Source organism: Lolium perenne, chromosome 4, assembly GCF_019359855.2.
Source record: "Lolium perenne isolate Kyuss_39 chromosome 4, Kyuss_2.0, whole genome shotgun sequence".
Lineage (NCBI taxonomy): Eukaryota > Viridiplantae > Streptophyta > Magnoliopsida > Poales > Poaceae > Lolium > Lolium perenne.
In genome coordinates, this window is record NC_067247.2 from 336,530,578 (window position 1) to 336,602,422 (window position 71,845).

A 71,845-nucleotide genomic window follows, 5' to 3' on the forward strand; every position below is an offset into this window, starting at 1 on the left:
CTTCTCTTTTGCTTCTGGCATTGTCTTCTTTGAATCCTCCTTATCTATTGTACTTAGGATGGGGGAGGGACACGTATATGCTGATGTGACGGTTGTGGTCATCCTGTACATTTGCAGCCTCACCTCTACACAACCTCCTACATTTGACCATGCAATTCATGTCCACTTTGTCCAGGGCTGTTACCTTTTCCTTTTAATTTATTTAGCAGATGTGAACATCCTTGGTTATATTTGTTTGCCAAAAATTAATCCCCAAACCTTCTTGTTTCGTTTGTGCAGATTTCTTTTGAAGAAGTACATGTGTGTTCTAGCTTGGTGGACATTAGCCCAAGATCTGGTATGCCCCTATTTTAAATGCCTGAATTTCTTTCTTTCTCTATTTATCTTGTGTTTCTTTATAGGAAGAAATTAAGAGATACGCCCCTATTTTAAATGCCTGAATTTCTTTCTTCTTCTATTTATCTTGCATTTCTTTATAGGAAGAAATCAAGAGATAACCAATTGATGTTGTGGATGACATCTAAGGTATTGATTGGCTACTTTGAATAAATATGTGCTTAAGTTTGCCTTTGGGTTTCTTTTGTCCTCCAAAGGATGTAGGAGGCGGTCAAGTTCCATCCCCTATTTTCCTATGATATAGATAGAAGGAGCCCAGCTAATGTTTTCAGCTTAAAAATGTGCTATATTTAGTTCATGCATTTCCTTTTTAGGTGGCTCTGTTTCACTACATATTTGAACTGATATGTTGCATATGTAATGGAAACATTGGATTTAGCCTTTCATTGGTCTGGTACCTTATGTTGAATATTTGATTTGGTACTCTCTAGCTGTAATGATATGTTTCCTCTTTGGAAAGATAATTGCATCATTCATATTCTCACTGGCTGTAGGTATTTCATCTCTCTATTTTTCTCCGATTTTCTAGGTTGTAGCTATTGCATATAGGACAGTCAGCCACACTATTGATATCTCCATCATTGCCAGTACCGCCTGCCCTGTTGTCATGAATTATATGCAGGTATCCAGCAGAGTACATTATTTTACCAGTGCATTGAAGCTGAATCTACTCTTGGTAAAATGATTATCAAAGTTAATGTTATAAAGTAGTCCCGATAACATAAATCAAAGTTAATGGTAAAATAATTCGTTGTAGTTTGCTTTCCATCTTTATTGTTTGCCAAGAAATATTTTATTACCGCCCATCGTCTGTGGAACAGTTTGCCTGGCTGCACCCACAATCTACTATCCATTTTTGTGAAACTTATTTCCGTGCTATCCTCTCTTTCTCTGAATACATTGCATTTACTTTATCCGCTCACATCTTCCATTTGTAGCCCACTTTTTTTCCTTCTAATCAATGCACATAGATTCTACTTTATTTGGCTTTTGTGCTACAACAGAACTACTGGTTGACTGCATTGTATCCTTTGAAAACATCCAATTGGTACTAATGTATATTTGGTAACATACTGAAATTTGTGCTCTGCTTTCAGTCATCTTCAGCACACTGATTTACCTCTTACAGTATTTTACAACTTCTTGCATGTGGAATCAAGTCACATTATTTGCTGAAATTGGTCCAACCTGGACATAGCATGATGCACCGAGGAGGTACACGACCACCGGTGTCCGTCTCGTCTGATGTTCTCGATATAGAGAATACATCTATGCAGCAACCCTAGGTATGCCATTTCTTATGTTGTTCTCCCTAGAGCCTTCATCCGCGGTCAATGGTGCACTAAACTGGCACACTGTAGGAGCAGATATGGGCCATGAAATCGAGATTTTCTTTGGCATATAGTTAGGCTATGCTTTTAGGAGATATAAATGTTCTCCTGAAATTTTAGTTCCACATAACTATTATTAATTATCATATGAAGGAGAGGTACTTGTGGTAATGATTTTTTTTGTTAGTTGTTTGCATCAAAAAATATAATGATGGACTGCTATCTTAATAGGCCCTTCAGACAGGTGAATAGTTTTTCCTGTACAGTTGACAAGTAATTTCTTTGGTTATAGCAGTAAGAAGTGCATGAGACAGAGATAATCATGTTGAATTGGCACTGCCACATCAGGCAGCTATATTCACCACAAGTTATGAATCTATTTCCTCAAGTGTCATCGATTAATTTCCTAACAAAGCTATTACTGCAACAACAGTTTTCTTTCGGTTCCGAATTATTATTCCACGGTGTTCAAGTTGGTTTCATACCAGGAAGACATGTAATGTTTTAAGTTTCTAACGTCAGTAGAAAATGATTCAAAACTTTTCTATTAATTTTCTGGATGGCTTTTGTCGTGTTCTCGAGCTAACTCGGTTGATCTGGTTAATGCATGTACAACGGCAAATGAGAATTAAAATTTCATTATTTTTTGCATGGAATGATTCATATCAATATGACAAGGATACATGCAACTTAGATAACTATTTGCTATATGCAATGCTATTGGGAGACCAAGCACTATGCCAGCTCTCTTAAAAAAGCATAGTACCATGCCAGCAAATTAGATGGTGACGTATTGATTCAGGTGAACCAATTACTAGAACTGTCTTTTACTCAGCCTTCATAGTTTTGGTGTTTTACAAAGTACAACACGGGCTACATTTACCTTGCTATTACAGCTGCCAGATGGAGCAAAGCTTTTTTCTAGAAAAAGTTATCGTGCTGCATACTTGTGAGTTAATGTTGTTTCATGTCCTTCCTTGGGAGGATCTATTTTGAATCCACCAAACTAGATGAGCAGTTTTCCTCTCTTTCTGTATGCCCCTTATGCTGATGCCCCAATCAAAGAATGGAATTTTCTGTATCCCCTAATGTACGAGTTACTGTTTAGTGCAAGGTTGCCTCAGATCTTCATTTGTCTACTGCATTGCTTATTCATTTCCTATTTATTATATGTGTAAGTATAAGCTGGACATTGGAACCGATAATCTGAAGTTGTATTTATGTATTTCACATTCACGTGCATCATGCTTTCCATGCCTCTACTCCTCATCTTGATATGCAGTTAAGGTATTGGTTTGCTGCCTTTTCTTTCAAAATGGATCTCTTTTTATGTACTCTGATTTTGTGATGTTTTCTTCTATTTATATCTGTTAGGGCACGTGTTCTTGAGGTTAATTCTGGTAAAATCTTCGAACGTAAGGATAGAGCAACTTACTGATCGATACCTCAGAAAAGCACCATAGGGAAGCTACTCATTTAGGATTCTTCTCCAACTCATTTTGTATTATTGTTTTGTTCAGTCAAGGAACAACTCCAACATCATGTACATGTTCACTGAATAGAAACTTGTCATGGCTTGCTGAGAGCTGGAGTAAGCTGGAGCTGGAGCAAAAAATGTTTAGAGCCCCTTACAGGTAGGTGTATGACTCTACTTGCACTCGGATAAAAATGTATATTCAAATTTGGTACATCATCCTTCTTTTCTTGTGTTTCTTCTTCTAGCTCTCTGCACCACATGTACTCCCTCTGATGTAAACGTGTTGATGGTTTAATAAAAAAAGTCAACTTCAGGTGAGTTTTTTTGCCCCACCATTGAGCTGTCAAAAAAATATCGGTTCAGGAAATTGTCATTTGTTTGTATCGTAGGCCTTATTAAATCTTCTTGACCCACTGAACATCCAAGAGTATCGTGCTTTGAGTTCATGGCCACCGGTCCATCTTATGCATTGGGTTGGTTGATTCCTTATTTTGTCCGGTTTCATTAGAAATCTTAAGAATACTTTACACGGCGATGTCTAAGTTCTGGCATCGATCTGGTTCTTCCACTGCTGGAAGAGAGATAGGAGACCTTGTAGGTTTATTTCCACTAGCTAAATTGTTGTTTCTATGCAGAATGATTAATACTGGTCTTTATTTTCCGCGGTTGGTTAGATCATGTGGTCCATGCTTTCAAACTCTACCACATGCTAGGTTAGCATAATGGTGGCGTTCTCTTCTCATGGGATTTTTTTGCTTATTATCTGTCGGCATAAATATTGAATGTCATGTTGAAATAACAATATAAACTTCTGAGGCTAAGACAGGAAAATCATCAGCTAGAGAAAAAATGAGTACAATTAGCATCAGCTTTGAGAGTCTTCGACTCCATTCATATCTTTATTTCTATTATTTGATTTTCTATGTGTAGGTAAATTTTAGCGCACGGATTTCTTTTGGTTGTGTATATTGTTTGCATGTGTTTTAGGTCTTTTGAAAAGTTCAGAAGTATGAAAATACAAGCGGCCAATATATAATTCCTCGATCCCTTTGTTAAAAATGGTTTTGATATTATAGGAGCTTAGATGTGTGGGCCACCGCTGTTTTAGCAGTGTACTCTGGTATTATTTTGCCGAGTGATTCTTATGGGTCAATCATTGACATCGATCAGTTGTCTCATTCCATGGTTTCACCCTTTGTTGACCATATCCTCTCGGAACAGTTATTGATTTATCCTTTATTTTCAGGTCAGGACCCCTCTTTGTTCAGGTCACCATTAAAAGGCAATATATGCTAGAATGGGAATTGAAGGTTCTCGTGATGGTGCATACTTCTCGAATTACATCATGTGAAATGGGTACATGAAATTCATACCTATGTACTTGAACCTACTAGAATATATTTTTCTACTTTCGGAACTTAATTAGTTGCAGTGCATTTCTCTATTTTTCTCTAATGGTTAGCGACATGTGAAGTACTATTAGTCCAGTTATTTTGTCAAGTCTTTGACATTCCATGTATTATTACCCCCACTCCCTGGTAAAGTGGATTGATCTATGCGTACACTTGACTTCCTGCTTTCTTATATTAATAGATTTTCATACATATTTAGTATAGCGTTTTACAAAACATTTGTTGGTGCGACAGACCGGGGTTGCAATTTGTTTTGTTCTTGATGCTTGCCACCTTCTCGAAATCGCATCAGATTTTTATACATATTTAGTATAGCGTTTTACAAAACGTTTGTTGGTGCCAGGGTTGCAATTCGTTTAGTTCTTGACGCCTCTTGCCTTCTCAAAAATTGCGCCACAATTTGTTTACACCCTGAACTTTTCAAAGAAATGGCTTTTTCATGCTAACACATATATAACGATTTTCTCAGCTTATTATCAAGTGTATCACAAAACGATCATCAATGCGGAATAACGGGGTCGCGCGCCAAGGCGCGCATCAAAATCTAGTATATTACTTGACGCCATCTCATGGATACGACGAGATAAATGGTTGGGTTGTTTTCTTTTATGCATATGATGTTGAATTATAGATTTTTATTTTATTATGGTATATTTTAGGCAAAGTATAATTTTTATAATATTATGTGATCGCCTTTCTATACACTTAATTTTCATATGTTTATGTTCACACGTGCGATTTTTCTTTTTAAGCGGACCGTGGCGAAGCAAGGGCATTCAACTAGTAGTACTAGCAAGCTCAATAGATCAGCTCCCATGAACATTTAACTAATCTTTCTATTCTTAATAGGTGATCCCATTTCTTTTCACATGCAGCCTATCCACCTCATCAATCATCACCAAGCAATCCTAGACTGTCACCTAAGAAAATATGCCATGTCATCGTCTTAGCATGCAAGCATGCCACGTCACTTGCTTCAGTTTCAGTTCCACGTCAGTCCGTTTCCAGGTCAATGCGTTTCAGCTTAATTGCTTGGTCGTTGTTCCTAGCATGCAGCCCAACTTTTTCATCATCATTCATAGCCCAATTTATTGATCTAGCCCACAAGTCCACATACAGCCCACTCCTTCATCTTCCCTGATTCTCATGTCCTGACTGTTTCTCTTCTCGACAGAGGAAAGCATCCCAACGACGAGCTGTGATTTGATCCGTCACTCCACCTCCCTCCACGGTTCGTATCCTAGGATTGTTTCAGTTTCAGCTCCATAATGGGGCCCGGAGGCCCATAACCCATGCAGTATTTATCTTCGTCAATACTTCCACCTTCTAGCTCACAAAAAAGTACTTCCACCTATTTCTTTCGTTGTCCACTAAATCTGCCACCGCAGGCGTCGCCTAGGTGCAAAACAGATCAGCTGGTCTTCTACGGCAGCGGCCGACACATGCAGGCCTTGCCGGCATCCATCACAAGCTCCCAGCAACTAGGTCCAACATCTTCGCGTCAAGCGTCGTACATGCTCTTCCCATGTGAATCTAGCCTCCGACGGGAAAAGATAATCAAGTACCCATGAAGTAAACTATATATGTTCCTGTTTCTCCTGCTCACTGCATTTTAATCTCCTGTAAGATTAGTCTGATCTGCACATCAAAATTTTCCAATCTGTTGTTGCAGGATTACGCCAATATGCCCTGGATTTTGTGTCCCACTTTTAAAACTGACAGGTATGTCATTTGAAATCTCACTAGCCCCAGTTAAATTACATATGATCTTCATTTCTGTCATTCCTTTTTAGTTTCTGATGTGCTTCAGTCTCAAATTTTAGTCAGTTTCTATATCAGAAGTTAACTGATTGTTGTATTATATACTCATTTTGACTCTAACTGTACTGGTCGACGCTATAATTCAGGTTGATCCTTTTGCCTGCTATAGTACAAATCATGCTATAATTCCTGCTATGTGACTCAAACTCCTATTGCATTATAGTTCTTTTCCCATTTAAATTGTTTATCATTCTAGATCATTATTTGGAGTATATATGTAGTCGAAGTGGACCTTTTGGAGTCCTACTCATCATGTAAAGTTCATATGCATGCGCTGAATTAGTACAATCCGATTTGGTATACAGACTACTATAGTATACGGACAATGGTTCTTTCTTAGCATGATTGTTTCAAAGATGAATCAGCCAATTACTTTGCAGCTATGTTTTTGAAAAATAAGGTATGTATCCCAAAATTGGTATGTTCCAGTAATTTCTCTTAATTTTGACGTTCTGATCAATAATCAGATTTATTTCTTTTCCTACTATTTGGCATGATTAATTGTTAAGTTTCCATGGTTTTTTTTCCAGAGTATAACAGTGTTCACGAAATCAAGTGGAAGTAGTTTCTGGATATCTTATGGAAGGTAGATATCAACATATTCTAGCTGTTACACAGCTACCTAAATGTTCAACGGCATATGATTTCCTTTAATGATGATAAGGACTGGCATTGCTTCCATAGCTGAAGCGTAGGTTTCAGCTATAGTAGGAACAGTTGGAGTAGCTACGACCAGGCATGCATGGGATATTGCTCGGTTTATGAAGATCGATCCTGCACTTGGTTTTATGCCCAGTAAACTTTTGGTGAGTTACTGAAATCTGTTACATACCATATATTTTGAATTAGTGGTCAATAGAAATCTCAAGTACTGGTCTAACTAAATTTGATAATGTGGGAGAGGAAGAATCATGTCCCTTTGCAAAATAGTTTTGTTTCCATAAAAAGTAGGATTGCCTTTAATAATTTCTGTCCCTTTTTGCTACAAATTACGGCCGCAACGCGCGGGGAATCATCTAGTGTAAGACAAAATGTCAAGCCACACATGCAGGCTACAGCCATGCACGTTTGCCTCATGGCCACCTTGTACCTCCATGTAGTCAAGCTTTCAAATACTGCTACTACTAGCATACATGGACGGTGCTTTATTTGGGTCTAAGTAAATTGCTACTACTTCTTTACTAGCAACATGATTAATCAACATGCCACAGCAGTATCGCCCGCTACAACCTCCATCACGGCAGCCCGGACCGCCGGCGTACATGCCGCAGGCGGCTCCGCATTTTGTGTAGCAGCGGCCGTCTGTCCAGCCCAGTTATCAGCAGCAAAATCAGATGTACTCCATTCTGCCTTTTGGATAGTTTCCACAGCAAGAAGAAGAAGAACGGTGTTCCGCCGGGTCAGGTGGTGCAACAACCCCAGGTTAATCCGCCGTCGGACCACTTTGTGCAGCCCCAGGTTGTGGTTTCGGCGAGTGTTCTAGCTGGGTCGTTGGCGGCAGCCGGTTGCGGTCAGGCTGTGTCAGGCCCGGTTGCTTCTCAGTGTAAAGGGAAGAAGCTTCGTAAATGATGGAAGTGTGCAGTTGACTCTCATGCCACTAAAGATTGCATGGTTTAGCACTACAGCCTTGTCTGTGATAACTTCAAGCACCCAACCTTGAGATGCCCCACCTTGCGTCTTCCGAGACCTTCGGCTTTCGTTACAGGGGAGGGGACTGACAATGCTTTGTTGTGTTTGCCTGACAGTGTGCATAAGGCTCACCTTGCTCCTACTTGTTCTCCTACAGCTGGAGACCATTTCAGGTGACAAGGTGCCCGCAAAGGCGATCCAAAATTTGATGAAGATGATTTTTCCGCTTAATGTGCAGTGGAAGTGGGAGGCTGTTGCACATGGGGATGACGCTTTCCTCATTGGGTTCCCTTCGGCGGAAGATCTTCAGCGTTGACGGGTTTCAGATGGGTGTACCGGCCCACAAGGCTACAACTTCGGTCACGATCTGGAAGGTTCAGGATATTCAGCATAAGTCGGAGCTGAAGCCGGTTTGGGTGCATGTGGAGGGGATTCCATATACAATGAGACACTTCCATGGTCTTTGGGAGGTCGGGACTCTTCTTGGTGTTCCGCTAGATGTTGATCTTGTCACTTTGCGGAGTCGAGGGGTGGTGCGTATACATGTGGCTATGGTCAATCTGAAGGCTCTGGAGGGGTAGGTTGATGATACGGGTCCTTTCCTTGCTGTGGCGTGTGCTGTCAAGTTGAAATTATTTGGCTTTGTTTTCCGTCGGGAGCTAGCTGACTTTGTTGCGGATCCATCTTTCATCCCTTTTTTCTGGAGGCGGAAGGGTGATGATGTGGTGCAGAGGACAATGACAAAGATCACGGTTCATCTGGTCCTTCGGAGGCGACAATGTCCGAAGCGTCTAATATGGATGTGGCACCTCTATGCCTTCTTCCTTGGCAAATAAAGGAAAGACGGTGACAGATTCTCCTATTCTATGTTCGGTCATTACTCCTTATAATGCTAATCCGAGGACTCCGAGAGGCATGGAAATTGATGAGAGGGTCCATAAGATTTCTCCTCAGCTCGCCAGTAGGGCTACGTGCTACCTATGGAGATGGAGTTTGGGTCTCCTGTGTCTACAGGGGATGCTCACGAGGTGGTCGGGGTGGAGACGCCACCTGCTACTTTCCGGTCTTCGCTATCGGCACTGGTGGAGGTGGCAGAGAGGGGGGCGGATGCACCTTTGTCCCCCTCTGCGGTTCCTACGGTGATGGAGGGGGGCTGCTACTTCACCTGTGCCCCCCTACGCAGGTTCAACGGTGGTGGTGGAGGGGGCTGCTACTCCGACAATGCCTCCTCCTACCGCCATGCATGGTTGCAGATTCGGCTTCGGTGACGATGTTGGTGGGTTCAGAAGTGTAGTTTATGCCGACCAAGGTCGTAGTGTTTGGTTTTTCAATCCGCCTGATGGTTGTGGTATCCCTGTATCTGTTAGGGATTAATAAAGGCGGATATGATTTATCAATAAAAAAATCTTTTTAGGGATTTGCCGTTGGTGGTGCTGCCACATGCATATTGACTGTGGCATGTTTCTTGTCCGTGGGTCGCGCATCCAAACCAAAACAGATCGAGGTCCGTTTTGCGGGTGGTCGTTGGAGATGACATAGGTATTCTTTCTCCTCTGTCTCCGCTCTCCAGCACAATAGCACCGCATGCACACATGATTCATCAACCCGTAGCCAGACGGCCCAGAAACACCCCGGAAACTATTTTTTTAACCGTAGAAACATTTTAAAGGCTCGCAAATATTTTCAAAAACTCCTAATTTTTTGAATTCTATGCTTAATTTTTAATTCTCACGAACAATTTTTTAAATCTAGCAAAATATTATTTGACCATTGCAATTTATAACTAGTAAATCGCGCGTATGACCAGTAAATATGCGCACGGTAGAAAAGGAGGCAGTGGAGACGAAATGAACCAGTAAACGCGTACGAATAAAACAACCTACAAACCATTAAACGGGCCAATTCTATGCAACTCGGGGGTGCACATGGACTGGATAGGCGACTTGTTTAGGATCAAATTGGGGCACACTTCTCATACAGCTTAAATCAGCTTGAAACTTGCCAACATTATGGCATACCTCAATAAAAATATTCGAGGAAATATGGTACTCCTCCGTCTAATAAAGGATGTCTCAATTTTATCTTAATTTAGATCTATCTAGATGTAATTTAGTCTATAGATACATCTAAATTTAGACAAACTTCAGATATCCTCTGTTGGACGGAGGGCAGTGGCGAAGGACGGGAAAAAATTAAGGTCGGGCGAATTTTAAAGGATAAAAAAGATTGATGCAAAATATCAAAATTATATCGACACCTTAATATTTTATATGTTCTTTAGCATAATTACTTAGTAAAATGGTAAATTTGAAATATACTTTAATAGATGTAGAGCCTATAAGCGTACCAATAATGAAGCAGTATATTCTTCCACTTGATCAGCAGTCCTATAATGTTTATTATTTTTTTCCACTAGTTCGGCAGCCGTAGAATTTTCTGTCTTCTTTTCTACTTATTTCTCTTCCTCTTGATGTACCACAATCTCCAAAACATTTTCAGTCTGATGTGTGCCTGGTTTAGAGTTGCTACCACTTAAAAGTGGCACAAAATACCTTGTCAGATCTGCAATTGACAATTCATAAATTCATCAAAACAGAAACTAGTGTTGTATCGAAATATGAAAGTTGAGAAAACTATACCTTTTGTATTCCCTCCCTTTGCTGGCCACTTTCCTGTCGTATTCATCTGCGATATGGACTTCAGTCTAACTCTTCCTCAGCAGCAGCTGCCGTTTCCTTCAGCCCGTCCCTGATGCGTTCACGTCCGTCCTGAAGGCCTTCCCTCGATCGGGAACCTGAAGGGCAGAGGTCGGCCGCCCATCCAAGATACTACAGCCGCCGCCCGCCTGCGCTAAAGTTTCCCTAGGGCACGCGACCGCGGGTTGTTTTCCTGGGAGCGATCTCATTCCCTATACATATATCGGTATATGGCGGCCAGACACCTGTCGATCGACCACGACCGGCGCAGATCGCACGGCCGGCCCAGCTAGGTAGCAGCCCACTTCGTCCCTTGAGCCCATTTCCTCTCTTCCCTTTTGTTTTTTCTTCAGAAACGGACAGAAATTCTACAAAACTGATGGTATGTGTATACATGCATATATATATGCGATTTTTTGCAAACAATCAAGGTAGGGCAGCTGCCATACCTTGCCCAAAGGGGAGCTCCGCCCCTGACGGAGGGAGTATATTTGTTTTTCAAACTTTATGCGTAAGGATTTAATTTTAATTTTATTTTGTGATATATACTGCTCGAATTTGTAACTCTGAACCAATTCTGAAGGAGTAAAAACTCGAGCTCACCATTGACAACAGTAATTTGTCGATGACTAATGGGGAAAGAGGTTGTGCCGTAGAGAACCAATTTGAGGTTGGATGGTTAGAAGGGTGGTTGTACCCCCAGCTCACTAGAGTTCAAACCGCATGTTTGACATCAGTGTGTCTCATAAAGGTGGAATATTCATTTATTGGGAGGTGACATTTCCGTCGACAGCGAGATGAGTCTGTGGTGACTTCATCAATTTTAAGATACAATTCGCCAGCTCAGTCTTCCAAAGATGCTCATAGAGGTAAGATGTGTGTGTATTCATAGGGGTGAGTGTATACGCGTGTATGTAAGCGTCTACATTTCTACCGCGTTTCTTAAAAAAAAGTTGTGCCGTAGTTGAGGCTGGACCACACACTAGGAGGTAGGGCAGCCAAACCTTGTTGGTGCAGTTGGCACCGGTGCACGTGGGACTATTTTAGTGAGGTGGTCTCTGTATTATTAAATAATACATAAGTAGTACAATAGATACAAGAATTGTTTATCAATAAATACAACAAGCCCGTCGTGTCAATAGGCATTATTGTTTGCCATTCCATTTCCACCATTCCAATAGCCACGAGCCTGAGTTCATCGCCAGATGAATTGTAGGACCTCTACAAACACGTAAAAGTTAAACTCATTTCATCTACCTTGAGAAAAACAGCATGTGGGAGATGCAGACATACCTTTCGGCGATTTCGCCGAGCACCTTGCGCACCCCATGTTGCGTCGCGGCTTGACGAGGACATGGTGGTCTTGGAGGTTAGCACGGCGGCAGCTCGCTACTAGCACCCAGGAAAAAGAGGTGCAGCGGCGGCGGCTCGCTCGGTTTACCGAGCGCGGGGAAGCTTTGTGGAGGCACGATGTCGGCAGAGCTACTTCGGAAGCGCGGAGGAAGCGCCGCCGGCGACGAATCGGTGCGGCGACGGTGGAATGGTAAAGCTGAAATGGGGAAGGAGAGAGCATGGTCCCTGGTGAACTTTCACTGCAACGGTTGGGTGTTCGCGCGCGATCGATCAGAAACGGCAATTTTGGAGCGTTGGAGGACACAAAATGCCACGCATGAAAAATGATTTGCAGCGCGCACAATTTTAGCGCGTGTGCTTGAGTTGTATACCAGCTACTTTACACATGTGCTATCACAATTTTAGCGTGTCTGCTAGAGGGTGCAAGCTGGCTGCGTGCGCTGTGTATCAGCGGATATTTTAGCGTAGACGCTAAATAGCCCCTGTGTTAGAGTTGCTGATGCGGCCTAAGGCCACGTGGGTTGCCCGATCTCACGAATTGACCGAGGGAAAGGCGGGGGAGAGGAAGAACACGAAGAACACGGCGATGAACACGATGAACACACGCATACACACACCAACCCGATACAATTCCGGTTTACTCCCGATAGCCCGAACCACTATCCCGATAGAATCTCTCAAGGGAGAGACACGCGGTAGAATCCCCGAGAGGAAGATCGGTATACGATCGGTGGAATCACACGAGTGAGAGACCGTGGTAGAATCACAAGTGTGAGAGACTAATTATATAAGGAGTGCCTTGTACAATAGATTTGGGTAATCTAAGGAGGGGGTTTCCCTAATCCCAAAGGGATGGTGGAGGCATGAGCCAAATTCTAGTTCATCAACTCTAACCTAATGAAGGGGGAGGTGGGAGCCTATATATAGGGAGCCACTAAGGAGGGGTAGTTTAGGGAAACAAAGGGGTACATGGGCCTTGGCCCGAATTGACTTGTGGCCGGCGTCTTCTCTCCTAGGCAACCTCAGACGCTCTTCTTCCTTCTTCTCTTCCATGCCTCAGTGACCTCGGCCTTGAGTGTGGTTCTTGACGTTGACGCACATGATGAAGCGAAGACCGTAGGTCGGGCTACATCATCTCCCCCCACTTGAAAAAGAGTCGACCTCGACGTTGAGTCTTCGTGAATGTGTAGAGGAGGTAGATGACACCAACGCTTGAATGTTCCTTCACTTGTCAAGAGCCCTATCAATAGCACAAGAAAAGCAAAGGAGCAATCAAAGCGTAGCCAAGGTTCATTGGATTTAGCAAGAGAGCGCAAGTAGAAGGAGGTCACCTTAGCAAGATGTCGGTGTGCTCTCATTGAGAGATCTTGTGTAGTCGAAGTATGCGAGCGAAACCATTCATTGGAGCTCACTTGTATCATGCTCTCAAGAGCTCTTTTTGTCAACTCGTGCTCAATCGAGGTTGACATTGGAGTTTGGGTACCTACACACATGTTAGACAACAAGAACAACGTGTGTGCATGGTATATGAACACATCATCCATCATGATGGTCCATTTCTTTTGCACATCACCATTAGCGTTAAGAAATGCATCATAATAGATATGGTGAATATGCGTGGTAAACATGGGAACATGCTCAACATGGATATATGCAAAGTCTCCAAAATTTGAGAGAGCTATGGGGGCAATCTCATTTACAAGCATATTAACACTATTGCAAGCCAAGCATTGGAAAGAGAAATTGTTCATCATTTTGGTTGCATTAATGGGAGAATATTGCAAGCATGTAGCACAAAACATGTTCAACATTTGATCATTGTTGTCGACAAACCTAGGGAAAGAGAAATTGTTCGGCAAGGTTGTCACAACACAAGCATCATTATCAACATTGCAAGCAATACATGGGAAAGAGAAATTGTTCGACATATTGCAAGCAATAGGATAGAAATCGAAACACTCATAGCATGGCATGGTCATGTTATCACAAGCAATCAAGTCCACATGATCAACAATGTTGGTATCAAGCAAAGCATCACATGGGAAAATGAAAGAAACATATGACATAGCATTTGTATCATCAAGATCATGCATGCACTCACCAATCTTCATGTCCACTAGTGGGATCATGGCATCATCAACACCCATAGAGGTACCTTTGTAGTCCCGCTCATATGAGGTAGGTGTTGTGGAAGAGGTAGGCTCGATGTGGCCTCCATGTTCATCTTCAAGCAACAAGCATGGTGTGATATCATCATCTTCATGCACCATGTACATCTTTTCCATGATCGGCGTCTCGTCATCCATGGGACCTAATAAGACACAAGGAAACACAATAGAGGTAGAGGGTAAGTTGTTAGAATTCGAAATGGCCTCACATGACCTATCAACTACCACTCTCATCTCACTTGGTGTATCACTCATGCCCTCGAAGTGGAGGCACTCATCAAGCTCACATATAGTGGAGTCACTCATCTCACATATAGTGGAGTCGCTCATCTCACATATTGTGGAGTCCCTCATCTCCATGGCAATGGCATCGTCGATGTCCGAGCAACCTAGCAAAGAGGAAGACAACACAAGCGGAGTAGAGGTTAAGTTGTTAGAAATCGAAACATCCTCACTCGACTCATGGTGTGTATCACTCTTGCTCTCAAGGTGTTTGAAGTATGCGTTGCACTCGGCTTTATCATTGGGTGTCATTTGGGCTTCTCGAGCATCTAGCTCGGCGAAGTATGCTCTCATCTGTTGATCGCCAAAACCCACCGGCGGGCAGCGGCCTGTCAACACGGTAGAGCCGGGAAGAGCCTAGAGCTGCGGCTGGCTGAGACCCCTCCGAGCGACGGCCCGCAATGCTCTTCTGGTCACACGCGGCGATGCGAAGTGCAAGGGCGTGCCACCTGACCTATACCTGGTCAGGAAGGTGATGGGGATGCCTCGCTTAGTTCCTGCATGGCATACACGTAAACATTAAATACGAGCCTCGATCGGCTCTCAGGTTATCCTGTGAATCGGCTCAAAGAGCCGATCCACCCATGATTCGTACGGGGTGCACGAATACTTGGTGATCCTGCTTGATCAAGATAAAGCTAATGAGATCTACGACGATTTAGGGTTTTCACCGCATAATCGGATCATCCTACTCCAGGTTGGGCCTCGCGGCCACGCACGGTGCCCATAAGCCGATCCTAAACAAGGCCAAAGAACCAACAATGATGTTGATCCGCGGAACATCCTGTTTAGGACTTGCGAACGCCACCCTACGTGCCGCTGGATCCTCCCCCCCTTTGTAAGGCCTAACTATTGCAGATATTAAACTAATCCTTGTATAACAAGGAGCAATCGTAACGGATCAGATCTACTAGATGATGAACAAGCAGGGTGCCGCCCCCACGCCTGAGATAGGCGTGAGGGCGGCTAGACATGCAAGGGTTGCACTACGTAAGCATGTTTATACGTAGAGCCATGCTAACCCTAACACATCTATGATAACTACGTTGCGCGCCATCAAAGACGCTTCAGTACGCGCAACACATGAACAACATGGAGCTTGTGCTGCCTAGATCGCAAGATGCGATCTAGGCAGCATGTCGCTTATCTGATTGAAACCCTCGAGACGAAGGAGTTGGCGATGCGCCGAGATTGGTTTGTTTTTGGGGTGAACGTTGTGTTGTTGTTTATTCCATAAACCCTAGATACATATTTATAGTCCAGCGGACTTTCTAACGTGGGAATAATCCCCACCGTGTACGAGACAAACTCTAACTTCTAATCTATGATGCAATCTACTAAAATTAAAGATACAAGGGCACACTAGCCCAACTTAGCATAACAGGCCGATTCTTGTTCTTTCTTCTACGTATATCTTCAAGTCCATCTCAATCGCGGCCTACCTCTAACTCGGTCAAATTCTGGTGATAACACATGCCCCCCTGGTTTTGGAAATGATATTTCCAAAATCATTACGCTTTTCTTTCGTCGGGTCATGTCGTGGCAGAGCAGAAACTGCCGCAGAATCTTCCATCATTACGCCTCGCCTCTTGGGCTCCTCTGAATCGAATTGACAATTTCGGCACCACATCCTCGAGAACCGTCATAGCATTAAATTTCCACTACACTCCCTTTATTTATCTGCGCCAAACGGTTCACCACTCCATCCCCTTGCTCTGCTCTGTCCACCAGTGCAAAAAACCCTCTTCCCCTGCAGCCATGTCTTCCTCTTCCTCCTCTGCCTCAGGCCTCTCCCTCCAATCGTCGCCGAAGAACAAGAAAGAGGGCGACCTCCACTCCGGGGCGAACCCCATCTCCTCTGACAAGGGGAAGACAGAAGGAGAAATAGAGAAGACCAAGGCCTCCCCCTCCGCCAGGTTCCCGTTGAAGAAGCGCTCCCGCATGTGGGCGGACAGCGAAGACGACGATGATGACGAGGAAGGAGAAGAGGAGGAGGAGGAGGAGGAAGATGATTCCTCCTCCTCTGCTGGGTATTCCGCCGACGAAGCGCTTCCGCAGTTGGGCGGATAGCGAGGATGATGATGACGAGGAGGAAGAGGAAGCTCCAGCCGCCGGCTGGGGCAGCAGCGGCGAGGACTTCTCCGGCAGTAGCGCCGATGGCGACGCCGACGACGATGCTAGCGGGGAGTAGCTATGTAGGATCAGTAGTCCCTTGAGCAATCGGCTCTCCTTTTGTTTTTCTTTGAGCGGTCGGCTCTTTGTTGTAAGAGATCCCAGTATTAATGAGGAATCTCTCTTAACTTGATCTAGCCGACTTCTTATCGCACTGATTTGGCCAATTGTTAACTTGATCACCGCTCAGTAAGCCGATGGCAACGCACCAATAACCTGCGAACCTTGCTCAAATTCGGATCCCCAAACTTCCAACCGAACAGGCCCAATCCGTAGTCACTGAGCGTAAGGTTATCCATTGCTAACTCAACCCAGAGGCTGGAGATGACACCTCTGCGGGACAGGCTCCTGCTCCGTTCTTTCCACAGCAACTATCCCTCAAAAGCTGAGACATAGAATCAGCCGATTTCAACAAAATCGGCTCCTTATAGCAAAGGACCTTTCGTGGCAAGCTGCCCCCCGAGCCTCAGTCAAGGCGAGAAAGGTGGCGAAACAGCCAAACGTGCCGCCATTGGCCTCACATCACAATGCAGAGCCAGCCAATTCCCAACAAAATCGGCTCTCCAGAGCAGAGAACCTTCAGGGTGAGCTGCCCCCCGAGCTTCTTCAGTCCACTTCTTTGTCCTTGCAGGTCAGATCGGCTCCTTTCTTTTGGTGGATCTGAGGCCATCCATTCCTAACCTGATCTGCACGTCCATGCTGCTCTTGGCATTGGCATTGGTCCATCGAGTCTTTCTTCGTGGCCCACTCCCTGCTCCATACCTCTTGAGTTGATGGCCATGCACCCTTAACCTTAAGACGATGTCTCACGCTGCCGTGCTTAAAAAAATTTAGAATTTTTTTTTTTACGGCCGACTTATGTATCGGCCCCAATACTTCAATACCCATCATCAAAGGATATTTTAGGCTGCTGGGCATTTGCAGGACGCTTCTACTGAATATCCTCATGTTTTATCCACCTGGGTGCCCCCCCGAGCCGATTCTTTCAAGGGGCTTGATGGTATCGGCTCTGTCGGATTAAATGTTGAACCCAGGCAGAATGGATGGTGAGGATAATTTTGGCCGATTGCTGGAATCGGCCTCCACGTTGCTCGTTCGATGAAGGTTTTGTAATGTCCCTCCATAAACTTTTGGGGCCGATCACAAGGATCAGCCTCGCACGGTTTGCTCATTGGTTTAATCTTGCTACTCGGTTAGGCTGGATAAAACCAACCCAACCTCTGACTTGACGCGCCTGCTGTCGTCCACCTTAAGTGCATCGTATAATCGTGGAAAACTAAGCTCCGTCGGCAAGACAAACACCATGTTTGTGCCAGCCGATGTTTCATCATCGGCTTTCTTTTGCTTGGGACGCCACTCCATTCTTCGTGGACGACCCTCTTCATCCAGGGCTCGCTGAACCTTTGCGGCCAGATCAGGCCGTGCCTTCCTTAGCGTATGCAGGTATAACCTTTCGGCTTCCTCCAGGCTGCGCAACCGCTGAACCCTGCGTTTTTGTGAACGGCTGAGTCCGTCAGGGCACCACCTCGGACGGTGGCACCTGTCTTCTTCTTCTTCTAGTCCTTCGTCTTCGGAATCCTCAAGATCTGCCCAACGAAGTGACTCAGCACGTTTGCTTGGTGGTGGGAGAGGCCCTAAGCGCTCAAACACAGACACGTTGGCTGCCTCCTTCTTCTTCTTGTTGCATTCTGGGCAATTGCCGATTGTGGGCAATCGGCTCATTCCTGAATCCCAGCGGTGTACGAAGAAAGGGCGGTCCGGTGTCCGGCGTTGTCATCTTGCTCCCTTGATGTGTCCGTGGCACGGCGCTCGTGCTCCTCCTCATAGCGATCCTGCCGACGATGTCTTCGGCTTCTCTAGCCAGACGATCTCCTTCATCATCATAGTTGGACCGTCGGCGTTGGTCATCTTGTCTCACATATTTGTTGAGGAGGTGATCGAGAGAGGTCGTTGATATCTTATGTTCTCCACTTCTCCCTCGTAACGTAGCGCTTGCCATCATGATGGAGCCGATCGCGTGGAGCGGCCTCCTCTGTATCCTTGCTATGAGAGCAGCTGCCCTCATCTCCATCTCTCGCCAGTGGTTCCCAGGTCCTACCATGTTGATCTTGAACGTGGGACTGGCTGGCAACTCTCGGGGTAGATGACTTCTACCATGTTAACGGCGGGAAGGGCTGGGTGTCTACCTTCATGGCGTCTTGGTTGAAAATTAAACGCCCCTTCTCTATCGCCGCTTGGATGTGCCGACGCCACACCTGCGGTCGTTGGTGGCATGGGAAAGCGAGTTGTGGAATTTGCGCACGGCTTTCCGTTTAGCTCTTGCGCCGTGGGGAACTTGAGACCTTCGGGAATCGTCAACTGTTTCTCCTTGAGCAGGAGGTCGAAGATTTGTTCGGTCTTGGTCACGTCAAAATCAAATCCCCAGGGCGGCCACGGTGGCTTTACCCATTTGCGGGACACGGGGTTCCTCCCGAGTCCATTCAGCCACTGCTACTTCTTGGTCTCCCGCAGCACTTCACCTTCCTCTGTATCGACCATGACTATCGCACGCTTGAACTTGTCTTGGTACAGTGCGGGTGGCGCTGTTCATATGCGATAGTTTACGAACCATGTGCGCCGCCGAGGGATAATCTGCTTGGGAGGCCATGTCCTTGAGCTGTGTTGCAAGGCCAGCTACGCCAACTCGATCGCTTCCTTTTCAGTTATACGAACCGAATAACATCGGTTCCTAAGATTCTGAAGCGCTGGATGTACTCTGTCACCGTTTCTCCGCGCTTCGACGTAGTTGTGCTAGATCGGCAATGCTAGACTCGGAAGCTTCGAATGATATTGCATATGGAACTGTTCTTCCAATTGCTTCCAAGACTGGATGGAGTTTGCTTTGGCAAAGAGGTATACCATCCAAAAGCCGATCTGTGAGGGACTGTGAAAAGAGCCTCACACGTAGCTGATCCGACACTGAAGCCGGTCCTAGTTGCGCCAAATATCGGCCGATGTGCTCGATGGAGCTGGAGCCATCGATCCATCGAATTTGGAGAAGTCGGGAGCCGATATTTAGGTGGCGGCGGGATCATCTCGTACTCGTCGGGGTACGGCTTAGAATAGCCGATTGCCCTCCTTTTCGGCATAATGCCGAACTGGTCTCTCGGTATGGTACCGATCTGATCCGCCGTGGCCGGCTGCAGGGATGCACTGCGAAGATTCGCCGGGGTGGCGTACTTAGCCAGCCATGTTTGCTTTTCCAGCTCGAGCCAAGCTGCGGAGCTGGGCTCGGAGTTTCGTCGGGGTGGCGTACTTAGTTAGCCACGTACGCTTCTCAAGCTCGTCGGCGACGTCCCTCCCTGTCTCGCGCCGGAGTCCCCGACGTTGTGGCCTGGTTTGAGAGTGCCCGATTGCCACAATCGGCACATACGTGCACGCGTATCCTTGAGGGATCTCCTTAGGCGCCTCAGCCAAGAACCGGTAGTCACTAGGGTCACCACCGATCTTGTAGACGACGAATGCCGGTGTAGCCGGCACTTCAGTGGTGCTGCCAACGCATATGGCAGCGGTGGACGGGACCGGAGTGGCAACTCTCCTTGGTGCGTCCCGAGAGCTGGTCTGACGGCGAGTACCGGTGGCTCATGATCTCTGGATCACGCGCAGAGCGAGACGCTCCAACACGTTGACCAAATTTTCAGAGTGGCGGTGTAGCGAGTGAGCCACCAAGTAGTTGATCTCCTGCCGCAGGGCCCTGGTGCGTTCCTCCGACGGGGCAGAGAGATCTATCCCATCGAGTGCACCTTGTGGTGAGAATCCCTTCCATCTGATGCCATGGGTACGGGTTCTCTGAAAAGAGCCGATGAGGTCGGCTTCGAGGGTGGCCTTGATCTCGTCATGTTTCTTCTTGAGCTCAGCAGGCAGCTCCTCGTAGGTGACTGGCGTGCCGTCCGTCGCCATCTCAGATGTAGATGGCGATGTGGTTGATGTAGATGTTGGTCCCACCGGGCGTGCCAGAATGTGTTGATCGCCAAAACCCACCGGCGGGCAGCGGCCTGTCAACACGGTAGAGCCGGGAAGAGCCTAGAGCTGCGGCTGGCTGAGACCCCTCCGAGCGACGGCCCGCAATGCTCTTACGGTCACACGCGGCGATGCGAAGTGCAAGGGCGTGCCACCTGACCTATACCTGGTCAGGAAGGTGATGGGGATGCCTCGCTTAGTTCCTGCATGGCATACACGTAAACATTAAATACGAGCCTCGATCGGCTCTCAGGTTATCCTGTGAATCGGCTCAAAGAGCCGATCCACCCATGATTCGTACGGGGTGCACGAATACTTGGTGATCCTGCTTGATCAAGATAAAGCTAATGAGATCTACGACGATTTAGGGTTTTCACCGCATAATCGGATCATCCTACTCCAGGTTGGGCCTCGCGGCCACGCACGGTGCCCATAAGCCGATCCTAAACAAGGCCAAAGAACCAACAATGATGTTGATCCGCGGAACATCCTGTTTAGGACTTGCGAACGCCACCCTACGTGCCGCTGGATCCTCCCCCCCTTTGTAAGGCCTAACTATTGCAGATATTAAACTAATCCTTGTATAACAAGGAGCAATCGTAACGGATCAGATCTACTAGATGATGAACAAGCAGGGTGCCGCCCCCACGCCTGAGATAGGCGTGAGGGCGGCTAGACATGCAAGGGTTGCACTACGTAAGCATGTTTATACGAAGAGCCATGCTAACCCTAACACATCTATGATAACTACGTTGCGCGCCATCAAAGACGCTTCAGTACGCGCAACGCATGAACAACATGGAGCTTGTGCTGCCTAGATCGCAAGATGCGATCTAGGCAGCATGTCGCTTATCTGATTGAAACCCTCGAGACGAAGGAGTTGGCGATGCGCCGAGATTGGTTTGTTTTTGGGGTGAACGTTGTGTTGTTGTTTATTCCATAAACCCTAGATACATATTTATAGTCCAGCGGACTTTCTAACGTGGGAATAATCCCCACCGTGTACGAGACAAACTCTAACTTCTAATCTATGATGCAATCTACTAAAATTAAAGATACAAGGGCACACTAGCCCAACTTAGCATAACAGGCCGATTCTTGTTCTTTCTTCTACGTATATCTTCAAGTCCATCTCAATCGCGGCCTACCTCTAACTCGGTCAAATTCTGGTGATAACATCATCTCGGCTTGCTCTTGTGGGGTCATCATGTATATGGCTCACTAGGATAAGTGTATATGTATGTGGTGGAAGGAAAGCTACACAAGTATCTCACCTATCAAGAAAGTATCGGAAAATGGTTCAAGTCAAGAGCAAAGTCAAAATGTATCGGGTTACTCACACACACACTCAAAGCACACGCAAAAGGCTAAGAACTCTATATGTGGTGGGTAAGGGGTGGATAGCAAACGAAAAAGATCAACGGAAAAGTCTATTGTCAAATGTGGGTAAGATCCAAAGTTAAATGTCAAAAGTGGTGATCTATGTCAAGGAAACACGGAAACACACACAACGGAGAACAATGGGGTTAGCGCGACCAAGGAAGTGAGCTAAGTAACAAGATGGTCCTAACGAAGACTATAAGCTCGGTGTCACGCCAACACAAGAGAGACGGTAGCTCGGTTGCATAAGAGGGAAGCAACAAGATTTGCACAAATGCCACTCTTCTCTTTTCTCTCTTAGTGCGCACAAGCTTTGCACTCTTTTGTATTGGTGGACACACACTTCTTTTTCTATTTCTTTTTTTTTCTCTTTTTTTTTTCACTTTTTTTTCTCTATGCTTAGAAGCTTTATTTCTCTCTATGTATATGTCACACTTTTCTTCTTTTGTCTATTTTTTCTCACCGAGCTTGCTTCGGAGCTTTGCTCAACACAACGCACACACACACCCTCTCACGGTCGTGACACTTGTGCAATGCTTCGCAACACTCGGAAAGCCACTCTCAATGGAATAGGTACGCAAAGGAAGAAAGGGGCTACAAGGGGTAGGGGAGGCAAGTTATACCTATTGACGTTAGGCGGTGTCAAGCACACGAACTTGCGATGATGGTGATGACGATGGTGTCGAAGATGCGCCGGAATCCGGGGTGCCGATGCCGTTGGCGCGGTGTTGATGTAGGCGCGGAAGCGGTTCTCACGGACCAAAGGCACTCCAAAACGGAAACCGGGCAAATTAAGTCAATGCCCGAAAAGTTGGGTCAAAACGAGCGGTCAAAATTTGGGTTCCAAAAATCGTCAAAAATTAGAAATGGGCTATGTGGAGTATTTGGGGGATGCTGTTAAAATTTAGAGTCAAACGGGCTCCGAAAAGTTATCAAAATTTGGGGCAAAAAGTGGAGTCAAAATTGCGAAATCCGGTCAGGAGGCCGGTTTGACCGGATCCTGGGCCGGACCGTCCGGTCTGGCGCCCGGTTTGGCCCCGGTCCGGTTGCCGCCCCGTTTCGACATGATATTTCCGGTCGGGCGCTCGGTTTTGGTCCGGTTGGTTGTCGAGCTGAGAAGGAATTGAGGGCACGGGGGCCTGAGCGAGGCTGGCGGCGAGACTGGCCAGGGCGAGCGGGGCCAAGGGCGCGCGGCAAGGAGAGGAGCTGGTGGCCTGGCGGCGAGCGGCTCGGCAGGCGGGGCAGGCTTGGCGCGCGAGCGAGCAAGGCGGTGGGCGCGGGGCCTGGGCGAGGCGTGGACGGGTGGTCAGGCGGGCGTGAGCAGCGACGGGATGGATGCGGGCCTGGCTGGGCGAGCTCGATTGAGCGAGCAGGGAGGCGCGCGGCGTGACTTCAGGGCGAGGGCCGTGCGGAGGCGAGCAGGAGCGGCCGGCGGCGCGAGCAAGCAAGCGGGGAGAGGCTCGGGCGGCGCGTTGTGGCGAGGTTGGCCTGCGCGTGTTGATGGCCTGGGAAGATGCGGCGCGTGGGCGGGCCAGTGGGAGCAGCGGCAGGGTGGAGCGGCGAGCGGAGTGGAGGTGGGCGGGACGGCGTCTCGATTTGGTGGCCGGCCGTGGTAGGACGAGCGGGGCCTTGCGCGAGATGGCGCTGCTGCGTGCGTTGACCAACTCGGCCAAGAACAGCTCCAGCTTTTCCTCACTGTTCTTCACGGAAACGGACGGAAACTCCTCAGATTCGAGCGAAATTGATGGAATTGATCAAAGAAAATATGGGGGAATGATAGATCAGCACAAATAACACCAAATCTCTGGATCAAAACCACAAAAAACGCAACAATTTCGGAGATCAAATTTCGAGCTATTTTTTTGGGGCAATTTTTTGGGAAATTTTTTGGACGAAAATCGGTGGAATTGAAGGTCAAATTCGTGGCAACCTTTGCTCTGATACCATATGATGCGGCCTAAGGCCACGTGGGTTGCCCGATCTCACGAATTGACCGAGGGAAAGCCGGGGGAGAGGAAGAACACGAAGAACACGGCGATGAACACGATGAACACACGCATACACACACCAACCCGATACAATTCCGGTTTACTCCCGATAGCCCGAACCACTATCCCGATAGAATCTCTCAAGGGAGAGACACGCGGTAGAATCCCCGAGAGGAAGATCGGTATACGATCGGTGGAATCACACGAGTGAGAGACCGTGGTAGAATCACAAGTGTGAGAGACTAATCATATAAGGAGTGCCTTGTACAATAGATTTGGGTAATCTAAGGAGGGGGTTTCCCTAATCCCAAAGGGATGGTGGAGGCATGAGCCAAATTCTAGTTCATCAACTCTAACCTAATGAAGGGGGAGGTGGGAGCCTATATATAGGGAGCCACTAAGGAGGGGTAGTTTAGGGAAACAAAGGGGTACATGGGCCTTGGCCCGAATTGACTTGTGGCTGGCGTCTTCTCTCCTAGGCAACCTCAGACGCTCTTCTTCCTTCTTCTCTTCCATGCCTCAGTGACCTCGGCCTTGAGTGTGGTTCTTGACGTTGACGCACATGATGAAGCGAAAGACCGTAGGTCGGGCTACATCAGTTGCTCTTAGACCCACAGACAAATGTTTCACTATCCGGGTGAGAGAACGTACTATCTTAGTTTACTTTCTAGTTAAACTTAGTTGATGAAATGAGGAGAACAAGGAAATGGAAGTTATTGCATATATTGCAAAACGACTTTGACTTCTTGTATTCATATTCATATCTACTTATCAGGAAAGATTCAAAGATTCGAAGGCTATTATGATGTGTAAAATGTAATTTACATAGATCTAATTAAATAGTATGTGCTATCATGGTGTATGGTATAGATATGTACACATGGAATTTGTGATTTAGGTAGTAGGACTATAATTTCCCAAGGTTATAAGATCTCACTACTAACTAACATTTATGTGTTCTCGATGTGGTGTGATTTGCAGGTACTTTATTATGATTGATGATTTATGGGATAAGCGGGCATGGGATATAATTAAATATGCTTTTCCAGAAAATAATCATGGCAGTAGAGTGCTAACAACTACAAGGATTTATTCCATTGCTGCTGCTTGTTGCTCCAAAAGCAGAGGATGTGTTTATGAGATGAAATCTCTTAATGAGCATGATTCAAGAAGAATGTTTTTAGCAGAATATTTGGTTCAGAAGGTTCCTGCCCAGCTGAATTAGAAGATATTTCAAAAGATATTCTCAGAAAATGTGGTGGTCTGGCACTTGCTATCATCAGGTTCCTGCCCAGTGTATATCGAGCCTTCTAGCTGATCAACCAAAGACAACATTTGAGTATGTAAGGAAGTCTCTCAGATTCAGTGGCGGAGCTTAGTGCATGTCAGGGGGGGCCATCGCCCCCCCCCCCCCCCCATGATTTGCACATGCACTAAAGAGCCTAAATTATGGATTTTTGTGTTTTTGGCCCCCCCCCCCCCCCCCCCCATGAACTCATGAATTTCATTTTGCCCCCCCAGCAACTTCCACCAAGCTCCGCCACTACTCGGATTCATAATTGATGGAAATCCGACTCTTGATCAGATGAGACAAATTTTGGACCTTAGCTTCAGAAACCTTCCTAACCATCTTAAGACATGTTTGCTCTATCTTGCCATGTATCCAGATGACCACGAGATACACAGGGTTGATTTGTTGAGGCAATGGATAGCCGAAGGTTTCGTGTGTCCAACCCCTGGGCTAGATGCAGAGGATGTTGCAATAAGCTACTTCAATGAGCTTATTAATAGGAGCATGATCCAGCCTGTGGTTACTGACATCAATGGAGAGTTGAGGAGCTGCAGAGTACATGACATAATGCTAGATCTCATCAGATCCAAGATTGAAGAAGAAAATTTTATTTCTGTGCTGAATGACCCGGAAGTTGTGTTATGGATGCACAGAAATATCCTGAGAGCTTCACTCCAGTGCTTTGGTGAAGAGTGCAGAGTGACATCAGCAGTGGTCAATGGGTCATTATCAAAAGTTCGATCAGTCTATGCTTTTGGAGGGTTTTCTTGCCAATCTTTGATGCTACTGAAATATGTCCGAGTTCTACATCTAGATATCGGCTACGGCAGAAATGATATGCTAGATCTCACTGGTATATCTAGGTTGTTTCTATTGAGACACTTACAGGTGATTAGCAATACGAGGATTGAGCTACCTAGCCAAATTGGTGAGCTACAACAATTGGAGACACTTGATCTACCAGTATCAGTACCAGGACCAAAAACCGTCCCCACCAATTTTCCATCTGATATTGTTAGTTTGCCTCTGCTGTTGCATCTCCTGGTTCAAGGAGGTACAGTTCTCCCCAACGGCATTGGCAGATTGAGACTTGTGCGAACTCTATGGAGTTTTGATATTGGGTTGAACTCTGTGGAGAATATCGAGGGCCTAGGCGAGATGACCAGCCAAAATGATTTTGCAGCGAAGATGGCCGCCGATCAACTGAAGCCACTAGTGTATGTTTCTGTATGTTCTTCTTGTGCATCGAAGAACAACAACAGGGCACTCTCATAGCCAGCTAGATTTTTCAGTTTGAGTGACTGAGAGTATTCTTTCCTGGCAACGAACACACGAAACCCGTGAGGCCGATACTAGTTAGATTTCCTCATTTTGCAATATTTCAACCATGGTCCAAACTATGTATTAATTTGTGTAATGTTCCACCTATCTATTTAAATGAAAATGCAACAAAAACAAAAAGAAAGTTATTTTAATGTAAAAAAAATTGGAGGATGCGTTTAGGGGGCGCGGCCGGGAGAAACACGTCTCAAACGTGACACGAAGCGAAGGTATCCCAGACGTTCAATCCGACACCGTTTTGGGACTGTGACATGAGCTAATCCTACAAGTATTTGAAAAGTCAGCGAATAGTGGGCTGCGCACACATAATATATAGCTAGCAGATTATTCTTCAGGGTTGAACTGTTGTTATGTTCGTCCAAGATTTTTGTGAGATGTGATGCTTGAAGGAATCATTAGCTGGTTTGATGGATCAATGCCTTCACTGACTTTCTCTAGCTGGTTTGGACAATCAATACGTGTGAAATTTTGCTACTAATTCGTTCACCGTTCATACATTTTGCCAGATAATTATATTATTCAAAATTTCGCAAGTAATTCTTATTACATACTGCAGTGGTGACCACATGCTCATGAGCGCTCAGTAGAAAAGATGTTGGTTCCAAATATTGCTTAATTTTGAACTCTGTGGCTTGCTCCATCTCTCCATTACTTGTTCGGCTAAGTGAATCTCCAGCGACAGCCCCGACGCAAACGGACCAAACGCAAAGCGACCGGTTTGTCCGTCTCAACGCAAACCTGGCCTAAAATTATGTTCGAATTGCCGGTGGTCCCCCTCCGCTACCTATATGGTCCGCCTGCCAGTGTCACAGAAGCCATTTCTTCACCCGCCACCCAATACACGAAATTGGCCGGCGCCAAAAACCCTACCCACCTTGTGATGGATGTTGTCGCCGCCATGGACATCGACCCTGCCGCCCCAGCTCCGGCACCTGCTGCTACACCCCCGGCCGGAAATTGTGCCGCCAGGCGCAAGCAGAAGGCTGGGGTGCCAAAGAAAGAGATGCCGATGGAGGAGAGGGCGGTCCAAACCAAGAAACACGCTGAACGACGCACCCATCGTGAAGGCGAGAGAAGCCCAGCTTGCTGTCGATGCCGTAGCAAGGGTGGCTGCTCATATGACATTGGAGATCCAGACCAAAGCCAACGCCCATCTTGGGCCATCGCTGAAGCCGTCCTCATACTGAAACGGGACGCGCTCCGAGGCCATGTCCATGCCTCGTCGACAAGCTCTTAAGTTCCCATGCTGCACAACTACCTCTGCATCGATGACCATCACATTTTCCACCGTCTTTGCCTTACCCGGTCATGCATGTCCAACAACCTCTCTCCCACCTCTCGTTGTCGAAGGTCCCGTCTACTGAGCTTGACCTCAATCGGTCGCCGACGTGCGCAGATTTGGGGCCAGGGTGTACCCGGAAGTCCAGGGCCATCCTGTCGGAGAACATTCCTGTGTCCATCAACCCGTTCGTCAAAATGCCGCCGACCCTCACAACGCCTGCCGACGAGGTATGATCGCGCCCTGCGTTTTGATTGTGATTTGACATTCCCCTGTGATGACCAATGATCCGGAGGCGTACTTTGCGGAGGACGACGAGAGTACATATGCAGGTCATGCTCAATGGCAGCGGATTCATCCCGGATGACGGCCCGGGATCGAGGAACAAACACAAGGGTACGATGTCGACGAGGCGCCATTGTTTTCCCAATTGCGCCAACCAGTGTACCAAGATACAACCATGTTTGATGATGGCATGGGCGACGAGGGGGGCTTTGGCTTCGAGAAGGGCTAGATCGAGGTCGAGGCCGCCGGCGATGGGAAGAAGACGGGGTGAGCCAAATGACTATCGGCTGCCAAGGAGGACCTCGTGCTGTGCCGAGTTTGGCTGGAAACTAGCCGAGATCCTATATGCGGTGCCAACCAAAAGTGCAATGCGTATTGGAAGAAGTTCACCCAAGATTTTCATGAGCACCGACTACTTGCTCCCATCCACATTCATAGTGAACGTGGCCAACTATCACCCCAAGAGAGGCGTGGTCGTACATCCAACAGAAGACTAACAAGTTTTGCGCAACGATCGATAACGCCATGTCATGCCCCGTGAGCGGCCTCCGCGTTGCCGATGTGGTAAGGCATCGGCCTTTTCTTCCCCATCCGGCATCGTACATGGCTTTGCATACTGAAATCATCTACCGCATAGCATATTTGTAGGTGCCTCATGCCTTGGACGTCTTTAAGGCAATTTGGAAAAAGGGTTATCACATGCGGAAATTCAATTCATCCCCATTCATATGCTCCCTCTACAAAAAGTTATAGTTGCAAGTGTTAAATTTTTTTTACAAAAAAATCTACATGTACATCTCCATAATATATGCGAGTTCACCAAGTTTCATGAAGAAACAATTTTTTTTATGATCTATGTAAAAAAGAGAAAATTTATCTTGTGATGAGCCTTATTCTCAGCACTGAATTTTGTCTTTTTTACACGCGTCAGATGACAAATCGATTTTTTTTTGAAATGACTTTTAAGCATGTATCACGTGAAGATGTATGTGCGGACTTTTTTGTTTCATTTTTTTTGAAATTTCAAAATATGTTTAAAATGCATTTCAAAATGAAGGAAGCATATTCTCCCATGTTCAAGACACCACTCCCTATCACATGGTCTATTGTTGGAGGGGAGTGAAGAATGCTCCAAAGTGGGGGCTTAGTAGGAGTCCTACAAGGGTTCGACTGCTATGGATGTGGCCCAAAGAGCATGGTTCCAGAAGAAGCGAGCCATTATCCTCCAGCACGATTCTTGATGGCAGATATCTATCCTTGCCACATTGAAACTTGCCTGAACCCTCTCCAACCCCCGACCCCGCTCGCCGGCGCTCCCCGTCCTCAACCTCGCGCCGCCGCTCCCCGCCGACTCGCCGGTGCGTGCCACTTGCTCGCCGCAGATCCACATGCCTACTTCTCCCACGCGTTAATCCCGCCTCTCGCTCCCGTTCATATATAATTAGAAGACCACAAAGTTATGTGAATCTTTGTTATGCCATGGATAGTCACTTGCTTCATTGTTTCTATTAGCATATGAATTAGCAGCCAAAAAGGGCTGTATGGTATATATTTTCTCCTCTTAATGTTGGATCTCAGTATATGCTTGCTAGTAGATTTCATAAGCCTTGTTCCCTGTAGCTGTATCGAAGGTTTTGGTAGTCTTCTTGAAGCTTATCATTGTATTACCGTAGTCTGTCAATCTTTGATTTTTGTGTTTCGGTAAGTGACTAAGTGTACTAAATATAAATTTAATCTATGTTAAGCAATAAATAGAATGTAATTTTTTATGATAAATTGATAATTACTTTCAGCTAATGCAATATTTCTGTATATTCCTGCTCAGGGCAATATTCTGAAAATACGCAAAGTGTATGAGGCATTCCTTGCGGAGTTCCCTCTATGCTTTGGGTATTGGAAGAAATACGCAGATCACGAAGGCCATCTTGATGGTGTCAGTAAAGTTATAGAGGTTTATGAACGGGCAGTTCTTGCAGTTACTTATTCAGTGGACATTTGGGTTAACTATTGTCTGTTTGCAATTTCGACACACGACGACCCAGATATCATCAGAAGGTATATACATACACTGACTATTTTCATGTTTTTTTAACTTTTGCAGGTTTAGTTTGTGTCCACTTTATTTTTAATGATTGCTTTATTAGGTTATCTGTATTACTGGAGTGCCTAATGATAAGTTTTTTTTATAATATCTCAGCACCTTACAGGAAGGCCTGATAAAATGCTGTATAATATCTTAGTACTGTGTATCTTCAAGTCCATTTTGTAGTGTAGGCCACATGTGTTTAAATCTGTATGTGCCTACGTGGTAGCGTGTTATTGGACTTCACGCATGTCTCACAGTTGCAATGACTATTTCTTTCTGCATAAAATGCTCTATTTGTTTGGCCTTCTTGGATCCAAGACAGCTGCAATCTCTGTAGGTGTTTTCTTACTAACGCATTTAATAATGCATGAGCTAATTGGTTCGTTTTGAGATAAACATGTTGTGTGATAAAAAAGTACGCAAGTTAGAACATGTCTATCAAGAAAAATGTGTCCCTCTTTGGATCTAATGTAGCTACCACTGTTTGATCCTGCAAGACAATCATTCACTGACCGTTTCTTGAATTTTCTAGTAATGTTTGTATCACTAGCTTAACTAATTGTTTGTTTTTCCAGACTGTTTGAGCGGGGTCTGGCCTATGTTGGATCAGATTTTCGTTCCAATACTTTGTGGGATGAGTACATCAAGTATGAAGAATCACTTCAGGCATGGAGTCATCTGGCTGTGATATATACAAGAATACTAGAACATCCTGTACAACAGCTTGATCGGTACTTTAATTGGTGAGTTCATTGGCATTGTTTGTATATTTTAGTATTCAAGTATGTTTTCAGATTGTCACCTTTTAGTGTACACTACCATTACTATTCTAAGTGCTACTAGTTAATCTTATTCACTGGTTAGTGGATTAAGAATATAACAAATACATCCATCGGCATAGTATTTCTTAATCCATCTAGGATTCTAATTTTGCAATTTTTACTGAGCACATAAACAGCAATAGTACAGAAAGTAAATATGTAAAATCTTGTGATTCTAATTTTTACGTTATTTTGCTCAGCTTGAAGGAGTTGACCACGACACGGAACCTATCAGAAATACTTACTGCTGAGGAAACTTCCATGTATGGTCTTACTGTTGAGAACAGTGCTTGGGCCCTTGATGGAGAGGCACATCAGAATGATGTAGATAAAACTGCCGAACCTGAAATTTCATGTTCAACAGAAGCAGAGGACAAGGCAAAATATGTTTCTGTTAGAGAAGAGATGTATAAGAAGGCTAAAGAGTATGAATCAAAGATTATTGTTTTTGAGCAAGCTATTAGAAGACCATACTTTCACGTCAGGCCTCTTGACAAACCAGAACATGAAAATTGGCACAGCTATCTTGATTATGCATCATGCAACTGCTTTTTGACCCCTTCGCTTTTTGACTATGCATCATGCAACTGCTAAGTTGATTGATTACCGCATTAATCAACTTGTGGAGACACTTCAATTTAAGCTGCCTACTTAACTCACTAATTTTGGGATTTATTTAGAATTTATGTGCAGGCGGAGTGGCATCCACTGGGCCTCGCCGGTGCTGAGCTTCCCGGCACCTCCCTCTCCTCCGCTTCCCAGCCGGCCTCCTCCATGGCCCCGCCTGCTTGCTCGCGGTCGCACCGGTGGTCGGATATGGTGGAGTACGCCTCATCGGAGGAAAGTTCTTCCGTTTGGCCCTACAGCGACATGAGGACAGGCAGCAGACCTAACCCGCCGCAGCTGAAAGGCACCGTGGTTTCCTCAGTGGGGGTGATGGCAACATGCCGACAGCAAAGCGCATGCAATATGCTCGATGGTTGGCCTCCGTGGCCGTGCGCCCGGAACCTGAGTTAGGATGCATTAATTTGATGCATGTTGTCTGCTCATCTAAAGCTGTGTTGCTTTTCAGGCTTATGCATAGATTTTTTATCCAGACAGGGAACATGCATGTTGCTTCCTGTGTTAGGATGCATTGTTGTTTTTAAAACCCTATCAGGCTATCAAGAAGAAACCAAGAAGAGCTATCGATGCAGCATATGGACGAACGAATTCGCGATCACACAACCCGCTCCAATCTCATGGCCACTAGCGCGAGAAAAATCACCGAGAAGGCAATAGGGGAAACGTACCACCGAGAAGGCAATAGGGGAAACGTACCAGTGAGAAGAAACAGCTGGCGCAGAGTAGACGGGCAGCCACCGCGACGCCACCCAAAACCGCACACGGTGCCGCAGCTCGGCCCACGAAGAGGAAGAACAGATCACACTCAGCAAATAGACCTGCCGCCACAACCAAAAGAAGAAGGAAGAAAGACGGACCCAAGCCCCGGTCAAAACAATCCCACCGACCCTGCGTGCCCCCTCGCTCACACGTCACGTAGATGCGACTCCATATGGTGAAACACAACGACAAGCAAGCGCGAGGTGGGGCCCGTGAAAAGGACTTGCAGCGCGACAACCCTAGGAGCTTAGGAGCTTTTTAGGAATATAATAATGGATAGTTTGTTAACTTGCAGATGTAACAAGGTTACTTTTTAGCAGAAAGTTACAGCAAAATGACGAGACACCTTCCTCACGTCCTTTACCCAATTCAGCTCCACAATGTTTAAAGGTACAGAAACACACAAATTAGATCTTGAAAAGAACACTACTCAGAGTCTTCATTTCTCCTCCCCGATGATCAGAGGTACAAGAAATGATGAACGTAGCTGGACAGAGGGTGAAAATAACCTTGTTAGCCAAGAGGATAAAATCCCCTTATCTCGCCATAAAATTTCTTCGATACTTCCCAGCATCTTCTTTTCTTATTTTATCACATACCCGGACCTGTCATGTTCAAAGCAAAGAATGCATCAGATCAAACGGTAAAATAATACCATTGTCCAGTAAAAAAGAAAGGGGTGGGAAATTTGCATCCGTGTCGAAATGGCCTGGAGACTGTGCCTCGTCACAGCACAACCAGGTACCGCGCGGCGCCGCCTGGGCTGGGTATCGGTGCAGGGCGCTGGCAGCTGTGCTGCAAACTGCACGGCTTCGTGAGTGGCAGCGTACGGGGCGAGGGGAGTGCGGACACCGAGCTGGCTCATGGGCTTCAAGGCGGCGCTGGAGAGGAGGAGAATAGCAATCATCGGAGCTTCGTGGACCTCGCTGGATGAGATGGAGGCGAACAGAGGAGCGGAGCTGCAGAGTTGGGGGAGTTCCTCCGGTCTGAACTAACGAGCAAATCCAGGTCGTCTCCATGGACTAGTTCCTGGTCTTGGTCTCCACAGATAAAAAAACCTCGAGAAAGCCATGGTGACGTGCGGCCAAGGGGACCCGTTATCTCCTCTCCTGTTTAACTTCATCGGCGAGGCTCTGTCAGGTATCCTCTCTGCCGCAGGGGCAGCAGGCCACCTTCAGGGTGTGGTACCCCACCTGATCCCTGGCGGGATCTCACACCTCCAGTATGCGGATGATACGCTCATCCTTATCCAAAACACGGAAGACAACATAGCCAACCTCAAATTCTTGCTTATGTGCTTCGAAGACATGTCCGCCTTGAAAATCAACTATCATAAGAGTGAAGTCATTGTTATGGGCCAGCCTTTGGAGGAACAGCAAAGAGTCGCAAATAAGCTTAACTGTAAATGCGGCGCCTTCCCTTTCATGTATCTTGGGCTCCCTATCTCGGACAGGAAGCTCCGTCTGGAACAATGGTTGTTCTTGGTCCGCAAGCTGGCCGGCATGATTGAACCGTGGCTCAGTAAACTTCTCACCTCTGGGGGACGCCTGATCCTGTCCAACGCGTGCCTTGATAGTATTCCCATTTTTGCCATGGGTCTCTTCCTTCTTCATGATGGGATTCATGCTAGATTTGACTCACACCGCTCCAAATTCTTCTGGGAAGGAGCGGGCAACAAACGTAAATACCATATGGTCAACTGGCCCTCGGTCTGCCGGCCGAAATCCGCGGGAGGATTAGGCTTGCTTAACTCAAAAAAGATGAACATAGCTCTGCTGTCCAAGTGGATTTGGAAGCTGTATCAAGATGAGGCTTCTATCTGGGCGACGATTATCAGGGCCAAATACCGCGACGCCGATAACCTGTTCGAGGGCACCGGACACGGGGGCTCGCAATTTTGGAAAAGCCTACACAAAATTAAACACTTCTTCAAGCTGGGTGCGAAACACGTCATTGGGGATGGACGTCGCACTTTGTTTTGGTCTGACCGGTGGTGCGGTAACCAACCCATCAAAGAGCTGTTCCCAGACCTCTTCAACATCTGCTCTAACCCAAACCTCACGGTGGCTGCGGCCCTAGATGCCGGGGACATCAATATCACCTTCCGCCGCTCTCTCAATCTGGAAGGACGGCGGCAATGGAGCGATCTGGGGAGGCTCATTGAACCCTTCTCCCTTTCGAGTGACAAAGACAAAGTATCTTGGCATTTAGAACCTTCGGGCAAGTTCTCCGTTCAATCTTTGTATGCCAAACTGTCGCAAGGGGCTTCGGTTGCTTTCCACAAGGACGTCTGGTCAGCCAAAGTCCCTCTGAAGATTAAAATTTTCGCTTGGCAGCTCATCCTCGACAGACTACCCTCCAGCAAGCAAATCGCGACGCGCCACGGCCCCGCCTCGGGTAACTGCGCCCTCTGTGGCCAATTGGAAGATGCGGGCCATATTTTCTTCGCTTGCTCTATTGCAAAATTCGCCTGGAGTGCAATTCGTGAGATCCTCGACTGTAACTGGAACCCTGGAAACTTCCCACAGTTCCATGCTATTCTTTTCTGTAAACCTGAGCCAAATTCGTTGGTTTATTTTTTCACTCACAATCATGTAACCTTCTAGATCCTGTAGGAGTTCTGCACACAGTTTTCTAATGTAGTTATTTTAACTTAGACCGCTTTGGTGCAGCCAAAACAGTCCAGGGACGAATGGACTATTATTTGGTATTTTTTTTGACCAAGACTATTATTTGGTATTATATCCTTTCTCTCTGATTTGAATGAGGAAATGGAGCTATTAGTCCAAATATCATTTTTCATCAGGTGTTCATGCTTTCATGGACGATTTTCCATGCTCTTCTTGGATTATGGGCATATGAACACGCACCGTTTCAGTTATAGTGTCATCACACGGTGGCAGTAGGTAGTGTCATATTGATGTGATACTTTAAGAGAGAGGTGGGGAACTAAATAAATTGCATAGACTTTCTGAGGAGATGAATATATTGTGGTTTGTGTACATTTAATTATAGACTATTTTGATCTGGACGGCTAGGGAAATAGGGAACCTGCTTATATGAGCAATGAATTATTTTACACAAGATGATTTTCCAGAGCACGTCAAAATTGGGCTATGCATGTGAACAATCAATCTCAGTGTGTTTTATTTTCTGCATTCTAGATGTACTACTACAATATTCAAGGTGAGGTTACTGACTAACCAAACTAAAAGAGATGAGTTTGTTCTATTGAAGTTTCTTGTGCATTCTATTTTGGTGAAACAGTTACTATAAGAAGTTTTCTTCCTATAACTAAAGTATATTGTTACGACGGATTCTGTAACTACTTGACTTGGTTTTGTATTGACAGTTATGTACCTTGGTACAAAAAACTGCAGCGGCCTTATTATTCAATGAAATATAACCAGGAGCAGCGGGGCGAGTTCAATGCCCACTGCCATTTAATGAAACACAGGTGATGGGTTTTCTTTTTATGCTTTGTTTCTCCATATATTTCTGGTCCCACTTTGGATCGCCTACTGTTGAATTTTTTTTGCTTACTGCTTTTTTAGTTTAACTAAAAACTTCATCTAATTATGGTTATTGACACTGGCTGTAGTAGTTGTTCAGTGTAATCTGATAGGCTCATCATGCATACTGCCACTTAACATGCATTGCTTTCGAGTGTAATCTGAAAATTAAGATTGAAAGTAATATTGTTTCTCTTTGCTTGCGAGTGTAATCTTGTAGCGTTTGGTCATATGGGATAGGTACGAATTGATTAGCTGCTGTCAACTCTCATCATTATACACATGTATGGACTTTGTTGTCATCTCTTTTTTTGCAGTGGCGTTACATCCACAATCACTGTGATAATCACTTGTATAAGGTGCATGAAGTCTAGCACTAACTGATCCTTTATCATTTAGGTAAACTAGGAGCCTGTCTAGATTTTGTAGAATGGATGGCGTGGCAAAACAGGCCTCGAGAGGTATGTTGGCGCCCGCACACTGATCGAGTATGCTTGCCGGTGTGGCAGCTCATAGGTGAGCATGACCTGCGTTCCTGATGTCCGCAGGTGTACACTTCCTTTGCAAAGTTGCCTCCATGCAAATGTATTGTCCAGGTTCAGATGCTTCTCTAATTTAGAGAACTTTCAGATGCTTTATTGCAAGCATTTGTTTCTTGATGTTTGTAAATATTCGTAACTGGCTGTTTCTTTTCTCCAGTTTGTTTTAACTTTTTATCAGTGCCAGATAGAAACCATATTACTTGGTGCGCACACACTGCAATGGTCATGGTCTCTACTCGCAGCAGCTTCGGTGAGCATCAAATTACTCACTTTTATCGTCTCATTCGAAACAAAATAAATGACACCTTTTCAACTGAGAAAATGTGCATTTCTTGAATGCGGCATGTAGTTGTGTTCATCTAGCTGGCATGACTTGGATTTATATTTTGAGTTATTGTGATGGTTGCTTCCTGGAGCAGTTGAATTTTGTAAATAGCTTTTAGTTCATACCATGGTGGAAAAATGGAAATTAAGAAAAAATATCTTTGCAGGGTCTTGCTGAGATGGGACAAACATTTATGTATATATATTCTTACTATGACGAGATGAACATTTGGACATATTCTGAGTAATGTTACTATTGCTTGAAAAATGCATTCCTTTTTTTTGTAAGGCTCCGTGTGCATCTCTTCCAACCAATTGCTGACTAGGTACTACCTTCTTCCTTTACGCTTTGGCACTTCAGTTTGTTGCACCATTCTCATCTCACAAGACATCTCGGTGATTTCACCCTCCGCAAAAACATGGAAAAGACTAATGTTTTTGTGCTAATAATCTGTACACACTTCCTTTTGGATCTCAGAGGACACCCTTTTCTTGATATTGAGAACACATACTGAAGTGTTTGTTTTTCTTTATCTGCTTAAATCTGGTTTGGACGTATGTTCATGTAGAAACTTGTTTCCATGTTGCAAATGTTATATGATTCATCCCTGTCTCAGTAACCAAATCTACAAGATGCCTCGCAAATTTGGTGTACCACTGAAATTTGTTCTTTTATTATCACCAAATATAACAATGCTCCTTCATAGGTGTTACCAAGTTTTTTCTCCAGCTATTAAGAATTGTAGGACTGACTATCTTACATTTTCTGTATCAGGATCGCTTCCTAATGAGCAATCAGGTGAGTAGGACTGACTATCTTACATTTTCTGTATCATGTTTAGCTCGTTGCATGATTGTTCATGAAGTATTAAATGATTATAGAAAAGTACTGATAGTTGGATAGGTTTCTGTGAGATGTTGAGCAATTGGTGTGGCCTTCGGTGTTCCATTTGTGTTGCAGATTTGGTAAATGATGTAATAGCCCTACAAGACTTGGTTATGATGATTAGTGTTTTTCCTTGTATATTTTCCATTGGGACCATGGGAGTTGATTGGTCATCTCTAGATGTGTTAGTTCACGTATATACTCATCCCATTCTTCTTGCATATTCTATGTATATACCCTGTCTACTCTATTGATTAATGTAACTTCATTCATTTGTTTTCCAGGGTTTATTCTTTATAGGAAACTTCAATGTTCCTGCTCATTCTATAATATGTACTGTTGTCATGTATTTGAGTTTTCCATTGCAATAAGGTTTTAAGGTGTTCATCTCTGAAGTACAACTATAGTTTAGATAGTCTTACTGCTACGTTATGTATGGTTTCTGTTACTAGCTGGTTCTATGTTATGGCACCTTCAGTAGTTTCTTTTATGTGCTTTCTGCTGTTCTGTAAAGAAGACTATCACTTATCTCATCCATCTTTTACCACTTACCGTTGTAACCAGCTCACTTAGTAATGCTCATGGTTTCTTTATATTTGGCTTATCCATATGAGCGCAAAATTCAGAACATCACATTACTTTCTTTAGCTAAACAAGAAGAATTAAGATCTAATCGTTACAATCAGCTAGCACAAGTGAAGGAAATCTTCTGCTAACTGGAGCGAAAGGAACAAACCAGCTGGTAGCAGACCACCTGGATACACCTCCAGTTATTCTGTCAGCTGCAACCTCTTTGCCTCTGACAAACTCTGCTCCACCCAGGTCAGCATTGTAGCAGACCATCTTGATTCACTTCCTTGTGCTCTCTTCCCAGCTGTTAGCAAATCAACTCGATTCACCTCCTGCCACTCCCTGTCCGCCGCAAGCGCTTGCCTCTGACCGACTTTGCTCCACATGGCTAATAAGATCGGTGTGCCTATATGTGGATCGGCGGAATGCACCCGCAGAACAGTGGTGCTCCTCGTATTCTCTGCTTACCTTCTGCCGATTCTTTATTTTGACCACCTGCTTCTTCTCTTTTCTTCTCATTGTTTCAACCAGAAATGGTTTTACTCTTTAGGAAAAAGAAGTACACAGGAAAACACTATTAGAAAATGTGAATGAAAAAAGAAACGGTCAGAATCGATAAGTGATGTACGAACCAAAACAGCTAGATCGCCACAAGCCATCAGCATTGTCTGTTAACCAACCCAATGGGTAAAAGGGCCCAATATCATTGCTACTGGGAGCTTATATTACCTATCATCTAACTCCTAACAATTACTTCGATCAATCTCTGAACTATAACTCTTCCAATCTAGCACCCTGCAAACCATCAAACATAAACCGTGATGACAATAACTCTAATTATGCATGCTAAAAAGTAACACTACGAACAAACCATAGGCAGATTATGTAGATGTTCCTTTTTTTTGTTCCATTATAACTTATATTGCTCTTGAAAACCCATAGAGTATTAGTTATTGTAATATATTCCTCTACTTCGTGTTTGTTATTCCATTTATTTTATCCTATTGACTTCATTTTGTAAAACCTAAAAACCATATTGTCATTTTTTCACCCGAGTTTCGACGCCGTCATACAAACTCTTAATTTGTACGAATCCCACGGGTTCGTGCGCCAAGGCGCACATCTAAATCTAGTAGAGACCAAGGCCGGCTGCTCGCTGCAGAGTGCAGACCAACCGGAGAAATCCCGCCCGCCAGCGCCGGGTACATCCTTTTCTCCCTTTTGCTTTTTTTTTATATTTATTTTCCTGCGGCCGCCGGCCGGTTAGCGAGGCGGATCCGGCGGGGTGTGTGTGGAGCGGCACGTAGCTCGGGAGATTAGCGCTCCGGCGACATGCTGCTGCTCGTCTGCTCCGCCATCCGGCGAGTGAGAAGGGATGGGGAGGGAGCTCAGTCCACGCGGATTCAACTTTTTCAGTTACAATTTGGTTCGTGACCGGATTCAGATCGGTGCATGATGGGCATGGGGTTTACTTTGTTACTAGCGACTAGCGAGTGGTCCTCACCGAGGAACAGATCGGGTTCCCACGGTCTCGCCTTGTGGTCTTCCGACCCTCCGCCCTGTCGCCGGCAGCCTTTGGCTTCGGTGTTGGTCAATGTCACGAGGGGGGGTATTGAGGAGGGGAGAGGAGCGGTGGCGGAGAGAAGCAGAGAAGCCTCAACCAATTACCAGTCAACTCGTGAAGCACCGCCCGCCAAGTCCGGAACCGTCCAAGTCCGAAACGACCGCCACGTACACACCTAGACAGGCCCACAACGCCAATGCAGCGACCGGCAAAACGCTGAGAAGCCAGCGATTGCAACAGACGTAAACTGTTTAGATAATATGGGTGTGAGAAGAACTGTTGCAGTATTGCTAGCTGCTGTAACAGAAAATCATATGTAAGTCTAGATCAGAACTTTTATCTCTAATTTTGAATGAACAGAAATCATTTATACTCCAACCAATGCATGCTGCCTATTCTGTTTCATGAGGAAGACTTGCACTTGAACAATGCATGCTGCCTTCCAAACAATATAACATGGTTGAATTTCCGTCTAACATGGTGCTCCACAAAATTCTGTCTTTTCCTGTAGTCTTTCTTGCTCCTTAAACGTGAAGAGAATTTGTCTCCAGTGATTAGGCGGTGACCACAGAGGAAATCAAATATTGCCTTCCCAAGACCCAAGTTCAAAGCTCAGGTCACCTAATATCGATTGTGAAGTACTTTTGAGTGGCTTCAGTGGGTGACACAGGTAAAGGTTACTTTTGTCTTCAAATCATGATGTTTACTTCTTGAATTTTAAATGTTTATGGTTTCTGCAAGCACATAACATATTTGCAAACATTATGGTCATGGTTAGAATCTGCAGCTGCAATAGTTTTGCATACAATTACCTTTAGTCTCTTATACTTAATTTTTTTAAGGTCTACTCATGTGCATTTGGGAAATCTCAACAAAATTTGTAACCCAATTTTGTTATGTTTTACAGGAATATGTCCCTATCAACCATGGTAGTGAACGCTTCCACAGGTATGATGAACTCCCTACTTGGGAAGCTCACTACCCTGATGGGGGACGAGTATCGGAAGCTCAAAGGCGTGCGCAATAAGGTTGTGTCCCTTCATGAAGAGTTCAGTAGCATGAACGCTCTTCTTGTAAAGCTGGCAGGAATGGATGAGCTTGATGTTCAGGCTAAGGTGTGGAGAGACCAAGTGAGGGAGATGTCCTATGATATTGAAGACTGCATCGATGACTTCATGCATGACCTTGAAGTAAAAGGTGCAACCACTGGGTTTCTCAAGAAGACGGCTGAGCGCTTTAAGAAGCTCAAGGTGCGTTATCAAATCGCCAACAAGATCAACGGGATTGAGGCTCGTGTACTTCAAGTGCATGAGCGGCGCATAAGGTACAAGCTTGATGAGTACAACCCTACGACCAGTATTGTCCATATTGATCCACGAGCACTCGCTATTTTTGTGGATGCGGCTGGTCTCGTGGGTATTGACACCCCCAGAGATGAGCTTGTTGTGTTGTTGATGGATCAAGGTCAAGAGCTGAAGGTGGCTTCTATTGTGGGATTTGGAGGTCTCGGAAAAACCACCCTTGCCAATGAAGTGTGCCGTGAGATCAAAGGGAAGTTTACCTGTCATGCATTTGTATCAGTATCTCTAAAGCCTGATTTTTTTTTTCGAAATGGGAGCTTCGCCCCGGCCTCTGCATCAATTGATGCACACAGCCGTTTTATTGCATAGTTTAACATTCAAAGGTTATACAACTCTAGGATCACACAAAGTGTACACAAATATTAACCAGCGGAAAAAAAAGGAAAAGACTCTTATGCATGTTGCAATCTCTTAGTAGGCTGCCAGCCACCCTGGTTGTAGATATCCCGAGCAACCGTCTCCAGACGGCTGCATCCAGAATCCATATGCGCACGCTGAGCCTCCGGTAGTAGGTATGATCATTCGTGGATCCAGTGCGTAACCATACGGATAACCTGTAAGAAATTAGCATGTGATCTTCTGTTAAAGACAATATCATTGCGACAATTCCATATAGCCCACATCAAGGCACAAATACCCATTCGGATTTGTCCTTTAGATATTTTATCAACACCATTTAGCCAATTTCCAAACATATTTGTAACATTGGCCGGTGAAGGCAAATTAAAAGTATATTGGATGGTTCTCCAAATCAGCTTTGCGAAGGGACAATCGAAAAATAAGTGATTTATTGTTTCATTATTATCACAGAAAACACATTTCCTACAACCATTCCAATTTCTTTTTGCGAGGTTATCTTTTGTGAGAATTACTTTTTTATAAAGGAACCACATGAAAATCTTAATCTTCAGTGGTACCTTTATGTTCCAAAGATATTTGCGCAAGAAAATCGTATGGCCATTCATCATGTCTGCGTACATGGATTTTACCGAAAATGCACCGGTGGTAGTTAAATTCCAGACAAAAACATCCGGGTCTTCCGTCAAATTAACCCTGATTAGCTGCTGAAGTAGTAATAGCCAAGCCTCCCATTTATCCGTAGATAAAGTTCTCCTAAATTCGATATTCAAAGGATTACTCGTTAGAACATCCGAAACCAGAACGTTTCTCCGGCGGACAATGTTATATAACGAAGGGTACTGCTTAGCTAACGGTTGGTCACCTAACCATAAGTCCTCCCAGAAACGTGTGTATCTCTAAAGCCTGATATACCAAGGCTTCTCCAGAATTTATTATTGAAGTTTACGAGACAACAATCGTCTCAAAGTAGCAGCTTGGATGATGTGATTACAAATATCAGAGAGTATTTATTGAATGAGAGGTATTTTTTTCATTATGTGTACCTTATTGTACCAGTATACACTTTATGTGTTCTTACCAAAATATATTAGCAAGTACTAGTGATTTATTTGCGCTCTTAAAGTCTATTTTGATATGTTTGATAAATCATTTCAAAATTACCATTTCCAGCGCAACCATAGCATTTTCCTTAAAGGTTAGGACATATATCTCTGTTAGAGAAGTGTCACACATAAAATGAATTAGTCCACTGTAATATTGGACTATGAACATTTTTTATAATGAAAGAAGTTCTATATTTCCCGATCTAACTTTGCATACTGCTCAAACCACCTTGAAACTTGCCAAGATTATGGTATACCGCAGTAAAATCGTACTCCTTCAGGAAAGAGGGTATAAATGTTTTGCAAATTTACTTGTAAGAATTTAATTTTAATTTTTTTTCAAGTCTCGAATTACTCAAATTTATAACTCTGAAGCAACACCCAATTCTAAATGAGTAGAAAAAACAGCTAGAACTAGCTAGCTACTGAGATCAGTGTTGTCCTCGAACCGATGGGGAAAGAGCCAGTGACCTAGCGGAGGTAGCGCAGCCAGCCCTTGTTGGTGCAGTTTGGCGCTGGTGCACGTGGGAAGTGAATTGACGTCCCCAAATCAATTGACGTCCGCCAAATTTTTTTTTTTGAAACGGGGGCAAAAGTTTTACCCCATTCTATTAATTAAGAAGAAGGTTCGACATGAGAGAACATGCCAAGAAGTAGTACATAAAGCTTACACGAATTACTCTCGCGGCATTATATTGCCCATATTTTTGGCACCCGCTAAAACCCATAAACGTGCCTCATGCTTAATCTTATCGAAGACTACTTGCGCCGGCGCGCTTTTAGTCCGGAAGACCCTAGCATTCCTTTCATTCCACACTTCCCAAGCAACTAGCAAGGTGATAGAAGCCATGGCTCCGGATGGCACCCGCCGGGTATGGAGGCGGGTATGCCACCTCCATACCCGCCCCGCCCACCTCTCCTTGTCACCACCACCCGCCTCCATACCCGCCGGCGGGTCAAGAACTCCACCATACCCGCCCCGTGACGGGTACCCGCGACCCGGTGGAGACCCGTTAGTGCACAACAGTATAACAACTATGTACATATAAATTTGCCGGCAACTAGTATTAATACAGCAAATAGTTCCATACAAATTCTCATAAGTTCTCACGCAATACAACAGTTTTGGGGCTTTACTACTGCAGCTTGTCCTTGTTTCACTACACACAAATGTTAGCACATTTCATGGAGGCAAATATTACAAGAGCAAGTAGTAAGTTGTATATGTTTAAATCAGCAAGCAGCACAGAAACTCAATTCGGCTCCCGGGTGCGTATGATCCCTCTACCGTAAAAATATATTTTCAAGTGTTAAAAAAATTGGACAAAAAATTTACATGTACATCTCCATAATATATAAGTGTTCGTCAAGTTTCACGAAAAAATGATTCTTTTCCTAGTCTACGTGAAAAAGAGAAAATTTATCTTGTGACAAGTCTTTATTTTAGCACCAGATTTTGCCTTTTTTACACAAGCCACACGACGATTCGATTTTTCATGAAACGACTTTGTGAGCACGTAGCACATGAATATGTACATGCAAAATTTTTATTTCAATTTTTTTAACATTTTAAAATGTGCCTAACATACAATTCAAAATAAAGGGAGCATATGCTCCCATGTGCCAAAACATCACTCCCGCAGCAGCAACGCATCAAAGTAGCAATGCAGCAAGCAGCAACAATTGCTTCTTGTTTATACTAGATACAAAGGAGATCTAGCTGGTGCTAAAATCAATTTATAAGTTCTGAAATAAACCACCTAAAATCTACCAGTTGCTTCATGTTTACACTAGATACAAATCAGATAGTTCTAAAAAAAAGATACAAATCAGATATAGCTGGTGCTAAAATCCATTTATACATCGCCGGTGGCCCGCTTCCTGGTGCTCTCGGTCCCTACTCCCGCAGCCACCAGCGGCAAACCGAGGCGCTGCCCTGCGACACCTGCTCCTTGCGCTGCCCAGGATGTCGACCGCGGGGGGATCACACAGAGGAGGAAGCCCAGCCGTGCCCCGCTCCCCGGCGGCGGGATCTCCAGATGCGGGGCATCCTCTCCAAGCGGTGGCTGCATCGGCGATACGTGGTCGCTCCCCTCCTCGTCCTCGACCGCCACGACCTCCATGGTGGCGACAACTAGGAGGGAGAAGGCGGCATGAGAGGATCTGAGGAGGCAGCGGGGTGAGAGGATCTGAGGAGGTGGCGGCGTGAGAGGGTTGGGACGGGGAAGGGAGATGGAGTTAGGGATGAGGGAGGCGCGGTGGTGGGGGGAAATGATTGGGCCGGTGGGGTTGGGATGGCCGGTGCGGGAGTTAGGGTTAGGGTTTCCATTAAGCCAATGACAATTGGAGCCCACATGTTTGAGGCGGGTACACGGGTTAAAGGGTATGGGTTTGCACCCTCCATACCCGCCTCCGCCAGACCCGTTGGGTCAAACTCTTTACCATTAAGAGACCCATGGGTTTTATTTTCAACCATACCCTCCTCCATTTGATGCGGGTACCCACCGGGTTAACGGGTGGTGGGTACCCATTGCCATCCGGAGCCATGGCCTTGCGGTTGGGCATGCCTCCTCCCGCCATGAAGGACCACCACTCGGCCGTGTTGAGATTTGCCCATTGCATGGGGTGAAGCTCATTGAGCCCTGCCCACTCTTTAAGGAGGCCCCAAATTCGGATGGTGAAGCGGCAATGGACGAAGAGGTGGTCGATAGATTCCGTGTATTGTTTGCAAAGAGGACAAAGCCCACAATTTGGCCACCCTCGCTTGGCCAACCGGTCGGCCGTCCAAATCCTTCCTTGGTTGACAAGCCATGCAAAAAAATTCACCTTTGGTGGTGCCCATGCTTTTCCATATTGTCTTGTACATAGGCGAGATGGTGGACCCGATGAAGTGCAACTCATAAGCCGACTTGGTCGTGTATTGCCCATTAGGCGTAAGCTTCCAAGAGATGTCGTCCTCGACCTCCGGGTCAAGGTTGACGTTAGATATAAGGGCCCAAAGGTCGATAAATTGGGAGAGGTGTTCTTCGGTGAAGGAGTTATCTAAGGTGATTTTGCTTATCCAAGCATCATCGCAAAGAGCTTGTGAGACCTTCCAATTCTTCCTCTTGGAAGCAACAAAAATGAGAGGGGCAATGTCAATCGGTTTTCTCCCTTGGAGCCAAGGGGCATGCCAAAAGGGCGTCTTCTTCCCATTCCCAAGAGTGATGGCGGTAGCTGCATAGAAAATGTCCATGTCATCATCAGAGCAAGGGTTCCCGGAGCCGATCCAAATCTTGGAAGGGTCTTTCCACTCAAGCCAAGGCCATCGTAAACGAAGCGCTGTCGCAAACTTCTCCAAGTGAAGAACGCCGAGGCCCCCTAGCTTCTTAGGGCGGCACACCATATCCCAGTTGACTTTACACTTAGCCCCGGTGGTAGTGTCCTTGGCGGACCAAAGGAAGGCTCTCTGAATCTTGTTGATGAATTTGACAGTGCCCGGAGGGATGCATAGGGGGGTGAGGTGGTAGATGGCTTGAGAGGTAATCACCGATTTTACCAAGGCGGTGCGGCCGGCCGTGGTGATGAGCTTGCCATTCCAAGTGGGGAGCTTGTTAACGCATTTGTCCTCAAGATGTTGGAAGTCCCCTCTCTTCAAGCACCCAACGGAGAGCGGAAGCCCAAGGTACCTAAGAGGGAAGGAAGCGATGGTGGCAGGGATGTCTGCGAGAATGTCATTCAAGTTGAGATTGGTGCAACGTATAGGGACGACAGAGCTTTTCTGCAGGTTGGTGCAAAGATCCGTGACCTCACCAAAGTTATGTAAGATGGATGCCAGATTTGTGATGTCCTCCTTGAATGGTGCCACGAACATCGCCGCGTCGTCCGCATAGAGAGAAGTCCTCACCGGCGAGCCGCGGCCACGGAGCTTGTGAAGGAGCCCATGAGCCGTGGCAATATCCAGGAGTTGTGAGAGAGGGTCGACGGCGAGGACGAACAAAAGGGGGGAGAGGGGATCTCCCTGTCTCAGCCCTCTCCCATGGAGAATCGGAGCGCCGGCCACCCCATTAAGGAGGACTCTCGAGGTCGCGGTCGTGAGGATGGCAACCACCCAGTTTCGGAATCTACTAGGGAACCCTCTCTTTTGCATGAGGTCAACAATGTATTCCCATCTGACGGAGTCGAAAGCCTTTCGAATGTCTAACTTGAAGAGAAGGGCCGGGGTCTTGTTCCTATGCAGTCTCAAGTTTTTGACATAGAGAAAATTGTCATGAATGCTTCGCTTTTTGATGAATGCACTTTGTGCATGCGAGACAAGATCGTCCATATGAGGGGTCAGCCGGAGGGCAAGAGCTTTGGCGATAATCTTGGCAAGGCCGTGAATCAAGCTTATGGGCCGGTAATCCGAGATCTCTTCCGCCCCTTCCTTTTTGGGTAGGAGAGCGATGTTTGCAGAGTTTAACCAATGGAAATTCTCCGCGTGCTGGCTTCCAAACAAGTGCACCACATTCATGACGTCAACTTTGATAATATCCCAACACCTTCGGAAGAAAGCCCCAGAAAAGCCGTCTGGACCGGGCGCCTTGTCAGTAGGCATTTGCATGATCGCATTCTTGATTTCCTCCTCAGAGAAAGGATTTCCCAAGTCCTGAAGATCTGGGTTCTCGAAGTGTAGCACATCCCAGTTGAAGTCGCAAGTTCTAGGCAGCCCTTTACCAAAAGCCGTCTTGAAGTGGCTATGGACAATATGTTCCTTGGCATGGTGTTCCGTGACCCAACCTTGGTTGAACTTGAGCCGGTGTATATGATTCTTCCTTCGCCTAGCGTTGACCCTCAAGTGAAAGAACTTGGTGTTGGCGTCTCCTTCTCTAAGACAAGTAACCCGGGCACATTGTTGCTTTCTTGCCCTTTCAATGGTCGCGAGGGCTATGGCCTTCCTCTTTAAGCGGTTCATGAGATCAATCTCCGCCACTGAAAGGCGCCGGCTTTCTTGCGCAATGTCAAAGTGGAGGATGACAAGCAAAGCGGCATGCATTGTAACCTTGGTATTTGAGAAAAGACGCCGACCCCATTTAGATAGAGCCTTCCCGGTATTTCTCAGCTTATGGAACAGCCTTTGGCAGGGCTCAAGGTGAGGGGAGGGTGCATCCCAGGCATGTTGTACTACCTCGTCGAAGCCAGGAATCCGCAGCCAAAAAATTTCAAATCTGAACGTCCTTGGCCTCCGTGGGCCACTATCGTCAGCAAGGAGCAGGGGCAGTGGTCCGAAAGGGATGAGGAAAGCGCATGGAGAACATGAGAGTCGAAGGTCAAATCCCAAGCTGTGTTGCAGAAGAAAGCGTCGAGCTTGCAGAGAGTGGGGTCAGCTCTTCTGTTTGACCAAGTGAATTGTCGATTTTGCAAGTGTACCTCATTCAGCTCGCAAGCATGCAAAGCAGCCCGGAAGCGGTTGATGCGGCGACGGTTGACATTTCCTTTATTCTTGTCCCTAGCGCGGCGAATTTAGTTGAAGTCCCCCAAAGCAAGCCACCGGGTCCCTTGAGGCGGTTTATGCCCAATCAACTCACTGAAAAAGTCGTCTTTCCGGTTAGAAGCGGTGGGGCGATAGACACCAGTAATCTTAAAACAGTAATGCTACATCTACGGGCACTTTGTTTACAAAATAGACTTAGGGGATGACGTGTTAAGGAGTTGTGTGTTGTGATTTGCTAGAAAATTAATCAACCCCAAACCAGGCCCAACCGTAGCAGGCCACGCCTTGCCCGCAAGTATAGTCCGTAAGGAGAGCCCGTAGGTGTAGGATTATTGATCTTAAAATCTCCCTCGCCGTTGGAGTTTAGGACATGCACATCTGCAGACATGCAGAATTCCGTGGTTATCACGTTTGTCACATCCACCACCGTGGTGTTATCCCAAAGAAGCAGAATACCTCCCCGTGTTCCAATCGCCGGTTTTTCAGCGAAACTCATGAGCCTGTTGCCCCCAATATAGCAGGCGTCAAACTGCGAGATGGGTTGCAGCTTGGTCTCCTGCAAACAGACAATGTGGCAAGACGAGGCGGAGATCGTTTCATGCACAGTATCCCGCCGATCCTGATCATTCAGGCCCCTGGTGTTCCAGCCCATGATGTTAACAATTTGCTCAATCATTGGCCCCTGTAGCAACCCAGGATATATGCTTGCAAGCATACTTTAGAAGTGGAGCTAGCGTTGTAGCAGCAAGCCCAGCTGGGACGAACAAAACGGCAAGGCAGACAGCAACCCAGGTTATGTGTTTGCAAGCAGACTTTAGAGGTAGAGCTAGCATTGTAGCAACAGATATCACGTACAGTACTCGATAACACACAGAAGAGCCCAGCTGGTACATGCACCAGGCAAATTGGGCGACACAAGTTTCGACCACAGCAAAGCAGTAGTTTTTTGCTAACATTGGAAACTAGAAGCAACAGGAAGCATAGCAAAGCAGCATCATCCTTAGGCATCCTCGCCGCCGTCCGCGACGAACAGGTCCTGGTCCATAGCCGCCGCACCGCCATGACCAATCAGCGCCTCGTCAGTAGCCTCATCTTGGAAGTCATCCAGCTTGAAGAGGGCGCGCATAGCACCCAGCACATCATCCGGCACCCTTCCTTGGAATCGTCTTGCAAACTCGTCCATGGCCTTCGCTGTGATCTCCTCTCCGTCCTGCACAATGCCCAGACCCCTGCAAACCATCAGCTCTGCTTACCAGCGATCGGAGCCCTGTTGCGTCTTGCTGCACCGCGCGCGCCCTTCTGCCTCAAGGAGAAACCGATGGTGCGTGCAATGGCAACTCCGGCCATCGTCTTCCTTCGCGGGACCGGGCGCAGAGGTGGGGAGGACATGGGAGGCGACAGCAACGGCTCACGAGCCGCGGCTAAGAGAGGCCCCAGCTCCACAGTCTTGTCCGCACCATGGGCGTCGCTGCATAGGGACAGAGTCGGGCTGGTGTCAGCAGGCGTGCGCGCCGGCGAATTGCCATCGCCAAAGATTGGCGTGCGCTGGTCCGGAGAGGCGGAGAGGCATCAAAGCCAGGAGGACGGACCGGCCCCTCGACGTCGATGAGGGAGGCCGGGGAAAGAGAGGCCAGGGAGCGCCTAGCCCCTGCCGACGCTGCTGCAGCCGGTGAGAGTGTGAGCCGCAGCTCCATGCCATTGGTCCTGGACATGAGGAGCTCAGCATATCCCGCGCCTTTCTCCGAGGGTGACGAGGGGATGACCGAAGTTGGAGAGGAGGGCGGGTCTGGGGTTGTCGGTGGAGTTCTGGCTGCCCTCGACCGGCGTCTGGAGGAGCGAGGGGACGCCGAGCGTGCCCTGCCCCTGCCCCAGTGATCATCCTCAGCAGGCGCGCTCAGGCCAAAGCCCAAGTGGCGCGGCATGCCAAGCTCGGACGCCACGACCTGCGCCTCGTCTTGTCCTTGGAGAGCTTCATCGCCGCTACCCTCCATTGCATTGAGCTCAAGGATGGGTGCGCCGTCCGGCGCCGCCTGCCCCAAGGCCTGCTCATCCTCCAGCACCTCCATGATCGGCACGGCCTCCAGTTGGGCAGCTGGAGCCACCAGAGGCAGCATTGCACCCTGAGCAACCTCAACAGCCACCAGAGGCAGCATAGCACCCTGTGCATCCTCAACAGCCACCAGAGGCAGCATTGCACCCTGTGCATATTCAACAGCCACCAGGCCAGGGACCGGCCCAGTGACCTCAGAGCTTCTTCTTCTACCGCCATGGCTCGAGCGGTCGCGCTCCCGCTGGCGCTCTCGGTCCTGCCTGGCCCTGTCGTCGTCCCGCGCCCTGGAGCCCGTGGCGCGCGAAAGGCTGCGACGCAGCGTGTTGCTCCACCCACGCGAGGCATTCCGGCCCCGGCGATCGTGTCCATCCTCGTCGTCGTCGTCCCTGCGCCCTCCTCCTCTGGTGCTGTCGCCCTCCAGCAGGCGCTCGGTGCGGTCGCGCATGAGGCGCTCGCGCATGAGGATGTCAAGGTGGAGGATGCAGCGCCGTTGCAGACCGCGGCGGCCACGCGCCCCGGCACCGCTAGGCCCTGGAAGGGTGACCCAGCGCACACGCGGCACCAAGCCCGGATGCTCCACCCGTGGGAGTATTTCATTTCGCCCTTTGTGAGCTGTGGCACTGTTGGTGTATTAAGCCTCCATACTACTAATACATTTGCATTATAAGCATTATTTTTTAGCTTCACGTAGTTAATATAGACACTAAAGTTAGTTGGATGTTAGGCCTCCACTGATAAATGTTCCAGTGAGAGTACATATGTTTGTTTACTTTGTAGTTCAACTAAATGATGAACTGACGAGGACAAGGAAACGAAAGTTATTACATATATTCCAAAACGAATTCTACTTGATATATATCTACTTATCATGGACGATTCAAAGGCTGTTATACTGTGTACAATGTAATTTACTTAGATCTAATTAATAGTACATGTTATCATGGTGTTGACATGTACACGTAGAATTTGTGGTTTTAGGTAATAGGACTATAATTTCCCAAGCTTATAAGATCTCACTGTCAACTAACTAACCTTTATGTGTTCTCGTTTCGCAATGGTGATGTGATTTGCAGGTACTTTATTGTAATTGATGATTTATGGGATACATTAGCATGGGATGTTATTAAATGTGCTTTTCCAGAAAATAATCATGGCAGTAGAGTGCTAACAACTACCCGGATTTATTCTGTTGCTGCTGCTTGTTGCTCTAAAGGCAGAGGATGTGTTTTCAAGATGAAATCTCTTAATGAGCATGATTCAAGAAGAATGTTTTTTAGCAGAATATTCGGTTCAGAAGATTCCTACCCTACTGAATTTGTAGACGTTGCAATGGATATTCTGAAAAAATGTGGTGGTCTGCCACTTGCTATCATCAGTATATCAAGCCTTCTGGCTGATCAACCAAAGCCAACATTTGAGTATGTAAGGAAGTCTCTCGGATGCATGTTTGGCGGAAATCCTACTCTTGATCAGATGAGACAAATTTTGGAGCTTAGCTTCAGAAACCTTCCTAACCATCTTAAGACATGTTTGCTCTATCTTGGTATGTATCCAGAGGACCACGAGATATGGAGGTTTGATTTGTTGAGGCTATGGATAGCAGAAGGTTTCGTGTGTCCAACCCCTGGGTTCGATGCAGAGGATGTTGCAATAAGCTACTTCAATGAGCTTATTAATAGGAGTATGATCCAGCCTGTGTATACCAACAATGGTGGAGAGGTGTTGAGCTGCAGAGTACATGATATAATGCTAGATGTCATCAGATTCAAGATTGAAGAAGATAATTTCATTTCGGTGCTAAATGACCTGGAAGCTGTGTTAGGGATACACAGAAATATCCGGAGAGCTTCACTCCAATGCTCTGGTGAAGAGTGCAGACTGACATCGGCAATGGTCAATGGGTCATTATCAAAAGTTCGATCAGTCTATGCTTTGGGAGGGTTTTCTTGCCAATCTGTGATGCTACTGAAATATATCCGAGTTCTACATCTGGATATGGGCTTCGACAGAAATGATGTGCTAGATCTCACTGGTATATCTAGGTTGTTTCTATTGAGATGCTTAAAGGTGGTTGGCAATACGAGGATTGAGCTACCTAGCCAAATTGGTGAGCTACGGCAATTGGAAACACTTGAGCTAGCATTATCCATATCCGTCTCCAATCTTCCATCTGATATTGTTAGTTTGCCTCTGCTGTTGCATCTCTGTGTTAGCGGACATACAGGTTTTCCCGATGGTATTGGCAGATTGGGACTTCTGCGAACTCTGCGGTTATTTAATTTTGAGAAGAACTCTGTGGAGACTATCGAGGGCCTAGGCGAGATGACCAGCCTAAGTGAGTTGGTTTTTCAATGGACGGGAAAGGACTTGGTGGAAGGGGCAAGACATATGGATGTCTTGCGCTCTTCTCTACAAAGGATCAGCAGCAGCCTCAGGATCCTTGAAATGCTTCATGGTAATTGGGGTTCTGGGGAATTGGATGGTTGGACCACATTTTCCCCTCCACCTATCCATCTTCGAGAGATGTGGATGTTGGGCTGCGTGTTTTCGATGATTCCCAAGTGGTTTGGTCATCTCCGTGACCTCCAAAGCTTGAATTTCAAGGTCAGGGGGGCAGGGTTGAAGGATGATGGTGTTGCTATTCTTGCAGGGTTGCCATCACTTGTCTTTCTCAAGCTGCACTCGGAAGAACATCTCGAAGAAAGGGTGCGTATCCCTGGCAGCGGCATGGCATTCCGAGCTCTCAAAGAGTTTCACATCCGTTGTCGTCACCCGTTGCTGACTTTCGAAGCGGGTGCTATGCCTATGCTCAAGAGGCTTTATCTGAATTGCGAGAGTGGTGGGCCTGTGGAGGCTCCACTAGATGGCATTGAGCACTTGCCAGATGGCCTCAGAGTAATCGATATAGCCATCAGCGGCGAAAGAGATGAGGTTAGAGAGGCTCTGAAGTCTTCGTTGAAAAACGCGTTTGAGGAGCATCATCCCAGCGCTGCCTTGAAGATCCAGCATTGGTGATGATTCTCGTCTCCTGCCACTTCCTGCCGCACGTCGTATCGTATGTGTTTGTTTGAACCACTATTGATTAATTTCTGCGTGGAAGTTCCATCCACGTAGTATTTCTGGCACACTTCTCAGTTGTCAGCGAACCTTTTTCGACCTTTGTATATTTAATCATATCCACTTATCTGTTGTAATCGTGTACTCTGCGGTTTGTCGGTCTCGTGAAGCCTTGATCTGCTAGGGCGGTGGAAGATCCACGCAGGGATCTCTCGAAATCAAGTTCTAGGGCGGCTAAACGATCTGCTAAGCGCCAATCCCAGAGGTTTGCTTCTCTTTTTGTTTCGTTCGAGGATCGCTGTGTCTCTTTGGCAGGGTCGCCTTCGTCGTCCTCGAGGTCGAAGATGCATGGTGCGCGTCTAACGCCACAAGATCGACGTCCTGTCTTGGAACCGTCGGTGTTCTGGGACGATTCAGAAGTGGGCTGGACGGCGGTTGCACGGCGGCGAGGTTCAACGGTAAGATCTACAGCATTTTCAACGGTAAGTTTTTTGGACCCGAAATTTCTGCTAATCGAATCAAACTCTCGAACAACTGGTTCGGAGAGGAAGACAACGTCTGACAAGGCGCAAAAGGGCCAAGTGGGCCTTCGCTTTGGTCAGCCTCCACCTCGGACTGTGGATCGTGAATTCATGAGGCTTCAGGTCGGCCCTTGTGTTCGCCCTCTGATTGACTCGGCATCGAGCGGTGTGCTCGCGAGACATCTAGGTTTTTCACGGGTTTCATCCACCTCGTGTGTGTTGTCGCCGACATGAATGGTGGTGGCAGGGGAGGTCGAGCTGGAGAGGATCTGAATCAGGGTGGAGGGGGTGGAAGTGGTGCTGGTCGTGGAGGAGTTCCACCCGAGCCAGGAGCTCGAACTTTCGGGAGGGGCAATGGTCCCAACCAGGGTTCTGGTTTCCATCAAATGGCGGGCAACAATGGAGCAAATCCGAATTTTCGTTTTGGGGAATCCAGTGGTTCTGCCAATCAGCATCAGTATGTCAACAACCAGAGGATATTGAATCAGCAAGGTAACTACAATGGAAGAAATTTCAACTCCAATAATTTTGCTAGAGGTTTTCAGAGAGGAAGAGATTCAAATTTCAATTATAGACGTAATGCTGATTTCCAAGCGGAAAGGGATGGCATTGAGCACTTGCCAGCTGGCCTCAGAGAAATCTGGATAGACATCAGCGGTGAAAGACGTGAGGATAGAGAGGCTCTGAAGTCTTCGTTGAAGAACGCGTTTGAGGAGCATCATCCCGGCGCTGCCTTAGAGATCCATCGTTAGTGATGATTCTCGTCTCCTGGCACTTCCTGCTGCACGTAAATCGTGCACTCGTATGTGTTTGTTTGAACCATTTATTGATTAATTTCTGCGTGGAAGTTTCATCCATGTAGTATTTCTGGCACACTTCTCAGTTGTCAGCGAACCTTTTTCGACAGTTGTATATTTAATCATGTCCACTTATCTGCTATCTGCTGTAATCATGCACTCTGCGGTTTGTCGGTCTCGTAAAGCCTTGATCAAGCGAGATGTGTGCTCGTATCGTCGGATGCCGATTTTGTTGCATGGAGAAATGCGTACTGTTTTTCCTGCAAGAAAAATTCGGCTCCATGGGCCATGGTGCCTAAGCATAGTTTGTTTGATTAGCTTATTTTGAGGGGTCTGCATATGCCTTGTCACGCTGACGGTTACATCTAGTGGTTTGATGAGTTAAAGCATTCACTGGTAGTGGTTACATCCCGTTGGTTTGCAGAATTGCAGTGTGACATGAGCTAATCCTACAAGTATTTGAAAAGTCAGCGAACTATGATTCAGGGTTGAACTGTTGTTATGTTCATCCAAGAATTTTGTGAGATGTGATGCTTGCAGGAATCATTAGCTGGTTTGATGGATCAATGCATTCACTGATTTTCTCTAGCTGGTTTGGACAATCAGTACGTGTGAAATTTTGCTAATTCGTTCACCGTTCATAAATTTTGCCAGATAATTATACTATTCAAATTATCCCAAGTAATCCTTATTACGTACTGCAGTGGTGAGCACATGCTCGTGAGCACTCAATAGAAAAGATGTTAATTCCAAATATTGCTTAATTTTGAACTAATATTGCTTGCTCCATCTCTCCATTCTTGTTCGGCTAAAGGCATCTTCAGCGGCCCAACGTAAACAAACCAAACACAAAGCGACTGGCTTGTCTGCATCGACGGATTCCCGGCCTAAATTTGGGTTCGAATGGCATCGGCGTGCACGGCGAGCACGTCTACGCGCGGCCCCCTCCGCTACCTATATGGCCCGTTTGCCAGTGTCACAGAAGCCATTTCTTCTCCCGCCACCCAAAACGCGAAATTGGTTGGCGCTAAAAACCCTATCCACTTTGTGATGGATGTCGCACCGTCATGGACGTGACCCTGCCGCCCCACCTCCGGCACCTACGATCGCACCTCTGGCCGGAATCGTGCCGCCATGCGCAAGCAGAAGGCTAGGGTGCGAAAGAAAGAGATAACGATGAAGGAGAGGACAGTCTAGACCAAGAACCGCGCTAACTGGCGCGCCCTCGTGAGGGCGAGAGAAGCCCAGCTTGCTGCTGACGCTGCAGCAAGGGCGGCCAGCTTGGGTCGTCGCTGAGGTCGTCCTCATACTGAAGCGGGAGGCGCTCCGGGGCCATGTCCAGGCCTCATCGGCAAGCTCTGTAAGTTCCGAGGCTGCACTACTACCTCTCCATCGATGATCATCACATTTTCCACCATCTTCACCTTACCCGGTCATGCAGGTCCATCAGCCGTTGTCCCACCTCTTGTTGTCGAAGGTCCCATCCGCTGAGTTTGACCTCAATCGGTCGCCGACGTGCACTGATTTGGGCCTGCCAAAGATGGTACCCGGGATTTATTCAAAGGCCCACGACCCGAAGGATAAGAAGATTCGGAAGCCCAAGATGATATTATGGAAAGATAGAGTTGTAATAGGAAGTGCAAATTGTAATCTTGCGGGACGGATCAGAAACCCTCCCGGACTTTGTAAACTTGTGTATTACGAATCCCTCGGCTCCAACTTCTATATAAAGGGGGAGTCGAGGGACAAAGAGAGGATCGAATCATTGTTTTGACAAACCCTAGCTTTTACATCGTCGAGCACTTTTCGGCTGAAACCTTCGAGATCTACTTGCCCTCTACATCCAACGAAACCCTAGTCTACTACTTGTAGGCATTGACAGGTTGATACCTTGTCAATTGGCGCCGTCTGTGGGATTTAGAGGCGACAAGGAGCTGATCTCGATGGCACGTTCAGGATCGTCGACTTCGTCGATAGCAAGCAACACCATGGACAAAGGTAAACAGATTGAAACTGGTCTCGTTGATTTTTTGCCTCACCCGCCCTCCCGTTTGGATGCATATACGTATCTGGAGGAGCCCATGGAGATGACGTTCGGAAGGTTCCACTTTCGCGTCGGGAAGGAAGGAACGTATCATCTCGAAATTCCGATCTTCTCGGGATTCTCAGCGGTCGATCCTGAATCCTCAAGCTCGGCATCATCGGTCGAGTCAGGCGACAAAGAAATCTCCTCGCCACGCTTCATCAATACCAGAGCAAGCGAAAAACTCGCCAAGATCTTCAGTGACCTGTCCTTCGAGTCGTCTGCGGACTCCAATATAAGCAGCGACTCTGACAGCGTCGACAGCTTCGACTTCATCGACAAATCCATCACCGTTGGAAAGGTCTTCACCAATCTCTATGATGGTGTCACCAAAACCAGCAAAGTGCAGAATTCGAAATATCATCAAATTTACGCCATTGGAGAAGCAAGTCGCGATCAGGAGGAAACGTCGGGGGCTTTCGACGATTTGGGAAATCCATATGTCGATCCCTCTGACCTAAGGCGAGGTTTAGGCAACAAATACGTTGGGCCTACACCACGTGTGAGAGTTCAACTACCACAAGCAGCGTGGGATAGAGCCGCAAGAGCTATGGATGGTTCAGAACCAATGGCGACAACCGCCACGACTGAAGAATTGCAGGCCTACCAATATAGGCTCGCTCGAGCTGGAAGGGAATTGGAAAAACAGACAACTGCTTTAAACAGAAGAAGGGAGGCAGCTTCCGCATCAAGTAGGCGAAGGGCAGAGTTAAGTCGACATTCAGGAACTTCGGGAGATAGCCACAGAGAAGCTCGGAACAGAGCAAGATCAAGGTTGCAGAACATACCTGAGGGAGAAAGAGAGAATCTAGTTCAAAACCTCGACATGTCTTTTATGTCGATAGACACGAGAGGGAATATTATCCCCAAAACACCGGAAGCTGGGTATATGGCGACACAAGCCTTTATCCTCGCATCTAGGCCACCTCCTGGAGATCCAAGGGAAGCATTGTACAACATGGCCATGGCAGGTGTTGGAGCCATGGGAACAGCGTTTGCATCAACGCCCCCCGAAGGATCAGCAAGGCAAAACAGTCCACGACCTGTTGTCGCAGCGGCAGTTCCCGAGAGAACATGCGAAGCAAGGGACACGGAAACTCAGGCAAGGGTAGACAGGGCACGACAACATAGAAGGGAGCATCGACACTCTCCAGACATAGCCGAAGAGGATATGTGCGGGCTACCATGTTTTACAAGAAGGGTCCGAAAAACTCGGGTGCCTTCGGGGTTTAAGTTGCCTGATAATTTCAAGAAATTCAACGGACTGCAGGATCCTGAGGATTGGCTGGTAGATTATCTCGAGACGGTGAAGTTAATAGGCGGAACCAGAGCAACAGCCATGCAAAGTATCCAAGTACACCTGAGTGGAGCCGCGAGGTCTTGGATAAAAAAGCTTCCCTCAGGTTCCATCGACAGCTGGGCTGACTTCGAGGACATATTCGTCAAGAATTTCCGGTCTACCTGCAAAAAGCCTGCGACACTCGAGAATTGAGATCATGTCGACAAAAGCATGATGAATCAATGAGGAAGTACATCCAAAGGTGGAACATCATCAAAAACTCGGCAGAAAACATATCTGATGAGAGAGCAATAGATGCGTTTGTGGCAGGAGTTCGACGAGGAGATTTTGTGGAGGACTTAGGAAGAACCAACCCAAGAACAGTATCAGCATTAATGGAAATAGTAAATAGATGGGCAGATGGGGAGGATGCTGTGCATAATAAACGACACAGGTCACCTGAGGAGGACCGCAGTCGAAATTTTCAAAATAGACGACGATTTTCTCGATTTTCGAGTTATGATCCACCCGGGCAAATTTCGGCTGGGTTTCGAGCAAGTGCTGGAGGAAACAATAGAGATAATTACCAAAGGAGCAACGAGCAGCAAGGCGACAATAGAGACGACACCCGAAACAACAGGCCAAACAATGGGCCTAGGTTTCAGAGACCTTTTGTGTCCCCCGAGGATATGATGAACGGCCCGTGTCAGATGCACTTCTATGTCGACAACAACGGGAAGAGGCAGTCAGGGCATCTGCAGAAAGATTGCCGAAATTTTCAAGCGATGTTGAAATTCGCTGGGCAAGCCAATGCTCAGGCAGCAAGTCGAAACCCTCAGGGACCTAGGAGTGAGATCCACCTGCCATCTCCTCCCGCAGTTACGGACGAAAATCGACATCAACTCAGAATAGCGGCAGCACCAGCGCCACCACCTTACGTCGATCCCAACTCCCATGGAGCAGTCTCGATGATTCAAAAAGGTAGGCCATCCAATAGAGCACAGAAGGTAACTTCGCGACAGGTATTCATGGCAGAGAAGATGCCTCCACCAACAGTCGAGTACCTCAATTGGCCGGGACAGGATATTGGCTTCACAATTGCGGATCACCCGCAGCAAGTTCCTCGACCAGGGCAGTCATCACTTATCTTACCAGCAGTAATCGCAGGATTTGATGTATCTCGAGTTTTCATCGACGGAGGCAGCAGTCTAAACCTTATGTACGCAGATACACTAAGGAAGATGAACATATCCTTGGCAAACCTCAAACCAACGGATACGCGTTTCCACGACATCACACCAGAAAAACCAAGTTACCCATTGGGGAAGATCAATCTCGACGTTCAGTTTGGTACTCGAGAAAACTACAGGATAGAGAGGCTGGAGTTTGAAGTCGTGGATTTCCCATCGCAATACCATGCTTTGTTGGGGCGTCCAGCATACGCCAGGTTTATGGCGGTACCGCACTACACATATTTGTTGTGGAGGATGCCTGGACCTAAAGGACCAATTACAGTCAAAGGAAGTTTTGCGCTAGCCGATAAATGTGATAAGGATTTTCATCGGCTCTCAGAAACCTTCGGGATGCAAGCAGAGTACATGGCGTCAAGGCTCACGACCGACTACGACGTACTGCCAGATGTAGGGAGGCCTAAAAAGGAGTCAACTTTTAATACTGCAAAGGATTCAAAGGAAGTACAGATCCATCCGACAGATCCAAAGAAGACGACGTCCATCGCGACAAATATGGACCTTGCATAGGAAAGCGCGCTCGTCGAGTTCCTCCGTGAGCACTGGAAAATCTTCACATGGTGTCCAGCTGACATGCCAGGAGTACCCAGGGAACTTGCCGAGCACCACTTAAACTTGGATCCAATAGCGAAACCAATCAAGCAACCTTTGCGGCGTTTTTCGGAACCAAACCGCAAGGCTATGCTGTCGGAAATTGATAGACTCAGAGAAGCTGGTTTCATCAAAGAGTTACACACAGAAGCCACGTGGGTAGCTAACCCAGTGCTGGTGCCGAAGAAAAACACGAAAGTCCTTCGCATGTGCGTCGACTTCACGTGTCTCAATAAACATTGTCCAAAGGATCACTTTCCCCTCCCAAGGATCGATCAAATTATCGACTCCACGGCAGGATGCGAACGTCTTTCCTTCCTGGATGCGTACTCTGGTTATAACCAGATCAGATTAAAAGAAGAAGATGAAGTCAAAACAGCGTTCATCACACCCTACGGCGTGTTCTGCTATCGAACAATGCCCTTCGGTTTAAAAAACGCGGGAGCAACATACCAGCGGATGATGCAGAAATGCTTAGCAACACAGATCGGGAAAATGTACAAGTATACATCTATGACGTCGTCATAACATCAAAAAAGGGGTACACGCTAATCGAGGATTTGAAGGAAACTTTTGACAATCTCGATAAGTTCTGTCTCAAGCTGAATCCGACAAAATGTTCTTTCGGCGTCCCTGCAGGAGAACTTCTCAGGTTCTTAGTTTCAGCAAGAGGGAATGAAGCAAATCCCGAAAAAATCCAGGCTATCGTAACAATGAGAAAGCCAACAAAGTTGAAAGAAATACAGCAGTTAACCGGGCGAGTCGCAGCTTTGAGCAGATTCGTCGCCAGGTTAGGAGAAAAGGCGTTACCGTTTTACGCCTTGATCAAGCAGGGAGACAAGTTCCAGTGGAATGAAGAGGCAGACAGAGCCTTTGAGGATCTCAAACACAAAATTTTGACACCTCCAATCTTGGTGGCGCCGAAACAGAAGGAACCTCTGTTGTTATATATTGCGGCCACACCTCAGGTGGTAAGTACATCACTTGTCGTTGAAAGAGAGGAAGAAGGAAAACTCCACGGAGTGCAGAGGCCAGTATACTTCGTCAGCGAAGTTTTATCGCCTTCAAAACAGAGATACCCTCAGTATCAAAAGCTAGCATATGGAGTGTTTACAACCGCAAGAAAATTGCGGCACTATTTTTCGGCACACCCGATAATAGTGGTCAACGAGGCTCCCTTGTCCAACATACTCAAAAATCCAGAAGCTACGGGTCGTGTCTCCCTTTGGGGAATAGAACTCTCCCCTCGGGACATCACGTATGAAAAAAGAAAGGCAATAAAGTCACAGATTCTATCAGACTTCATCGCAGAGTGGATGGAGTTACAAAATACAGGACCACCGGATTTATCGAGAACTTGGACTATGAACTTCGACGGGTCCAAGAGATTAGAAGGAGCTGGAGCAGACGTGATACTAATATCACCTGAGGGCGACAAGCTGAAGTACGTTTTGAGGATGACGTTCCCGAACGCATCTAACAATGAGGCAGAATACGAAGCCCTCATACACGGGATGAAGATGGCGAAAGCTTGTGGCGCAACTCGACTAAAAATCTTTGGCGACTCGCAGTTGGTAGCTCAACAAGTCATGAACCAATGCGATGCAGTCAACGATAGTATGATATCATACAAGGAAGTTTATAATGAGCTCAAGAAGTTGTTTGATGGATGCGAAGTAAATCACATCAGCAGGCTGAGCAATGATGAAGCCGACGTTCTCGCAAACATCGGGTCACAATGCCTTGCAATTCCACCAGGCGTATTTTGGGAAGAGATAGCAGAGAGATCTACGAAGTCGACAAAACCTAAAAAGAAGGAGAAGGACAAAAAACCCTCGGGGGCTATCAAAGAAACACCAGAGGAAGACGAGGAACAGGAACATGACCTGGTCATGATGGTACAGATACCATGGATGCAGGTGTACATATCATACATCCTAAAGAAAGAAATACCCGACGATCCAGTTGAAGCAAGGCGAGTTATTAGACGATCCAAAGCTTTTACTGTGGTCAAAGGGGAGTTATACAAACGAAGTGTTTCGGGAGTATTACAAAGGTGCGTCACACCCGAGGAAGGAAGGATGATCTTGAAAGATGTACACGAGGGAATTTGTGGCCACCACGCGAGCAGTCGAGCTATTGCTTCCAAGGTCTTTCGAGCTGGATTTTACTGGTTGACAGCAATAGAGGATGCAAAGGAGATAGTACGAACTTGCGAAGCGTGTCAGAGATTTGCTGCGAAACCCCACTCTCCGGCAGCAGAGCTGATGCCAATACCATTGTCCTGGCCCTTTGCTCAATGGGGCCTCGATATGGTAGGTAAATTACACAAGTCCTAGCCAGGAGGAAAGGAGTATATGCTCGTAGTTGTCGACAAATTCACAAAATGGATAGAAGCAAAGCCGATAAACTCACCAGACGGGGCATCTGCCGTTAAGTTCGTAAAAAGTATCGTCTTCAGATTTGGAGTGCCTCATAGCATCGTCACAGACAATGGTAGTAACTTCACATCCCATGAATTCAAAGATTACTGTGAGGAAGTGGGTATCAAGCTACACTTTGCGTCAGTTGCGCACCCGCAAACCAATGGCCAAGTCGAGAAAGCCAATGGCATCATCTGCAATGGCATCAAGAAGCGCTTATTAGCACCACTGGAGAAAGCTCGACACACCTGGCCAGAGGAGCTGCCCAGTGTGTTGTGGAGTATACGAACAACACCAAATACAGCGACACAAGAAACTCCATTCTTCTTGGTCCATGGAGCGGAAGCAGTACTACCAATCGAGATAGAACATGATTCTCCACGAGTCGTGGAGTATGATGAAGAAGTATCAAGAAAAGCACTAGAGGATGACGTCGATGCACTCGACGAAGCTCGAGATGAAGTACTCTCAAGGGTAACCAAATATCAGCAGGACTTGAAGAATTACCACAGCCGACGTTTACGACCAAGATCCTTTCAGGTGGGAGACCTAGTTCTTCGGCTCACGCAAAAAAGTCATGAAAAGCTCGAGTCACCATGGCTTGGCCCTTACATCGTCACAAAAGTAATCGGAGGAGGAGCATACAGGATAAAGGACAAGAAAACAGGGGTGGTCGAGCAAAACCCCTGGAACGTGGCGCAACTCAGGCGATTCTACGCCTAGAGTCGAAATATAGTCCTTGTAAAAATACAATGTACTGAAACGCCCGCGAGTTTTCAGACGCACTCTTTTCCTTTTTCGGGGCACCGAGTGGGGCCGGGAAAGGTTTTTAATGAGGCGGGCTCGCAGTGCTGCAATATAATAAAGATAGTTGAGATATATATTATTCTTCGACAGGCTCGAGGGCTTACGCCTCAGACTTGCAAATATTTCGCCTTGGTGTAAAAACACCTCGCAAAATAAACCAAGATACAAGATAGCAATCAACAAACAAGGCACGGGGGCTCGTACCCGCAAATATAGCATGCTCAATGTAATTTAGCCGCTTTGGTTTAAAAACCTCGTGCATACAATAAATAAATTCACCACCAAGACACTCAAGGTGGTAATGAAGAAAAATAATTTGTCGGCTTTACAATATAGAACATGTTTACAATATACAAGAGAATCCTGAGAAAAATGCAAAAGAAAAAATCAATTATGGCCTAGTATGTTATCTATGGTCATTCGATTTGAAGTACGAGTACTATGTTCCCCATAGTTGCCTTTCACGGAGAACTCGGAATCCATCCGAAGAAGATCATCCATCATATCTTCTGCAACAGGGGTCACATGATCATCAATTTTGCCGACATCCCTTTTCTTCTTCGCCATCTTAGCCAAGCACTTGGTAACAATTTGGCTCATATCAAACTTGGGATGGCAGATTTTGATCATCATCATAGCAAACCTGGCGCCAGCAGAGAGTTGCGCCCGAACAAATCCATGGATCTGAGGAGCATCACGAAATTTCTCCATCAAACCAAGAAGAGTATTGGGTGCCTCGTTCCGGGGAAACATCGTCTTGTAAACCAGAGACAAGGTTCTAGTACAGAAATCCAGGAAATCGCGAACTTGAGAGGCGCAGTCTTGAAACCTGACAATTTGTCGGGTCTGCTCCGGGGTAGCCCTGAACAGAGAACCATGGTCAAGAGAAAGGTTAACAAGGAGATTTGTCCTTGTGTTTACCCTCTCTTCTTTGGCAGCAGCATCAAGAAAGGAACCTATTAAGAAACGATCAAGGAATTTTACAAATATAGAGAAAGGACGCGGCAAGAAAACAGAAGAAGTCTTGATTTGGAAAAAAGCATACCCGACATATCTGCGCTGGCTTCATTCATCAGTTCAAGCATGAAATTCTCTCGGGTGTTTGCTTTTTCAGCTTCAGAAACGGCGTTTTCCTTGGCAGCCATAGCCTCTTGAACTTGTTGCAGTGCAATTTTTTCTGCTTCAGAAGCCTTGCAAGATTGTTCCATCATCACCAGTGTTTGCTTCTTCGCATACTGAAGTTGCTGTCGAAGTTCTTCCAAATCTTGCGATAAACTCGCACTCAAGGAATTTTCGCCAAGTTCAGTACCAACAAGAACTTTTCTTGAGCGAGAGGAAGTAGGCAAAATATCGGAAGGAGCAGGAGTTGGAGTATAGTTATCAAATATCAACTGAAATTAAAAAGAGGCGACATCAATCATCAAGCAAGATAGAATTCCATTGATTTTTCAGAATAATTACAAGACATTACAGTGGAGCTAGTGGGATAAGTGTCGCCAATAGCTACTTTGGCGACAGCATCAAAAGGAAGAAAGAAAAATAAAAAAAGGGGGAGGAAAGACAAGGTGGTCTACTAGACCTCCGGTTTTGATGAGCTTGGAGCCGGAGTTGGCTTACACCCAAGATATGCGAGGACCTTCTTCGAGTTTGGTTTTGCAGCCTTGATCAGCGACTGCCACCTTTTGGTCTCCATTTCTTGCGTGTCGCCAACTTTAGTCCAGTCGACAGTCTGCTGACTATCGGCAACCAAAACGATAGTACTTTCCACGCCAACCTTCAAACTTTCTTGGCGAAGTCTGAGCCCAAGGTTGTCGGGAGTGTTGAAGCACTTGGCGAGGGCAAGAAACGGCGCAGGTTGCTCTTTCTTCGGGAAGAAGTAAGGATAAAGTTGCGACAACCCCGCCTCAGCTTCGGCAAGGCCGTCGCGTGCCTCGTCTCCATGAATCTCAAGGAGAGAAAGCGCGTCAAGAAGAGGGTCATTTTCGGGATCCGTAAGCTCATACTCTTGACCTGTCTTTCCTGCCAAGATAAGTTTATTGATAAGCAAGCAAGATAGAAGAAGTTCAATGAAGTCAAAACAGTTCGGGCACTTACTGACAAAACGGCGGCTTTGCGACGCCAAGCGTTTAATAATCGCTTTCTCGCGAGCAGATTGTTCAGAAACGCGCTTGCTTAGAGAATTTTCCGCCTCATGAAGTCTCCTTCGAAGATCTTCGACGGAGGCGGCGTCGGCCTTGGCTTTCTCGGCATCCGCTTCAGCCTCCTTGCGAGCTTTGTCACTTTGCTCCAGTTTGCGAGCAAGTGTGTCAGTACGCTTTTCAGCTTCTACAAGATCGGCTGAAAAAAGCAGTCAACAATGATGATTGTTGCGACAAGAGTCAAGAGAAAGGGAATACAAATCAAGAAAAGATAGCAAGATGATACCTTTCAGCTAATTCGAAAGGTGACGGTACCCGACGAATTGGGTACCAAGATGGAAAAACTCCTTCATCAAAGGCTAGAGAGATCCAAAGAAAGAAAGGTCAAAACAGTACGGGAAAGGTTCGATGGCAACAAAAAAACGAGGTAGCAAACAAAAGAGTAATGAAAAAGCTTACGTCATTCAGTGAAGAAGTCGTGAAACCACCACTCAATTGGGTGGATTCTTCGACTGGTTCAATCCTGGCCCTCTTCGGTGAAGGGGCTCGGGGGCTAGCACGTGGAGTTGGATGCTCGATGTTATGTTGAGGAGGCGAAGTTTCCTCCACATCAGGCTGAGCATCTGATACAACTAAAGTACGTGACGTACTCGTTCGAGCAGCCACGTCAATAGGTGGATTTTCTTCCTCGTCATCACTGCAGTAAAACATCGACAATATAAGAAAATGGCGACAAGTATTTGGTAAGGTAAACGACAAAGGGTAGTAACTTACGAGCTGACGAGGGCATCCAGAAAAGGGTCGAAAGCTTTCTTCCCTTCGGAAGGACCAGCTTCTTCGGCTTGGGAGGTGCCGGAATCTTCGACTTCATTCCTCTTCCGTTTGTTCTTTGGAGAAACAGCAGGAGGAGGAGAAGGTACTGAGGTAGTGCCCTCAGATTCAGTCTCTTTTTCAGAGGATACCGCAGATTTTCGGGAAACTGCGGGTTCACTCTCAGGGCGAGAAGTACCCTGGTTGTCATCGGTGACAACGGCCCGTTCTTCGACTTCCCCACCTTCGGGAAGGGGAGGAAGAGAAACAAGATCTGGATGATTCTACAAAACAGAAAAATGTCGACAAGAAAGTTATACAAAGGATGTTAACAAGAACAAAAGAAGGAAGTCAATAAAAAAAAGAAGAGAAAAAGTTCACACGAGAAATTACCTCAGGGAGAGGGTTGGTGGCGCTATACGGCTTTACGCGGCAAGCCGAGGGAACAGGATCTTTCTTGTTGAGGGAGGAGATTTTGCGGACAAGCTTTTCTAAGTCTTTGACCGACAAATCCGCTGACAAGCGATCCACATCTTCGTCGCCAGCATACTTCCAGAGGGGATTTCTGCGAGCTTGCAGAGGCTGCACTCTAATCCTAAGGAAATACGCCGTGATTTGGATACCCGACAACTCTTGGCCGCGAGTATTTTGAAGCTCGTGGATGCGAGTCATCAGTGCCTCTGTCGCCGTTTTTTCTTCGGCGGTAGCCTCTGCATCCCAGGAACGGCGGCGACAGATTCTTTCGGCACCATCAAAAGGAGGAATATTGTCTTCAACAGACCCGTGGTTTTCCTCGTGGATGTATAGCCATTTTTTGCGCCACCCTTGAACTGAATCAGGGAATTTGACATCGAAGTACTCGACATCAGGGTGGACGCAAATAACGACGCCACCTATGTTATAGGCGACGTTGGCAGAGCCATTGTGGCGACAAAAGAAGAGACGCTTCCATAAAGCCCAGTTAGGCTGGACTCCAAGGAAGGACTCGCATAGGGTGATAAAGATTGAGATGTGGAGTATGGAGTTGGGGGTGAGATGATGGAGTTGCAATCCGTACATAAAAAGCAACCCTCGAAGAAAATTGTGAATAGGGGCAGAAAGGCCGCGGATGAGATGATCAACGAAACTAACCCGATACTCCATTGGAGGGGTTGGGTAGCTTTCTTCGCTGGGGAAGCGCAGTGCGTCTGGCTTCTTGCTGATCCCCAGTTTCTTCAGCAGGTTGATATCCTGGGAGGTGATTCTGCATCTCTCCCACTCCGCGCGTCCAAGATCCGCAGCAGCCATTGCGGATTCAGGGGTACTGTGCCTGGTGAGTCTGCGCGGTGGCATTAACAATGGCGAAGTAGCGCAGCGTAAGCGGGGCGGAGCTCAAGGAATTATGGGGCGCAAAGGAGGATTTGGGCAGATGAGAGCAGAGGAGCGGCGCGAGCGAAAGTGGAGAAGGAGGAAGATGATGATCTTAAATAAAGGTGTGTTGAATCGACGCACCGTTGGATGGAGAAATCGTGTGGTGGACAGGGAACTGATAATTGAAGGGTAAAAAGGTATTTTTACTTCAATGGATTAGAGTAGGCACTACAGTACGTGCGCCAGGAAAAGCGGAGGACGTGTGTCCCCCACTTGCACGACGTGTCAACGTGGTGGGAACTTTGGACCCACAAGGCAGAAACAGCAGTACTTGAGTTTCTTGGATACAAAGGTCATGGTTTTCATCAGTATTGAGGTCACTTTGACTAAGGGGGAAAAATCTCGACAAGTATGAAATAAGAAGATTGGCGGCAGCAAAGTTCATCAATTACTTCGGGAGCCTTTGATCAAATACAAGTTTTTGCCCAAATGCTCGGGGGCTACTTTGAAAAAAGTAAAATTCGAGTATGGCAATATAGAAATTGCGGGAGCCTATGATCAAACGCAAGCATTTGTTCATAGCCTCGGGGGCTACTCCCATCGGGAGCGCTGTTCGCGCACCCGATAGATAAAAAAGTTCGAGAAAGAATGACAATATAGTGACACGATGCAATAAAGTGTTGAGCCTACAACCAAGCACTAGTCCTTGGCTGTAGCCTCGGGGGCTACTCCCATCGGAAACGCTGTTCGCGTGCCCGATGAAATTATAAAAAAAAAGAGAAGAGAAAAAGAAGAAAAAATGAGCATATTTCGAGTTATAAAAATAACTCTACATATACTCCCATCGGGAGAGCAATATAAGTCATCCGTTGACTCAATAAAATGTGCTATTCCAATAGCCGAATAAGCACTCGACAATATATTCTCATAACGCCAAAGTTGCAAATAATTTCTGAATGCCGCAAAACTTTGCGAAGATAAGACCCCAGATCCGTTCTGTGCGGCGTGGCGCCGTCTCTGACGTTGGTTTGCTACTTTTTTCCGTATCAACAGATACGAAGAAAAATCCTAACGGACGCGTTAGGTACCCGATAAATATGACTGGGACTCGACAGAATGGTAAGACCTTAAGCGGCACCTGTCGAAGTTTACACCAGTATCCCGAGATCATGTCCAGGGACGTGATCTTGAAGTAGGTTTTTGCGGATTGCCACTAGAGCAGTTAACTAGTACCTGATCCGTCAGATGAACTAACCCCAACTACCATAATCCCTGTACAATATAGAAATTCATATGCAAAGGCATGTGATAAAGTTCAGAGTTATCGAATAAATATAAAAGTGGAGATTTTCCTTGACTCTACGATTCAAATAAAATCTCGGGGGCTACTGACATAGGCATCCCCAATGGGCCTGCCAAAGATGGTACCCGGGATTTATTCAAAGGCCCACGACCCGAAGGATAAGAAGATTCGGAAGCCCAAGATGATATTATGGAAAGATAGAGTTGTAATAGGAAGTGCAAATTGTAATCTTGCGGGACGGATCAGAAACCCTCCCGGACTTTATAAACTTGTGTATTACGAATCCCTCGGCTCCAACTTCTATATAAAGGGGGAGTCGAGGGACAAAGAGAGGATCGAATCATTGTTTTGACAAACCCTAGCTTTTACATCGTCGAGTACTTTTCGGCTGAAACCTTCGAGATCTACTTGCCCTCTACATCCAACGAAACCCTAGTCTACTACTTGTAGGCATTGACAAGTTGATACCTTGTCACCAGGGCATACCAGGAAGACCGGAGCCATGCAAGTCCAACTTGTTCATCGAAATGACGCCGAGCCTCACAACGCCGGCCGACGAGGTATGACCGCGCCCCTGCGTTTCCATTTTCATTTGACATTCCCCAGTGATGGCCAATGATCTGTAGGCGTACTTTGTGGAGGACGGCGACAAGTACATGCAGGTCGTGCTCAATGGCGCCAGCTTCATCCCGGATGAAGGCCCTACCATCACGCTAGCTCCGCGTTCCTTGATGGTCATCGTGACTGTCGCTGTGACCTCTCCTTCCATCTTGGTCATTATGGGTATGTTTAGTTTGAGCCCCAACTTGCCCCACCAAAAAATTGGCATGACCAATGCAAGGGCATGACCAAAATTTTGGCAAGTAGAAGTTGTTTGGTTTTCAGCCATCATGCTATCCAAAATTTTGGCAAAGATTGACCATGTTTGGTTTGCACAAAATGACTTCATATTTTTGTGCATACTAGTTCGTGAAATATTTTACACATATACTAACTAAAATTGAGAAAGTAGTTCATTAATAAGTATGATGCACTTAAAGAGAAAAAATCTTGTTTGCAAAAAATGAAGAGAAAAAGATCACCAAAAGAATGGCATGCAACGCTCGTCGGAGTACCTCGATTACTTAGTGCATACGTTTTGCTAATTACGGCCGGGCGATTAATTACAAGACAAAGCTAGTGAGGATCAAAACAGCCGATAGATGCCCCACATGCCTACATATACTTGCCCTGCCAAAGCTGAGTAGCAATTAAAAAAAGGGTAAAGTACATGGGACCTACCAAGGAAACGAGGGAAATTCGGCGATTTGCACAAAAATAACCCTTTTGTCAAACTATAGCACAGACTGACCCTCCGGTGAAACTATTTCACGGATCTAACCCTTTTGTGTGGCGCCCCCCTCACGGGCGCCACACATGCGCATGTGGCGCCCCTAGCCCTGGCGCCACACACCCATCCGACGTGGCCCGTCGACGCTGAGCTGGTGACCCCGATCCGACGTGGCAGCACGAGTGGCGCCGCTCTCGCCGGCGCCACACTTTGAAAGTGTGGCGCCCGTGGCAAGGGCGCCACACATTCACTTAAGTTTGGGCCGCGCGCGCCCCCAGCCCGACTCTTCTTCTTTCTCCTCCCTCTGTTCTTGTTCTCTTTTCAAAGGCGCCCGGTTTTCTCTCTCCCCCTCTCTCCCCCCCACCAAATCAACCACCAAATCATCAGATCTGTCCGTGGAGATTGTTCCCAACTCGTTGCTTGAGGTAATCTCCTCCATTTCCCCTCTTTTCATCCATTGATTTTGTGTATTTGCTCCAATGTATATGTGAAACCCTAGATGTGGATTTGGTTGATTTGAGGGTGGAGATGGATTTGGTTGGATGTTAGGGTTGTTGAAGTAGAAGAAATGGTAGTGTGCTAGTTTGTATGGGTAGATTATGTTGATTATGGTAACTAATGAACGCATGTGTGTATGTGTTCCCATTATGCTAGGGGGATGGAAAGAATTGTTCATGTTCATCATGTGGAGAAGGATGCTTTCTTGAAGGGAAACATAGAGCCGGACCCGGAAGAGGTTGACTTGGTGTTTGACGTTAGCCCTAGCTTTGCGGAGGTGGTAGCACAAGTTAGGGTTGAGTTGAATTGGAATGAGCCAAATGATGGTATTGAGCTAGAGGGAAGGCATAATGTGGGGTTTGGAATGCACACCCGTTGGAAGATAATGCGTATCAACTCGGAGCAACGTTGGTCCATTTACAAGGAGACGGTGGCCGGGTCACAAGATAAGGCTTTGGAGTTGTTTGCAAGCAAGACGGTTGAGGCTCGTATCGAGCTTGACCTTAACCGGCCCTCCTCCCCCGTTCGAGAGAGGACTCCTCCACCCATGAGCCAAGAAGAGGCCACCCAATCTCCCATTGTCCAATCTCCCATTGCCCAACAACCTCCGTTGGATAATGAGTATGATGAGCATGACGATGGTGATGATGGTTTCGAGATGAATTGCAACAATATCGGTGATTTGGATAAATATTGGAGGCAAGAGGAGATGGACCACTCCATTCCTTATTCCCGATGCTATGCGTCGGACTCGGATGATGATGGACCCGAAGAGGAGGTTGACGAGGATGGCTTCACGGCTAAGGAAGCCGAAAGAGCCGAGATCTTCAAGAAGGTAACCGGACGGGATATCCGGGTACCATTGTTCCAGGATCAAATCAACCTCGATGCCAACAAACGCCAAGCCAACAAGCTCCTAGCCAACAAGCTCCAAGCCAACCGCGTCAAACTCCTCCAAGCCAAACGCGTCAACCTCCTCCAAGCCAACAAGCTCCAAGTACACAAGCCCAACGGCAACAACCTCCTCCAAGCCAACAAGCTCCAAGCACACAAGCCCAACGCCAACAAGCTCCAAGCTCACAAGCCCAACGCCAACAAACCCCAAGCACACAAGCCCAACGGCAACAACCTCCAAGCACACAAGCCCAACGACAACAAGCTCCTACGCAACAAGCTCCAAGGCAACAAGCCTCAAGGCATCAACCACAATGGCGACAAGCTCCAAGGCAACAAAGGATTCACGTAGGGCTTAGTAGAGGTGGCCGTCGCGGTGCTAGTATGCTACGATACCTAG

General features: G+C 46.5%; 3 protein-coding genes across 41 annotated transcripts in view; all 3 read left to right on the top strand.

Moving 5' to 3' along the window:
* The window catches only part of LOC127296558 (uncharacterized), an 11,896-nt gene extending 2,431 nt beyond the window's left edge, over nt 1-9,465 (top strand). For 9 of the 38 annotated variants that reach the window (XR_011743891.1, XR_011743903.1, XR_011743905.1 and 6 more), the window contains 11 exons: nt 280-337; nt 480-525; nt 926-1,018; nt 1,557-3,361; nt 3,450-3,518; nt 4,451-4,560; nt 5,791-6,188; nt 6,289-6,338; nt 6,743-6,837; nt 6,968-7,243; nt 8,224-9,459. Coding sequence is in view for 2 of the 38 variants with exons in the window: in XM_071819388.1 (XP_071675489.1) it covers nt 3,004-3,014; nt 3,248-3,361; nt 4,451-4,560; nt 5,791-5,847; nt 6,005-6,015 (303 nt within the window). In the remaining 36 variants the exon portion in view is untranslated. The other 29 variants (XR_011743892.1, XR_007848546.2, XR_007848541.2 and 26 more) reach the window with 22 other exon arrangements.
* A 16,143-nt stretch (nt 9,466-25,608) lies between these two features.
* On the top strand, nt 25,609-28,428 carry LOC127296560 (disease resistance protein RGA5-like). Its single transcript, XM_051326676.1, has one exon. It carries the CDS (start codon nt 25,690-25,692, stop codon nt 26,668-26,670), a length of 981 nt encoding a protein of 326 aa, XP_051182636.2. The 5' UTR covers nt 25,609-25,689; the 3' UTR covers nt 26,671-28,428.
* A 2,587-nt stretch (nt 28,429-31,015) lies between these two features.
* Nucleotides 31,016-53,520, top strand: LOC127296559 (disease resistance protein RGA5-like). Of its 2 annotated transcripts, none has more exons than XM_051326674.2 (5): nt 31,016-31,129; nt 40,500-40,658; nt 40,896-41,581; nt 42,613-42,730; nt 51,388-53,520. In XM_051326674.2, the coding sequence occupies exons 3-5, from the start codon at nt 40,900-40,902 to the stop codon at nt 53,327-53,329; spliced, it is 2,742 nt and encodes a 913-aa protein (XP_051182634.1). In that variant the 5' UTR covers nt 31,016-31,129; nt 40,500-40,658; nt 40,896-40,899; the 3' UTR covers nt 53,330-53,520. The 2 variants fall into 2 exon arrangements, with proteins under 2 accessions (XP_051182634.1, XP_051182635.1); XM_051326675.1 differs by lacking the exon at nt 31,016-31,129 and adding an exon at nt 39,558-39,626.
* The last annotated feature ends 18,325 nt before the right edge of the window (nt 53,521-71,845 follow it).

Bases quoted from the DNA above. Each gene is read 5' to 3' on its own strand.
- LOC127296559 (XM_051326674.2), top strand. From the start codon at position 40,900: ATGTCCCTATCAACCATGGTAGTGAACGCTTCCACAGGTATGATGAAC. The intron at 41,582-42,612 runs CTGATTTTTTTT...TATCTCTAAAGC, and splicing joins TGTATCAGTATCTCTAAAGC to CTGATATACCAAGGCTTCTC. The intron at 42,731-51,387 runs GTATTTTTTTCA...TGTGATTTGCAG, and splicing joins GAGTATTTATTGAATGAGAG to GTACTTTATTGTAATTGATG.
- LOC127296560 (XM_051326676.1), top strand. From the start codon at position 25,690: ATGAGACAAATTTTGGACCTTAGCTTCAGAAACCTTCCTAACCATCTT.